At 59.1% G+C, this 68,177-nt stretch overlaps 4 protein-coding genes across 5 annotated transcripts in view; 1 reads left to right on the forward strand and 3 right to left on the reverse strand.

The window, feature by feature from the left end:
• The first annotated feature begins 5,211 nt into the window (after positions 1 to 5,211).
• On the forward strand, positions 5,212 to 45,457 carry LOC123350505. Its single transcript, XM_044989117.1, has 11 exons — positions 5,212 to 5,311; positions 21,388 to 21,459; positions 24,235 to 24,436; positions 25,675 to 25,793; positions 29,146 to 29,318; positions 33,742 to 33,862; positions 34,187 to 34,558; positions 37,563 to 37,634; positions 40,111 to 40,312; positions 41,601 to 41,719; positions 45,105 to 45,457. The coding sequence occupies exons 1-11, from the start codon at positions 5,212 to 5,214 to the stop codon at positions 45,287 to 45,289; spliced, it is 1,737 nt and encodes a 578-aa protein (XP_044845052.1). The 3' UTR covers positions 45,290 to 45,457.
• On the reverse strand, positions 28,331 to 35,159 carry LOC123350353 (glutaminyl-peptide cyclotransferase-like protein). Its single transcript, XM_044988891.1, has 5 exons — positions 34,222 to 35,159; positions 33,664 to 33,816; positions 33,379 to 33,478; positions 32,392 to 32,508; positions 28,331 to 31,391 (listed from the first exon to the last, which is right to left on the reverse strand). The coding sequence occupies exons 1-5, from the start codon at positions 34,543 to 34,545 to the stop codon at positions 31,246 to 31,248; spliced, it is 840 nt and encodes a 279-aa protein (XP_044844826.1). The 5' UTR covers positions 34,546 to 35,159; the 3' UTR covers positions 28,331 to 31,245.
• Positions 45,458 to 47,228: 1,771 nt separating the features above from the next.
• On the reverse strand, positions 47,229 to 55,920 carry LOC123350352 (glutaminyl-peptide cyclotransferase-like protein). Its single transcript, XM_044988890.1, has 7 exons — positions 55,871 to 55,920; positions 54,635 to 54,781; positions 50,778 to 51,065; positions 49,781 to 49,933; positions 49,496 to 49,595; positions 48,371 to 48,487; positions 47,229 to 47,376 (listed from the first exon to the last, which is right to left on the reverse strand). The coding sequence occupies exons 2-7, from the start codon at positions 54,683 to 54,685 to the stop codon at positions 47,231 to 47,233; spliced, it is 855 nt and encodes a 284-aa protein (XP_044844825.1). The 5' UTR covers positions 54,686 to 54,781; positions 55,871 to 55,920; the 3' UTR covers positions 47,229 to 47,230.
• Positions 55,921 to 67,730: 11,810 nt separating this feature from the next.
• The window catches only part of FBXO46 (F-box protein 46), a 9,349-nt gene continuing 8,902 nt past the window's right edge, over positions 67,731 to 68,177 (reverse strand). For both annotated transcript variants that reach the window (XM_044988923.1, XM_044988924.1), the window contains one exon: positions 67,731 to 68,177. This exon is cut by the window's right edge. In XM_044988923.1, the coding sequence (XP_044844858.1) occupies positions 67,865 to 68,177 (313 nt within the window). In that variant the 3' untranslated portion in view covers positions 67,731 to 67,864.

Consider the following 68,177-nt stretch of genomic DNA (forward strand, 5'->3'; position numbering starts at 1 on the left):
ATTGGGGCCCCGTCAGGCCGGGTACCATACAGACACACAGCGACCGAGATCGGGGCCCCGTCGGGCCGGGTACCATACAGACACACACAGCCTCTGGCCAAAGGAGTTTATAGTCTGTACAGACAAAGGGATCCTGATGCTTGTTCTCTGGACTGGGAACTGCGACCTGGCGGTGTCTGGGGACTTGCGGGGCGTCTGTGTGCCAGAACCACTAAGCAGCCCCTGTCTCTTTGTACATCTCAGACTGCTGTTCAGAGGACTGAACCCACCCCATATGCCAAGCTAAAAGCCAGGCCAGGTGGCAATGGCACCCGCCCTGCACGATGGGCACCCAGGGCATCCGTTGCCCTGCTGAGGCCCTGTGAGCCACCGCAGCCGATATTTACTCTTCACAGCAAGAATCTGGCTGATATTTCCGTTGCTACGGCAATGGCATCTCTCCAAAGTCTTAATTGCCAGGTTTAGATTTGTGTATCGGTCCTGCCCCGGGTCCCCAGCGTGCCCTGCTCCTGATGGGCTCTGAGGTTTGTTCTCAGCCCCAGCCCCCACATCTCTGACCGGCAGAATCAAACAGCAGTTCAGTTATTTCATTTCTAGTCAGACGCAATAGCTGAGACAGGAGCCAGCACATCAAAGGAACCAGGCACCAGCTGACAGGTCTATTTCCGAGCGCCTCTCTCCGGTCTGTTATTACCCTCCGGAGGAGGCCTTCCAGAAGCCAGGCTCATAGAGGGCTGATGTGATTTGCGTTAGCTCCTGGGTCTGGTGCAGCTGGGCAGGGCTGGGCAGTGAGGAGAGGCTGAGTTACTGTCTGTGACGGGGAAGCAGGGACTCTTGTCGGTCTGAACATCCTAAACAAGTGAAAAGCACTCAAAGTGCAAGGGTCCAAAGGGTGCATTTTAGGTGACCCATCGGTTGCTCAGTCAAGCTAGCTAGCTATTTGCCTTCCTTTGCTTTGGGAGGGGAATTAGATCCCATGGTTAGAGCAGGTGGGGCTGGGAGCCTTGGTTCTATCTCCAACTCTGAGGGGAGTGGGATCTAGTGGTTAGAGCAGGGGGGCTGGGAGCCAGGACACCCAGATTCTCTCCCCAGCACTGGGAGGAGTGTGGGGGTCGAGTGGTTAGAGCTGGAAAGTCAGGACTCCTGGGTTGTGTGTGCACCATTTCTCTGGCTCTGTGTGTATTAGAGCTGTGCCAGGACCCGGAGGCCGAGGGGCGAGTTTGTTCAGGAGCCAGCCTCCAGCAGCACTGCGCAAAGCTGAGTGTGAGGGTTAGCAAGAGAAATCTCTGAAGGGCCCTTGGGCGTTCTCTTACGGTGAAAGGAAATTAGAAGCCAGGAACGTGAATTAGCCAGCAAATCGCCAAGGACTGAAGCTGAAGTTTGCTGCTTCGCTCTTCCTGGGGCCACTGGGTCGGGGAGAGAAAGGAAAACTCGGGGTAATAACACCACACCGCTCCAAGGAGCCGTTGCTGCCTGAGGATCTCAAAGCACTTGATGGAGGGGCATGAATCCCATTCTACAGCCCTGGCACAGTGAGACAGAGCGACCCACCCATAGTCACACAGCAAAATCAGGGGAGAGCCAGAAATTGAATCCAGGAGATCTGACTCCCAGGTCCTCCCTACTCTAACCGCAGATAAGGCATTTGGTCTCCTGGCATCACTGGGGCTGTGGGCTGATTCCCCTCTCTGGCACTTCAAGTGCGGAAGGTGGGGGCCCGCAAGGATTATAAAAATTAATACTGGCCACTCCAGGCTGGTACTAAGCAACCTCTAGGTGTGATCAGCTGGTTTTTCACACCTGGCTTTCAGCGTCTCACAGCGTAACTGTTCCCTGGTCCCCTCTTTCCCAGAGAACAACACCGTGCAGACAAAGGGAATTTCCCCCTCAATTTTTAAAAGTTCCAGCCCTCCCATTGGCTCTTTTGGTCAGGTGCCCCCTCCCTCCCTTTTACCTGTGGGCTTGTTAACCCCTTACAGGTAAAGCAAGTCGAGAACAACCACCAAGAGGGATTCCCCAGCCAACTGGCTGGGTGTCCACCCCCAGTTTATCACACTCACACTGGAATAAACACCAGAAAATCTGAGTAAATCGAGCTTTTTAACACCAGCTTCCCAGTCCACCTGCCCCAATTTTGTACCCAAAGCTAACTGTGGTCCCAGTTTTGTGGGTGTCATTATAGTAATAGACAGAGCTGGAAGGGACCCTGAAGGGTTATTGAGTCCAGCCCCAGCACCGATTTTGCCCCCGATCCCTAAGTGGCCCCCTCAAGGATTGGGTTTAATAGGTCAATGCAAAAACCACTGAGCTATCCCTCCCTTAGCTGTGAGAGCCTCGGGTGACTGGCTCCCTGGGTGGGCCAGTTTGGTCATTTCACTGGTGCCCAGTTGTGAAACAGACAAGAATCATGTCAGTTTCAGTCAGTCCCTGCCCCTTGGGCTCCCAAGGAGAACGTCTCCCTTTGGAAACACCCCCTGTCCATGCGCCCGACATGAAAACTGGCAGGATTTCAGTGCTGGGGAAAATGTCAAGGTTTTGGCTTTTCATCCTGTTTCAGGACGAAGAATTTCCCCCAGATCTGAAAACGATCACAGAGCGGAAATTCGGTTTCCTGATTAGCTTCAGTGAGGACTGATTGTGTGGGAAGAGCGGTCCTGCTCTGCCCCCACCCCCATTCCTTGCAGCACCATGTTCCCTGCTGAGCCCCCTGCTCTAATCACTAGACGCCCCTCGTCTCCCAGAGCTGGGAATAAAACCCAGCAGTTCTGCTTCCCGGTCTCCTTGCTCCAACCACTAGGCAACCTTCCTGCCTTGGCTCAGAATGTGCCTGCGCTAGCAGAGGTTGCTGGTATAGTGAGATCAGCACCTCCCCACCTTGCGCAGATGCAGCTGGAATAACTCATAACAGGCCTCGAATGAAATAAGCTAGACCCCGGCAAAAGAACGTTTTAGCCAGGCTAACAAGAGCAATCCCTGGTGCTTTTTATCAGAAGATCTCAAAGCACTTTATAAAGAAGGCAATGATCCTTCATTAGCCGTATTTTTATAGATGGGGAAACCGAGGCATAGGGCGGGGCGGGGGGGGAGTGACTTGCCCAAGTCGGCCAGCAGCAGAGCCGGGGAGAGATCCCCGGTCTGGAGCTCTGCCCGCCGCCTCCCTTATAAACGAAGCCCCTAGGTTGTTCCCCCCGGCACACCGGTCGTACTGAATGGCTCCTCTAACAGACATCGTGTTCCCAGCTTCCTCCACCACAGAGCCTGGTCCGGCCCCAGGTTTCATCTGCCAGGGCTTGGGGTTGTGTCAGGACCCAGGGCTTGTTTTCCTCCAGACCTGCCGGTCTTCGCTCTGAGCATTTCAGGGCTGGGGCAAGGAGAGCTGACAGAGGAAGAAGAAATCCCGCTGGCCCTTGTTCCTCCAGCAGTGATTTGCTCCCAGTTCTCCCCTGGCCCCCTACTGCTGCCCGGGCCCCAGCTGTCCTCCTTGCAGCTCTCAGCCGCCTGATGAAGAGCATCTCCAGGCGCTCCAAGTGCTTTGGAGAGTGCGGGGCGGGGGCAGATCTCTGCCTAGCAAAGAGCTGTCATCAGGCAGCCGGGAAACTGAGCAGGCTAGGAAGGTGGAAGGAGAAAAGCTAAGCCCAGCCCGACCCGGTGGATGAGAACCGTGCGCATGCTGCTGAGAGGTTCGTGGTACGTGTCCTCAGACCCACTGAGGTGAGGTGGGTCCCGGTGCCCTGACCTCAGTCGTGGGTCCAGCCGAGCTCTGCCCACGTCAGGGCCTGCCAAGGGGGCTGGGGCATTTGCCCTGGGGGAATCAGACCCCAACAACAGGGTAGGCTGAGTGATGGGGAAAGTTGTGATGAAGCTGGGGATTTTGGTAGTGTTTTACATGAATAGTGTGCGCGCCTCAGTTTCCCCGTGTGCTGCACGTTTAACGAGGTGGTGGGAGAGGGTTTGTGGTTGCAGAGGACCAGGTGTGACCTCGCCTAGTGCTGGGACCTTGGACAACGGCCTGGAGATGGGGGACCCTAATGGTGACCTGGTGACTAAGAGGCCCAGGTTGGCCATCAGCTGGTTCTGGCCAGTGAGAGGACAAAGGGCTGAAGAGAGAGGACCCCAGTGACCTGACCAACCAGTTCCAGCCAGAGGAGGAACAAAGGATGGAGGAGAGAGGGTCCCAGCGACCTGTTTATGGAGGAAGACAAAGGACAGGGGAGGAGCTGTTGGGGCTGCTGATATCAGATGCCCAGCTGGAAAGCGCAGGGTCTCTGGACTGGAGAGGGAGCAGGCAGAGCCTATCCGGATTCAGGAGAGACCTAGATGTGCTGTGCTGAGGGAGGCCAGGCCTGAGGGTCCTGAGATCAGGGCTGCCCAGAGGGGTGGGGCAAGAGGGGCAATTTGCCCCAGGGCCCGCAGGGGCCCCCACGAGAGTTTTTCAGGGCCCCTGGAGCAGGGTCCTTCACTCGCTCCGGGAGCCCCGGAAAACTCTCGCGGGGCCCAGGCCCCCAGAGCTTCTTCCGCTCCAGGTCGTCGTCGGCAATTCGGCGGCGGGGGGTCCTTCCACTCCGGGACCCGCTGTCAAAGTGCCCCGAAGACCCACGGCAGGGGGTCCTTCCGCCCCGGGACCTGCCGCTGAAGTACCAGGTCTTTGGCGGCAGTTCGGTGGCAGGGGGTCCTTCCGCTCTGGAACCCGCCACCAAAGTGCCCCGAAGACCCGTGGCGGGGGGTCCTTCTGCCCCGGGACCCACCGCCGAAGACCCCAGGCCCCCTGAATCCTCTGGGCGGTCCTGCCTGAGAGTTTCCTGTGCTGGGTTCAGATGCTTAATAAACCCTCCTGTGTTACACTGGCTGAGAGTCGCTCCAGGCTAGAGAACAGGGCAGCATTATTCCCTCTGGGAGTGGAGGCTAATGGATAGTCTCAAAATGTGATTGGAAATGAGGAATCATCCCAAAGCGGGTGTGTTGCCTGCGGGGTCCCCCAGGGATCGGTCGCTAGCCCTGCTCCATTTCACACGGATAAGGTTTGCAGATGACACAAAAACCGGGGAGTGATAAATACCGAAGGGCACAAGTCAGTGATGCAGAGAGATCTGAGTCACTTGGTGACCTGGGTGCAAGCAAACATGCTGCGTTTCCGTACAGCAGCATGTTAGGGTCTATCCGCAGGAGCAGAGATGGTTGGGGGCTCTATCCTGGGAAGCAGGGACTCCGAAAATGATGGATAATCAGCTCAACGTGAGCCCCCAGTGTGACGCTCTGGCCAAAAGCACTAATGCGATCCGATGCCTGCAGTGCATTAACGGGGGGATCTGGAGTAGAGCTGAGAGGTGATTTGACTCTGTATCTGGCCCTGGTGCGACCGCTGCTGGGATCCCGTGTCCAGCTCTGGTGCCCACAGTTCAAGGAGGATGTTGGTAAATTGCAGAGGGGTCAGAGAAGAGCCATGAGGATGATCAAAGGCTTCGAAAAGCTGCCGTGTAGCGAGAGACTCAAAGGGCTCACTCTAGTCAGCTGAACACAGAGACGGTGAAGGGCTGACTCGATCCCAGTCTATCACTACCGACCTGGAGCGCAACTATTCCACAAAGGGCTCTTCTGGCGAGCAGAGACGGGTCGAACACGAGCCCACGGCGGGGAGCTGAAGCTGGACAAATTCAGGCTGGACATAAGGGGTCACTTTTGTGGTGTGAGCATCATTAACCGTCGGAACAACTGCCCAAGCGTTGGGGGGCTTCTCCAGCACTGGCGATTTTGCAGTCCGGACGGGAAGTTGTTCGAACAGCTCTGCCCTAGGGTAGCGGGGTGGCCACCCGCTCCCTGGTCTGGAAAGGGCTGGGGCTGGGCTGACTGGGGAAACAGCCATGCCCCAATCAGACCTCAGCTGGCCCTGATAACAGGGCTCTGAGCCAGGCGCTAGACACACTCCCCTCCAGCTTCAGAGGGAGAAGGACCTGGCTGCCTGGGAGCTCAGGGTGCAGGCAACAGAGCAGGGCTGGGGAAAGACGAGAGGAGCTGGGGAGCTCCTGCCTGGCAACTCCCCAGGCTTCAGGCCCCATGCAAGGCCAAACCAGGTACTAGGGCTGCAGAGGCTGCAGCCCAGGGGTTAGGCAAAGGCAGCGGGTCCAAACCCCCCCCCCCCTTTGCCAATGATGAACGGCTTGTACACTGCAGTCTGCCCCAGTGGGCGGGGGCTAGATGACGACTGGCAGGAGCCATAGACTGAAGCGAGGTGGGGCTAGAGGGTTGGGGGTTCCCCCGGGAGGGGAGACCCAGATCTGTCGGGGTACTGCCAGGGGGCAGCACCCCAAGATAAAGGGGCACCGGGGTCCAGGAGGGACACGGGGCCAGCGGCAGGCGAGACACCAGCTGCAGAGGGTGCTCCAAAGGCTGGAAAAGCTAATTCCCTGGACGACCAGCAGGAGGCGCCGTGCCGCTGAGTCGTTGCCCTGCCACACCCAGGAACGACTTTGGAGCAGGTCTCTGGCCGGGTTCTCCAGGAGGGCAGACCGGATGATCACAATGGGCCCTTTGGGACTCGGAATCTGGGACTCAGTTCATTGCAGCGATAGACACCGTGTCCAGAACGGTGGCCTGGGCAATTAGAGACACGCTGGGAGCTCTGAGGGGAATGGCGCTCGCGCAGGGAAGAGCCGTGTGGTTAATTTCACTGGACGGAGAGTGCTGAGAAGAAGCGAGGTGATCGTGAAAACCAGCATGGAGAAGGGCCTCACACGCGTCAGTGGGGCACTAGCACGATGAGTGATTTTGCCATTAGTGATACAGAGCCAGGCTGGTTAGCTCGTTGGCACTGTTTACGTTCGCTACACGGCACTTGTGTCTCTCCAGCTCCCCTGTGCAGTGGAAAGAATTAAATTCACACCTTCAAGGAGACTCCAAACCTGCTGTGAGCTGTGCCAAAGCGAACGGCCCTCCGAGCGACGTGCAAAGGAGTGAAAAACTTGTCTGATTCCAGAAGAGCTGGAAGTATGTGCTGCTAGGGGGCGCTGTGCTCCGGGGAGCGATCTTCCTTTTGAGACAGTGCTGACCCCAGTGCAGCACTGGGGGGTGCTGTGAGTGGCTGAGTAGGGGCCCTCTCCCGTCAGACTCAAGGCTGACCTGAATGTCTCAGCGTGATGCTAAGGGGCATTGTGGTGCAGAGGGCAGGGTGGGGTGTCAGTAGGGGGCGCTCTCTTCTCTGAGACAGTGATGACCCCGATGCTTCAGCCAGCAGGGGGCTCTGTGTTGCAGGTGATGCTGTCTGTCTGGGCCGTTGCAGGATTTATTCCCATCTCTTCTTGGTACAATATGCCCCGTTATCCTCTTTTTGCAAAGCCCTAGGCTATAGAGGTGGGTTTTCTTCCGGTTTTTCTTGCTCACCTGGGCTGGATTTAGGAATGAGCTAAATAAGAACCTGGGATCAGCCCGTGCCCGGCACTTTGAGCTGCTGGAAACCCGGGATCTAAACTGGAGTAACTTGAGCGCAAGCCCTGTGGTTTCGACTCATTAAGCCCAGGGGCTGATGGGATGGAAGGTAGCACAGGCAGCCACTGTGACTTTTAAAATAAGCTTTACTTAAAGCGACGCCTTGATCCACACTCTAAAAGCCAATCAGATCCGTTCGATTCGGTTGGTCCTGGGACACCGCCAACCCGCAGCTGAATTCCACAAGGTGGAGTTCGGAGTTGGCAGAATTCCCAGCATGCAATGCTGCAAAACTTTTTCAAGAGGCACACACTGCGGTCGCAATCCCCCCCCACACACACACACACCTCCCCCCCAAATGGCTCTTTTAGCAAAATCCTTTAAAGATATCATTAAAAATGCCATCGGTAATGATGGCGAAGGGCCCTTGGAGGAGGAACGATGATTGAAATTGCTCTTCGCCCAGCCCGGCCAAGGGCCCTGGTGCTGCGGCAGCTGCGATGGGTTGATTATCCCGAGACAGACAGGCAGGTTTAAATGTTAATTGTTGCGCTCGGCAAGCGGCGGAGGCGGGGGCGGGCGACAGGCAGAAAAGCCGCTCGAGGGGACACGTTCGTCGTTCAATGGGAAATTAGGTGTAATGGCACCACTCCGGCGCTCGATCGTCACCGCTCAGCTGTCTCAGGCCTGTCTTCGGCTCATCGTGCTGCTGAGGCTTCGTTCTCCAGGCCTGAATCTCCGCTGGCAGGGCGGAGGGCTCTGGCTGAGCAGCGCACGTGGGGAATTATTATTCCAACTGCGGCAGCGTGGAGAGATGTGGGTCCCATCGTGCTCCAGATCCACTGTGCAAGGAACCCCCCGGGCCCAAGCAGCTACCACCTACATGGGCACAAAAAGAGGGGTACAGCTGAGGCCTGGGGAGCAGAAGGGGAGGTCCTTGTCGGGCGTAAATCCCAGCCGCCATAGCCGAGACGGGTGCAATGACCACACGTGCATATTCCCCTTCCACACACGCCAGCCTCTACCTGCCTCAAGGGTGAGCAATGGGGAGGAAGGGGCCGAGAGGAGCAGGCGGGGGTGTGGCCTTGGGAGAAGGGGCGGGGTGAGGGCGGGGCCTCAGGGGAAGGGGCGGAGTGAGGGCGGGGCTTTAGGGGAAGGGGCGGGGTGAAGGAGGAGCCTCGGGGGAAGAGGCGAAGCAAGGGTGGAGCCTAGGAGGGAAGGGGCAGAACAGGGGGCGGGGTCACGGTTTGCGCCCTGGTGGCCCCTCCCACTTCTAGGGAGGTTCCGGCGCTCCGGCATGGTGACGCCCCATAGATATGTGGGAATGGGGAACAGAGTGAAATACGTCACAGCACATCACAAGCGGCCACTAGCTAGCAGTGTGGCCAGGTGGTGAGGGGGCTAGCTGGACACTCAGGAAGGGTAGGCTCAAACCTCTGCTCTGCTACAGCTGCACTGGGTGACGCTGGCCAAGTCACTTAGTCTGTCTGTACCTCAGTTTCCCTGCTGTACACTAGGGACAATCGTTCTGCCCTCCCTCCCAGGGGCTGCAATAAATGTTTACGTTCGTTGTTATTTATGGACTGAGCTCTGGGAACTCATGATTGATTCGGTGATTGTTAGAAAATTCATGGCCACGTAACCGGCAGGCTGTTGAATTTCGCAGAGATTGCAGGGAATGGATTTTTACAACTAAATGGAGCCAGTCTCGAGGACAGAAGGACTGTTACAAGTAAGGTCCTTGAAATTGACTAGCTACGACGGCGATTATTTTTTGTATTAAAGACTTTGTCCGGGATGTTTTCCTTTAAAAAGCAAAATATTGAAGCGGTCACATCGCTCGGGGGGCCTTTTCACACTTTTGTGAAACTGTGAATTACACAGGGCCCCACCTAGGGTGGCGGTAGCATCCACCCCCTGAGAGAGCAGGATATTGAGCTGCTGCCTGTGATATGTGTAGGCAGCGGGGGATGCTGGGCCGATTCTTTCACCTGCAGGACTCAGGGTGGCCAATCACAGGCTACATCTGCCGTTAAAATGCTACAGCTGCGCCACTGTGGCACATCATTTGCCGCACTTAGTCCATCTCCCCGAGAGGCGCTAGCTAGGTCGATGGTGCCATCTACTCCAGGAGCTGGGTCGGCGTAATTACGTCGCTCGGGGATGTGAAAAATCCGCTGGGTCGACCGAACTTTTGAGTGTAGAGCTGGCCTGAGTGAAAATCAAACTTCGGGTTTTCGCCAGAATCCGTTGGGTGCCACCCCTTGATGACAAGAACGTCCCCTGACATTTTGGAATCGATCAGCTGCAGCCCGTCAAGCCGCAGTAAAAGCCCCATCTTGTTAGTATCTTCCCCCGTACAATGCCTAAGAAAGCTGATATCAGCAGTGCCCCTTTTGAATTTCCTCCCCCCAAGAAGCCCTTGCATTGGAGGACAATTGTTAAACCCTAACCCGTGAGTTATAGACTCATAGGACTGGAAGGGACCTCGAGATGTCATCTAGTCCAGTTCCCTCCACTCATGGCAGGACTAAGTATTAGACCATCCCTGACGGGTGTTTGTCCAACCTGCTCTTAAAAATCCCCAATGATGGAGATTTCACAACCTCCCTAGGCAATTTATTCCGGTGTTTAACCACCCCGACACTTAGGAAGTTTTTCCTAATGTCCAACCTAAACCTCCCTTACTGCAAATAAGCCCATTGCTTCTTGTCCTATCCTCAGAAGTTAACAAGAACAATTTTTCTCCCTCCTCCTTGTAACAATCTTTTATGTACTTGAAAGCTGTTATCATGTCCCCTCTCTGTCTTCTCTTTTCCACACTAAATAAACCCAATTTTTTCAATCTTCATGTTTTTCTAGACCTTTAATCATTTTTGTTGCTCTTCTCTGGACTTTCTCCAATTTGTCTACATCCTTCCTGAAATGTGGCACCCAGAACTGGACACAATCCTCCAGTTGAGGCCGAATCAGCGGAGTAGAGGGGAAGAATTACTTCTTGTGTCTTCCTTACAGCACTCCCATTAATACATCCCAGAATGATGTTCACCTTTTTTGCAACAGTGCTACACCATTGACTCATAGGATCATAGAATATCAGGGTTGGAAGTGACCTCAAGAGATCATTTAGTCCAACCCCCGGCTTAAAACAGGACAAACCCCCAGAGAGTAGATTGTTTACCCCAGTTCCCTAAATGGCCCCCTCAAGGATTGAGCTCACAACCTGGGGTTAACAGGCCAACACGCAAACCACTGAACTATCCATATTAGCTTGTGGTCTACTATGACCTCCAGATCATGGCATATGCCCAGACAGGGGCGGCTCTATGTATTTTGCCGCCCCAAGCACAGCAGTCAGGCAGCTTTCGGCGGCATACCTGCGGGAGGTCCGCTGGTAACGCAGATTCGGCGGCATGTCTGCAGGAGGTCCGCCGGTGCCGCGCCTTTGGCGTACCCTCTGCCGAATTGCCACCGAAGCCGCAGGACTGGCAGACCTCCCACAGACATGCCGCCGAATCTGCGTTACCGGCGGACCTCCCTCAGGCATGCTGCCGAGGGCAGCCTGGCTGCTGCCCTCATGGCGACTGGCAGGCCACCCACCACGGCTTTCCACCCCAGGCTCGGTGCGCTGGTCCCTGGAGCCGCCCCTGAGCCCAGAAAAGTTAGAAAAAACCATGCAGTGCTCTTGCTGGAAAGTTGCAACATAATGACTTTATTTCCTAAAACCCAGAACCCTGACAATCAGGAACCCAAAACAGAGGAGACAAAGCAGGCTGTTCCCTGATGAAGAGAGGCCCAACTCACCCCACCTAACTCTAAGCTGGCTCTCTGCAGTCTGAATCAGATTGCACGCTGCCCTACATAGTCCTTTAGCCTGCCAGCAGAACCAGGAACCACCTGAGAATTTAAAATGATAGCTTGAAATTTTATCACACGTATACACCACACAATGGGAATGCAAAACTAACTTTGATCCTGCCAATCTATCAGCATTTGTCCTGAAAAAACGTTGGTTCTATGTTCACCTGGTCAGTTATGGCCAGGGGCGGCTCCAGACCCCAGCACGCCAAGCATGTGCTTGGGGCGGCATGCCGCGGGGGGCGCTCTGCCGGTCGCCGGGAGGGCGCCAGGCGACTCCGGTGGACCTTCCTCAGGCACGCCTGCGGGAGGTCCACCGGCACCCGCAGGCATGTCTGTGGGAGGTGCACAGGAGCTGCGGGACCGGCGGCCAGCAGAGCACCCCCAGCGGCGTGCCGCCGTGCTTGGGGCGGCGAAATGGCTGGAGCCGCCCCTGGTTATGGCTGATAAAGTCTGTAGTCCACACAATTAGACTCAGTCAGCGTCTCAAAAATTATCTATTTATTTTTTATTTGGGGGGAAAAAACCTGCCCCCCGTTGCTATACTGCTTGCCTGCTGGGTGTTGAGCATCTGAAAGTCTAGCCTGCAGCTCTCTGGAAAACATTTTGTCCCTGTGTGACCAAGAAGACCATTCCAAATTGACAGTGCAAACCACACCCCTCCAACCTGGAAAATGAAAAATAATGTTGACAGGGTCATTTTTTTGTTGTTTGAAAAGTTGAAAAATCTAAAGTTGAAAAATCAAGAACTAGAGGGTTTTTTTTAAATGGGAAAAATCAGGAGCCTTCTGGTGTGGCCAATTCTCGGGATTTTTTCACAAATCTCCCCAATTTGGGCGTCTTTCTGAAAGCCTCAGCTCCGGGAGGAGGGGGATTCTGAGAATCTCAGCTCGAGGAACATAAAGGAAAGTTGTTCTGGGGACGGGTAAGTTAGGACTCAGCAGCAGGGTGGAGAAAAACTAATGATTTAAAACCCTGATTTTTATTTATTTATGTATTTATTCAGTCCGCTTTTTTATTTACATCGGATTCTTGTAATATAAATTAAAGACATTTTTCTTCTAAAAACTAAACCCGTCTGAATGTAAATTTGAAATGATGACACCTGCTAAGGCTTAACTGATGATCATTATTAAAATCACTGAAATGAAATTTTAAAAGAATACTAGTCAGGCCGGACGGGTTTGCTGATGACGTTTTACAGACATTCAAGCCAGTGACCTGGGGGAAATTGCTGTCTAAGCACCCGTAGCCAGTGGTGAGCTGGAGCAGGTTCCCACAGGTTCCCAAGAACCGGTTGCTAAAATTAGACCTCTATGGAGAACCGGTTGTTAAAGGGCCAGAACTCTGGTCTGGGGGCCGGACCATCCTGTTGCTCCCAGGATTCCCAGCTGGGGAGGCTGAGGCTCCCCTGGCCCTTCCCCCGCTTCCCCCCCAGCTGCAGCGTGGCCAGCCGCCGGCACCAGCTGGGCAGCTCAGCTGAGCTCCGGAGTTGCTTTGAGCTGCCAGCAAGGTAAGGGGGGAGGGGGCTGCAAGCTCTAGGGCTGCTGGGGGGGCAAGTGGGGCAATTTTCCCCAGGCCCTGCAGGGGCCCCCGGCCACACAAGTATGTCTCCGCCTGCCCCGGCCCCTTCCCCACTTCCCCCCCTTAAATCAGAACTTTTTATAGGGAACCGGTTGTTAAAATTTTGGTAGCTCATCACTGCCCGTAGCCAGAGGTTGTGGAAGGCTCCGTTTAGAGAGAATGTGTTTCTCATTCCAGCGTATTCAGCTAGTTCAGTTCAATGACTCACTCAGTCGAAATGAAGATGCTGGTTGGGAGCAGAGCACGTAGGAAAGCTTGTTTCTCTCTTCCAGCGTGGAACCCTTCTGCCAGGTGGAGTCGACAGCAACAAGAACCGGGTTCGAGATCTAGGCGTTCCTCTTAACAACCCAACACAGAGCTGGAAAAATGACACACCACACCGGGGTGCCTCGGAGAGGCAACGCTTCCCCTCTCGCAAGCACCGAGTCTAGGTAGGAAAAGGGGAAAGGAACCCGGCATTCATTTGGGGAAATGCCACAAGCAGGATTCTCAAGCATATGCCCGGGAGCAAAGCACTCACCCCAGAGCATGTTGGGTCGTGTGTCCTTTGCCTCAGTGTCTCACCTCGTGGTGCGAACGTCCCATTAACACCTCACTCCCCTCTCCCTCCACCGCGCCCCACTCCCAGCCGTTGGGTCCTTGCTCAGCAAAGACACAGAGTTCAGAGCTGTGTTCCATGAGTTCCCCTGCCCCCGTCCCCGGGGGTTGGGAGAAGGCATCGGGCGCTGCGTTGTGGTCCACTTGGCCAATGGGCTGTTGCTTTTTCTGCTGCCACCAGCCTCCCTGCTGCACCGACTCCCCCGGCTCCCCGTGATTTCAGCAGCTCGTTGGGGAACTTCACGCGGGTGCAGGCCGGGCAGCCCCACAGCGAATCTAATGCTTGGACACTTAGACCTGGTTATCAAGGATAACCCCAACTATACATACAATACGATGGGGGCTAACTTAGCTACAATGAGTCAGGAAAAAGATCTTGGAGTCATCGTGGACAGTCTTCTGAAGATGTCCACGCAGTGTGCAGAGGGTCAAAAAAGCAAACAGGATGTTAGGAATCATTAAAAAGGGGATAGAGAATAAGACTGAGAATATATTATTGCCCTTATATAAATCCCTGGGATGCCCACACCTCGAATACTGTGTACAGATGTGGTCGCCTCACCTCAAAAAAGATATTCTAGCACTAGAAAAGGGCAACTAAAATGATTAGGGGTTTGGAGAGGGTCCCATATGAGGAAAGATTAAAGAGGCTACGACTCTTCAGCTTAGAAAAGAGGAGACTAAGGGGGGATATGATAGAGGTATATAAAATCACAAGTGATTTGGAGAAAGTTATTTACTTATTCCCATAATACAAGAACTAGGGGCCACCAAATGAAATTAATAGGCAGCAGGTTTAAAACAAATAAAAGGAAGTTTTTCTTCACGCAGCGCACAGTCAACTTGTGGAACTCCTTGCCTGAGGAGGTTGTGAAGGCTAGGACTGTAACAGGGTTTAAAAGAGAACTGGATAAATTCATGGTGGCTAAGTCCATAAATGGCTATTAGCCAGGCTGGGTAAGGAATGGTGTCCCTGGCCTCTGTTTGTCAGAGGGTGGAGATGGATGGCAGGAGAGAGATCACTTGATCAATGCCTGTTAGGTTCACTCCCTCTGGGGCACCTGGCATTGGCCACGGTCGGTAGACAGATACTGGGCTGGATGGACCTTTGGTCTGACCCGGTACGGCCGTTCTTATGTTCTGTTCTTGTGTAAGGATTGCAGCCAGGGGTGCTGGAGCAGGGGGGGTCCGGGGGCCGTGGCCCTCCCACTTTTCGTCCCAGGCCCCTTCTCTTCCCCCGGGGCCCTGCCCCCTGGCCAGGCCAGACGCTGGAGCCTGGCCTGGGTCAGAGCAGCCTGGGGATCCCAGGAAGCTGTGGGGAGCTGCGGTGCGGACCCTCCACCTGCCCGGGGGGAGGAGGGGCCAAGAGCAGCCCCCAGCCTGTATCCCCGCCCCCCCCCCGGTTCCCCCGCCCAGGGCTGGTGGTGGGTCCACGGCTCCCCACAGCTGCCCGAGCGGCTCTTATCATGGCCCAGCTGCTGCTCTTTAGCTCCCAAGGCCCCCGCCCCCTCCCCCCCCGGGCCAGAAGCTGGAGCCGGGTCGGAGTAAGAGCCACGCGGGCAGGTGTGGGGAGCCGCAGACCCTCCACCCGCCCTGGCTGGAGGAACCGGGGGGTGGGGACACAGGCCAGGGGCTGCTCTCAGGCCCCCCCCCCACTCCGGCTTCCGGCTTGGCCAAGGGATGGGACCTCGGGTGGGAGAGGAGGGGCAGAGGTGGGGGCAGGGAAAGGGTGGGGACTCGTGGCCCCCCCCACACTTTTGGGAAGAATCCGTCACCCTGATTGCAGCTGCGGCGTGTAATGGCCAGACAAAAACCGCTCGACTGAGCCCGTCAGCGCCGTCTTTAAACAGCAGAGAGACCAAGGACCAAATGGTGTCCGGAGCTCCTAGGCAAAGCCCACAGCACCCACTCAAAGCACCTGCCCCCTCCTGCCTTCTCCTTCGCTGGGATCTGCCATGTCCACTGTGACACACGGCCCCTCAGAGTAGCACCATTGCTGTACAATGGGATATTTCACACAACGCAAGCCTTGGAAGGTACCATCAGGGCCGCCCAGGGGGTCTGGGGTCTTCGGCGGTGGGGGGGGGGCCCTGCTGCCGAATTGCCGACGACGACGCACCCCGGGACCCGCAGCCGAAGTGCCGGAAAGACCCCCCACCGCGGGTCTTCGGGGCACTTCGACGGCGGGTCCTGGAGCGGAAGGAACCCCTGCCGCCGAATTGCCGACGACGACCCAGAGTGGAAGAGGCTCAACTGTGTGACTTAGCAAGGCCCATCAGAACATGCCTGGGCCAATGCTGTCCCTGGGACATGGATTGAGAGTCTAGAATAAGGGACAGCGGCACCGTGAGACCACCTCTCTCCTCCCCCGCCTATGCTGAAGGCAACAAGAACAAAGACTTTGAACTGGGGAGGCTGGTCCCAGGTGGAGAAGGAAATTCAGCCTGTGTATCAAGAACTGTAACCTGCCGGCATTGAAAAAAGCTGCTTGATTCAAATGTTGCTTAGTCTGAAAGTGTAAGATTTAGAATGTGTGTTTACTTTCTATTTTCTTAGGTAACTATCTCTGACCTTTATGCCTCCCACTTACAAACACTTAAAATCTCTCTTTCTGTAGTTAATAAACTTATGTTAATGTTTTATTCTTACCAGTGAGTTTGTCTAACGTGGTTGGGGAATCTGCACTCAGATTACAAAGGCAGGTGCATGGCCGCTGTCCTTTGACGAAGTGGCAAACTAATTAATGAGCTTGTGTTGTTCAAGAGATGGCCGTGAGCTGTGTAAGATGGTACATTTCTGGGGTGCAAGGTTGTGGGGCTTTGCTGGTGTCTCCTTCTGTATAGTTCATGCATGGCTCTGGGAGCATTCATGCAATTTAGCTGGGTGTATCTCTGTATGCTGTTGGCTGAGTGATCACAGCCCCTGGAGGGGTTTGCTGCTTGTCATTAGCAAAGCATTGTGAGAAAGAGCCCAGGCTGGAGAGTTAAGGGGGCACCGAGGCCACACTTCCAGGTTGCACCCCGGGGAGCCCATCACACCTACCCTCTGCTTAGCAAGTGCAGTTTTGTTGGGGGTGATGCAGGCCAAGCACAGCCCTGCCACCCTCCCCTTTCACACAACAAGGACACCCCCTTTCATCACCCCTGCACCCAATACCAAAGTGACTTGCAATCCAATGCCGGCCAACAGTGACCATTTGGGCAAAGCAGCTCCATCGTGCTGCGCACCTAGGCAGAGCAAGCAAGGGCGGTTCCCGAAGACTTTTCTGCCCGCCCATCTCTAGATGTCAGGGGCGAGGTCATTCAGACCCGCCTTACAAACGTGTGAATATAAACTAGGTGAGAGAGGGTGACAGCTACTAGTCTTAAAATCTTGAAGGACCTGGGGACCAGAAACAATGAGTACAATTCATTAACTACAGCTACGCCTTCCTGCGTTCAGCAAGTCAGTTAATTTAAAATGCAAAACATGTTTTGACAAAGTTACTGTTTGTGTGTGTGTGTAACCAGCACACTTAATGACGTTTTATTTCGCTAATGGAAAACAATTTTAAGATGCAGTTTTTTGTGCATTTATAATTGAATTCCGATTTGCATCCAAACGCAGCTTGTAAAAAAAAAAGCATCTAGTCAATAAGAAATGTGTCATTTGCCATAATGTAAAAAAATTAAGAATCTGAATAAATGTTTATCCAGCTATATAATTGCTTGAATAAATGCATAGATATAGAGATAACCTGTCCCCCTGGTTATGACAAAAGGCAATGTAAAGGCTATAGCTAGTTGCAAATCAACATTTTAATGGTTAAAAGCAATGAAAATAACCCCCCTCCTTTTTCTTTTTAGGAAAATAGCTCAAAGATACTAATGCAAAACAAGTTTAAAATCAGTGATTCAAACCAGGGTTTTCTCCCAGATGATTTAACCCATGAATAAAATTGTTGATTTAAATCACATTCATTTGTATCAATCCACCTAGCTCAGGAGCGCTGGGGTCAATTGCCTGGCTCTGAAATGTACTCCTTGTTTGAGTAACTTAATCTCCCCCATGTCTCAGGTGTCTCGGGTGTGCGTTGGTAAAAGAAGGGTAATAATCTGTCTTGCCTATTAAGATTGTAAACTGTCCATCGGCTCCCAGGGGGAGCGGCAGGTGGGAGTTCAGGGGAGATGCACACAGGATGCAGAGATCCTGGCACTGCGGAGAGTGTTGTTAACCCCACTTTGCGATGCCCCATCAAACGCCCCCCAGGAGTGAAATGTGGGTTGATGTTGCCAGTGCAGAATCCTTCGCTCTGCAACAGCCCAGATCTCTGGCAGCCCCGAGAAGGGTTGGGTGCCAGGTAACCCCTCTTCTGTGCTTTCGGGGGTGCTATTAGGGCTCTGAAAGCAGATGGGGGAATCGGACCCCTCAGTTAGCTCCAGGCTGCACGGGACTGGATGAGGGAAAGGCCCATCGAACAGCAGACCAGGAGAAGGGGGATCCCGGAAAGCCCATTAGCAGGCGGGTGGGTTCATTGATTGGTTTAACGTGTGTTCTCTGCAGTGCTGGCACCGTACGCACCAAGGGGCTGCTTGGGGGGAGCTGGGCGGGGCCAGAGCTGTGGGGCTCACGGGGCTTGTAACCTCTGAGGGGGCGAGAAAGCAGCCGGCTCGGCCAGTCTGACTTGCTGGGGATACCACAGTGCAAGCAGGAAACGGGGCAGCCTGGAGCACCTGGCAGGAGCAAGAGTGAGGCGGGTCCCCTCCCACGAGAGGTGGCGGCTGACACGCCAGGAGCCCAGGGCGGGGGCCCTTTAGTTTTGCCCTCCAGAATTGGCCTGGAATCTCCAAGAATTAAAGATGACTCTTTAATTAAAGATTATGTCACGCGATGAAATCTCCAGGAATACATCCCATCAAAACTGCCAACTCTAGTGCCCTGGCTGGCCCACGGAGGGGCAGGACCGGTGCAGTTTTCCTGAGCGGTGACACCGTCATTGTCCCTTCCTCAGCTACACGGAGCTCCGGCCATCTCCTAGCCTGGGGCGGCTACAGCCCCCCATGCTGTGCCATGAGAATAACAGCACCTGGCGCAAGGGTTGCCAGGTGTTCGATTTCTGACAGCAATGCCGGGTTGACAAGGGACCTTGGCCGCTCCGGTCAGCAGTGCTGACCAGGCCGTTAAAATTTCGGTTGCCTGCCCAGCTCCATGAGGCTCCCAGGAAGCTGCTGGCATCTCTCTCTGGCTCCTAGGCTTAGGGGTGGTCACGGGAGCTTGGTGTGCTACTCCCCCGACCCCCAGCTCCGGCTCCACATCTCCCATTGGCTGGGAACTGCAGGGGGACGGCACCTGCAGGCAGCAGCAGTGCGTAGAGCCGCCTGGCCACACCTCCGCTTAGGAGACAGAGGGAAATGTCGGCAGCTTCCCGGGTGCCACCTGAGGTAAGCGCCAGCCAGAGCCCGCACCCCGAACCGCCCGATGCCACAAACCCCTGCCCTGAGCTCCCTCCTGCACCAAAACTCCCTTGGGGAGTCCACACCCCAGACCCTTGCACCTGCCCTGAGCTCCCTCCTGCACCCATAATCCCTCCCAGAGCCCGCACCCCACACCCTCTCCTGCACCCCAGCACAACAGGACCCCGATCTCGGTCACTGTGTGTCTCGGCAGCGCCCGGCCCGACGGGGCCCCGATCTCGGTCACTGTGTGTCTGGGCAGCGCCCGGCCCAACGGGGCCCCGATCTCGGTCACTGTGTGTCTGGGCAGCGCCCGGCCCGACGGGGCCCCGATCTCGGTCGCTGTGTGTCTGGGCAGCGCCCGGCCCGACGGGGCCCCGATCTCGGTCACTGTGTGTCTGGGCAGCGCCCGGCCCGACGGGGCCCCGATCTCGGTCACTGTGTGTCTGGGCAGCGCCCGGCCCGACAGGACCCCGATCTCGGTCACTGTGTGTCTGGGCAGCGCCCGGCCCGACAGGGCCCCGATCTCGGTCACTGTGTGTCTGGGCAGCGCCCGGCCCGACGGGGCCCTGATCTTGGTCACTGTGTGTCTGGGCAGCACCCGGCGCGACAGGGCCCTGATCTCGGTCACTGTGTGTCTGTGCAGCGCCCGGCGCGACGGGGCCCCAATCTCGGTCACTGTGTGTCTGGGCAGCGCCTGGCATGATGGGGCCCTGATCTCAGTCACTGTGTGTCTGGGCAGCGCCCGGCACGACAGGGCCCCGATCTCGGTCACTGTGTGTCTGGGCAGCGCCCGGCACGACAGGGCCCCGATCTCGGTCACTGTGTGCCTGGGCAGCGCCCGGCCCGACGGGGCCCTGATCTCGGTCACTGTGTGTCTGTGCAGCGCCCGGCGCGACGGGGCCCCAATCTCGGTCATTGTGTGTCTGGGCAGTGCCTGGCATGATGAGGCCCTGTGGTGGATGCACAAACTGCCCCCAGAGAGGGAGGGGTCAGGGAACTGCCCTGGGCCCTGGTGGCAGGGTTGCCAACAGTCCCTATTACAAGAGACGTCCCTTATCTTTCCATCTCCGTCCAACAAGACCGGGAGCTGCTGAGTGCTGCGAAAAGCAGCAAGAAAGACGCCTGGCGAAGGTAGGTGAGTTCTGCTTATCGATGAGGTTGATGATAATCTCGGGAAGTGGGATGGGGCGGGGGTGCTAAGGAAACACCCCTTGTTTGAGAAATACAATGTAGGCGATGGGCCACCCTTCCTGGCAGCTCTGCCCTGCCCCACCCGCAGGGCCTGCCCGGCCGGAGGAGGAGCTTGGCAGGGAGCAGAGAGCAGCTCCCTTGAAAGGTGCCAGCGGGAGTGAGCAGGGCTGGGATCCGCAGCTCTGCAGGAGCCAGGGGACCAGCCCAGCTGATGCGCTACCTGAGCGGCTGAGGGGAAGGACTCTGGGCATTTGCAGGGTCAGAGACGTCTCCTCAGGTTTGTTCAGGTCTTTGCTTTTCCTTCTGGCTTGGGGAGGCCGGTGGGAAGTGCCCCGGGAGGGGGACGTGACGCAGAGCACTCTGGGGCAGTGCTTAGCTGCCAGCCTTGGGGTTCTCCTGGAGCCCGGGGGAGAGGACGGGCCAGGGCTCCCCAGCCAGGGCTGGAGGCACACGGCCTGTCTCTGACACTAGCAACTCAGGACTAGGGAAACCCACATCCCAGAGAGTCCCGACTCTGGGGCTTTGGCCGGGTGATGCCCGAAGCCCTTTGCCGGACACCCCCCCAGTGCAGCGTTCCCGAGATCTCCAGGCCGGGTCGTGCTCTGTGCCCAGCCTTGCCCAGGATGGGATGAAGGTTCTGCCCCCGGGATCACGCTGCCAGGCCAGAATCGCTCCCTCGCACTCGGACGCAGTCTGTCGGCCTGGTGCTGCTACAGACCCCTGAGCCCGGCTGCACAAGCCCAGCTTGGTCTTCAGCAACCGCAGCCCCGGTGAAATCCCCCCCAGTCCTTCCTCCTCAGTGGTTGGGCTCCCAAACAGCATCAGCACAATAGTTTATTGACCAACTGCCTGGCCTCACCCCATCACTCTGGCAGGCGCTTATAGAGAGCAGCTGGTGCCGGTGCCCAGAGCTCACTCTGCTCCCGGCTCTGCAGGAATCCAGGTGGGCACATGCCAGCCCCCCTCTGCACCCCACAGGGCACCGGTCTCCATGGACCAGCTCTGCCCCCAGCACGGCTCTTCTCTCTGCAGCCCCAGCTGGGCAGGTGTTGTTAGTACAGCTGGGGCCAGCGCCGAGGCTGCTGCTCAAGGGGCTGCCATGGGGACCAGGGGAGCTCAGGGGAGAGGGGGGTCTGGGCAGGGCTGAGATGCTGCCCTCAGACGACAGTCCAGGCTTGGAGCATGGAGCAGCCTGAGCACAGGGGGATCTGCTACCCAGGGGCTCTGGGGGTGTTTGGCTCCAGCTCAGCAGGGCCCCTTCCTGGGGGTGGCAGGCGGCTGTGACGGGTGCGTGTCCCCACAGGGCCGAGCGAGAGGAAGATGCTGCTGCTGACACGGGTCGTGTTGCTCTCAGCGCTCTGCGCCGCGGCACTCGGTGAGTTCGGCTCCCCCCGGGCCGGGGGTGGGGGGCAGGGCTGGAACCCCTGATGCAGCTGAGAACCCAGGGGGCAGAAACGTAAGAGTGGGAAATTACTGATGGAGGCGCCCAACTAACCCGCCCCCTGGCCTGGTGCCCGGGGCTGGACCTGCCCCTGCAGAGCTGGAGACGCCCCTCAGCTTCAGTCCAGCCCATCCCTCCATGAGGCAGGGCTGGGTCGTCCCCTGCCCGTTCCTAGTGTTCATCGGCCCCTGGCCCTGCCCGTGGGGAGCCGATCCCAGAGTGTCTCAGACCTCCCACCCAGGCCGTGCCCCCTGCCAGCCCAGCTCCATCCGAACTGCCCTGGGGCAACCAAGAGCCAGAAAGTGCCAGCTCCCAGCATGCAGAGGGGCAGCGAGCTGAGCTGTGTGGGGAGGGCAGGGGAAAGGGGGCTGGGGAGGGGGAGAGCAGGGGCGGGGGGGTGAGGGGAGCAGTGACAACACTAGCTGATCCCCAGATCCCACCAAGGCCCCGTTAGCAGGGTTCATGCTGGGAATGTCCCTGCAGCCTAGAAACCGCCCCCTGGATCAGAGCAGGGCCCATCTACCCCGGTGTCCCTGCTCTGGCAGTCGCCAGTGCCAGATGCTCCAGAGGGAGCTGCCAGGCACCCCCTAGTGGCCCATGGTGGAATAACCCAGCCACAGGGGAATTTCCTTTCTGTTCCCATCAGTTACTGGCCCCAAGCTCTGGGGCGGGAGCTCGTCCAGTCCCACCCACTTTGATCCTGGCTGTTCTCATTCGCCATAGAAACCTCTGCTCCATTGCTGGATCCTGATCATGGCCCAGTGGCAGCCAGGGCCAGATCTAGACACCACCATGTGCTTGGGGCGGCACTTTCCAAGGGGCGGCGCTCCCGCCCCCTCCCCACTTTTCTTTTTTTTGCTTGGGGTGCAAAAAGCCGGGAGCCGGCCCTGAACCAGGATGTTCCCTGTCCGCGGAGGCTTTCAGGCAGAGCTGGAACTGACGCTGCAGTTCTGGCTTCAGTGGCTAGATGGCGTGAGGGCAGCCTGAGTCGCCCGGGCTGGACTGCGGGTCAGGCGGCCCTGAGCATCATCCCCCGGAGGGGCTCAGCTCCGGGGCACGATGCTCTGGCTCCCCAGCGGCAGGGCAGCCTGAACTGCAGCCCAGCCTGGGTGTGAGGAGCCGGGGAGGGAGGGGTCCTGCTGCCGCTCCGAGTCGCCCCAGGGCCCCCGGGTGGGCTGTGCAGGGCGCCGCCGGGCTGGGCAGGGGGCGCGGATCCCGGCTCGCGCGCTGACAGGGCAAGTGGCTGGGCAGCCCAAGCTGCCAGGGAACTGCCAGGGAACTGCCGCGCTGCCTGCCCTGGGCGGGGAGAGGCAGAGCCCGGCTCCGAGCGGGGCAGCGGGGGATACTGCCCTGCCAGGGGACTCGCGCGGCTCAGGCACCTGGGGGGTCAGTGTCTGTCCTCTCGGCTCTGCCTGCACGGGGCTGGGAAAGCAGGTGTCAGCACCTGCCCCTCTCAGCCCTGGCACCCCCCTTCCTGCTCGCAGCCCCTCCACTTGTACCTCCCCCCATCGCTCCTTCGCCGCACCCCTTCCCCTTGTATTCTCCCTTCACCCGCACCTCTCCCCTTGTGCCCTCCCCCAGTCCTGACCTCCCGCACCTCCTCCTTCCCCTGCACCTCTTCTCCCACAACCCTCCTGATACCCCCTCTCCTCCTCCACCCTCCTCCGCGAGTACATCACACCCCGCTTCTCTGCCAGGGTAGAGCCCCCAAGCACCCCCACACCCGCTCCGCTGCCTGAACCCTCTTTACTAGATCCCCAGCCCTTTCCGGGTACAAGGTTTGAGGGTTAGTCCCTATGCCTTCCATGTGCATTTGGAGCACTAAAGATGGAGTTGTGGGGAACAGGGGTGTGTGTGAGATTTATACTAACGTGAAATAAAAATAGGAGAAACGGTTTGATCCCCACTGCAAGTGTAAACGGGGATTGCTGTGGTAAACGAGGAGGTCACGTTTGGGGGGGGGGAGCCCAGGGCTGGGGTGGCAGGGGGTGGGGGAAGAGAGAGCCCAGGGCTGGGGTGGGGGAAGTGGGGAGTAGCTAAAAAATTTTTTGCTTGGGGCGGCAAAAAACCTAGAGCCGGCCCTGGTGGCAGTGAGTTCCACAGGCTGATTTTGCCCATTGAGCCTTTTCTCAGGGTCAGATGTTCTGACCTTCCACGTTCTGGGGCACTGGACTCCATGCTGGTCACCCCGACTCTGAAGGGACCTGGCAGAGGGGCAGGGGGTTCAGCAGTGGGAGATCAGAAAGATCAGGGGCCTCCCGGATGGAGAGAGAGCGGAAAGGCTGCAGGGCAGAGGAGACAGGCAGTGGGGATGCAAATGAGAGCCACATACCCTGGGCGGGAGCTTCCCGAGCCCGGGCTGAGTTCAGAGCACCAGCCTCACCCGCCATCTCCAGCCCAGCCCTTGCTTGGCCTCCCTCCAGCCTGGCCTGGCTCCCTGTTCAACCCTTTGCTGCCGGCGGCGGGTGCTGCTGCACGGTAAGCAGGCTCCCGGCCAGGCCTCTCTCCAGCCCCGTCACATTTAACACAGGGGCTGCACGTCCCCCCTGCGCCGTGCACGGCCTTTGCTGGCCCCCACCCTCACCCCATTGCCGCGGCCCCAACCCACTCAGAGCACCAGCCCTGGGCCCGATCCTGCAGCGTGGGCTGGGGCAGGTGGGGGGCACCCACATTAACCCAGCCCTTTCTCCCCTCCCCCGCATGGCACAGGCTGCCCCACCATCGTCTCCCGCCAACAGTGGGGGGCCCGGCCCCCAAGAGGCAGGGACCTGCTGAGGACCCAGCTGCCCTACGTCATCATCCACCACACGGTAGGGAATCGCTGCTTCACCCTGGCCTCCTGCAGCCGGGAGGTCAAGGGCATCCAGAACTACCACATGGACACCCAGCGCTGGCCCGACATCGGCTACAAGTGAGTGCAGCAGTGTGGGGTGGGGGCCTCCCCGGAGCTGAGGGGCAGATTTGGGGCCACTGCCCCATGCAGCCATGGGGGGGCAGGAGAGGTGAAATGGGGGTGGGGTGAAGGGGTCGGAGGGATGATGGGGAGCCAGGGTTGGCGCTGAGACTTGGTAGTGTGGGAACCGGATCTAGGCCAGGAAGGGCCAACCCAGTAGTTCCTGATCCTCTTTCTCAGGCAGTTCCCCGGCAGCTGGCACCCCATGTGCCCGCCCCCCACGCCCTGCCCATCCCCCACCCACCCCAGTAGCTGGCACCCCGTGTGCGCCCCCCCCCCCCCACGGCCTGCCCAAGGGCTGGTGCCTGTCCCATCCCCCACCAACCCCAGCAGCTGCCGCACGTGCTCCTGCCCCTCCCCCAGGCCGGGACCCGGGGGGCTGGAACACGGGACCAGGCTGGGCTGTGGCTCCAGACCCTCCCCCACGTCCTGCTCTCAGCCCCATGAGACACTGGGGGCAGGTGGAAAACATGGTGGGTGCAGAGATGTGTTTGCACCCCCAGCCCTCCCGTCCCTGGAGGAGGATGGGGGGCACAGAGCGCATGGCAGGGGGAGATGGGGGCGCTGAGGGAGTCCCTGACAAGTGGGGAATGGGAAGGGGGCAGTCATGGAGCTGGCGGGGGGATGGAGGGTCACAGGGAGCCCCTGGATTGTGCCATGAGCTGCATGGCCAACAGATGCTGCATGGCCTGCGCCCTGCTCGTCTGTGACACTGCCCCACGCCGACACCTTTCCCCGGGGCCGGCCTGACGCCCCGGAATGAAAACCTGGCCGGGGATTTGTCTCCGTGAAATGTTTTGAGACGGTGACGTCGGGGGATGGAAACCCAGCTGGGAATTACCCGCGGGGCAGCGGGTCCCAGCGCTGTTCTCCTGCCCCACATCTGGGTCGGCTACAGCCCTCGCTCGCCCCCCAGCTGTGTGCAGGTGGGGCCCAGGGCTGCTTCCATAAGGGGTGTTGCACACAGCGCCACCTAAGGGCCAAACAGTGCAATACAGGTTAGCCCCCCCATTCCAGTCCCTTTCCTCAGTGGGTCTTCAGCTGCATGGCAGAGGATTGAGTTTCTAGCTCCAAAGGTCCCAGGTTCAAACCCGGGCAGGGCCAGCGACAACCCTGGAGGAGCTGCCGGGAGCGATGGGGAGGGGAGAGTGCGGCCGACGTGCCTGTGCGGGTCTCACACTGCGCTCTGCCTGCAGCTTCCTGATCGGCGAGGACGGCAGAGTCTACGAGGGCAGAGGCTGGAGCACCGTGGGGGCTCATGCCAAGAACTGGAACCATAAGTCGCTGGGATTCAGTTTCCTGGGCAACTTCTCCAGTACGTGGGTCCCGTCTGTATGGATTTCCCTGCTAGGGTTGCCAGGTGCCCGGTCGAAAAGGGCCTCTGGTCAGCACTGCTGACTTGGCCCATAACAGTCCAGTTGGTGTGGGGCTGGCAAGCTCCCTACCCAGCTCTGTGTGGATCCCAGGAACCAGCCGGCATGTCCTTCCAGCTCGGGGGCAGCCACGGGGCTCCGCACGCTGCACCCACTCCAAGCTCCGGCTCCGCAGCTCCCATTGGCTGCGGTTCCTGGCCAATGACAGCTGCGGAGCTGGTGCTTGGGGTGGAGACATGTGGAGCCCCCATGGCTGCCTCCAAGCCGGCGGGACATGTCGCCACATACTGGGATCTGCCTGAAGTCAGCACTGCCTGGAGTCTGCACCCTGAATCCCTTCCCACACTCCTGCCCCAGCTTAGAACCCTCTTCTGCACCCTAACTCGCTCCCAGAGCCTGCACCTCACACACACCCCCGCACCTCAACCCCCTGCCCCAGTCCTGAGTCTCCTCCCACACTCCAAACCCCTCAGCCCCAGTCTAGAGCCTCCTCCTGCACCCCAAACCCCCATCCCTGGCTCCACCCCAGAGCCTGAGCCCTAAGCCCAAGTGCTCATGCTCCCCGCCCCCCAGCCCCCTGCCCCAGCCCAGTGAAAATGAGCGAGTGAGCAAGGGTGAAGGAGAGAGCGGGAAAGAGGTGGGGGGGGGTGGAGTGAGTGGGGGAGGGACCTCAGAGAAGGGGCGGGTTTAGTTTTCTGCAGTTAGAAAGTTGGCAACCCTACTAGGCCCTGCCAGGAGCTGGGAATCCCTCCTGCAGGGCTCCCGCCCACACCTGCTCTGCCCTGCTGCCCCGACACCTGGGACAGGGGGTTCTGCTGCAGGGACCATCTCCGGTGATGTAGGAATTGGTAACTAATGATGACAGGTCACTGCTGCAGAGAGACCTGGCTGGCTGCAGGCAAACAACGTGGGGTTTTAATCCAGCCAAGCACAAGGCAGGGATCAGGCCCAAGGAACACAGGCCAGAGCTATGGGCTGGAGCCTGGAAAGCAGCGACCCAGACAGGATCTAGGGCAGGGAAAGCAGCTGAGCAGGAAGACGTAGTGACCTTTGGCTGTATAGGGAGAGGGAGAGCGAGTAGGAGCAGAGCGGGGGTGGGGGGGGTTGGTCACCTGTATACGCCATCACTGGATCCCCTGGCTGGCTCTGGTGGCCCAGGGGTGTTTGCTCCACTGGCTAATCACCCTCCCTGTTCGAAATTTGGGCCTTATTTCCCAGGGGAACGTGTCTGGCTTCAGCTCCCAGCCCCTGGCTCCTCTTCTGCCCTTCTCCACATGGCTAACGCGCCCGGCAGGTCCTGTATTTCCTTCCCGGGTGATCAGCTGAATGGACTGAACTCTGCCCGTCCCACCCTGGCGGCCATTTCTCCAGCCCACCCATTGTGTTTGTGGCTCTTTTTCTACATCCCTTTTAACACGCGGGCCCCAGAGCCCAGTGCAGGATCCAGCATCCCTGGACACAGGGGGAAAATCTCTTCCCTGGCCCCCACTCCCGCTTGTCCCGCCCAGGATCCCATGAGCCCTGCGTGTCCTCGTGTTGCCTTGGGAGCTCAGGTGCGGCTTGTAACCCCTAGATCCTGCCCAGAGACCGGCTCTGCAGGGTGCAGCCTAGAAGTGGGGCCTGCGGCCTTGGCCTCACCCGGCAGAGAGCGCCTGAGCTGGGCACTCACAGGGTGGCTGTAGGTCGGGACACTGGACACCCTGTGCCCCCTGTGACAGGTTCCCTCCGGGGTGCCACTCGGAACTGGGGTACCACTGAGCCCGCCTGATCCACCAGCCTGGCTTCCCTTTACACTGTGCTGCTGTGACAATCTCTCAAGCCCAGTCCAGCACATATGCAGGTAGGGACACACCCAGCTGCAGAAACACACACATGCTGAGATCAGCTCTGTATCGGAAAACTCAGCTAAGGGATTGCTCAGCACTCAAGTGCACACCCACCTCTAGAGGAGAAACCCACATCTCGAATACTGTGTACAGATGTGGTCTCCTCACCTCAAAAAAGATATTCTAGCACTAGAAAAGGTTCAGAAAAGGGCAACTAAAATGATTAGGGGTTTGGAGAGGGTCCCATATGAGGAAAGATTAAAGAGGCTAGGACTCTTCAGCTTGGAAAAGAGGAGACTAAGGGGGGATATGATAGAGGTATATAAAATCATGAGTGATGTGGAGAAAGTGGATAAGGAAAAGTTATTTACTTATTCCCATAATACAAGAACTAGGGGTCACCAAATGAAATTATTAGGCAGCAGGTTTAAAACAAATAAAAGGAAGTTCTTCTTCACGCAGCGCACAGTCAACTTTTGGAACTCCTTACCTGAGGAGGCTGTGAAGGCTAGGACTAGAACAATGTTTAAAAGGGAACTGGATAAATTCATGGTGGCTAAGTCCATAAATGGCTATTAGCCAGGCTGGGTAAGGAACGGTGTCCCTAGCCTCTGTTTGTCAGAGGATGGAGATGGATGGCAGGACAGAGATCACTTGATCATTACCTGTTAGGTTCACTCCCTCTGGGGCACCTGGCATTGGCCACTGTTGGTAGACAGATACTGGGCTAGATGGACCTTTGGTCTGACCCGGTACGGCCGTTCTTATGTTCTAAACACGCAAGATAAGCTTAAGATACTAAAGAAACTGGCTACAAGCAATAATTTCTCACCCTAAATGTTTTAGGCAGATTGCAGAGATTCTTGTAGGCCGGCAGCCCTGGCCTGCAGCGTAACGCTTCAGCTATTTCATTCACAGGCTAGATACCCTTCCGGCCTGGGCTCAGCACTTCTCCCGCCCCCCAGCCCCCGCCTTTGTTTCTTAGGTGCTTCCAGCAGTCACCCCTGGGCAGGGATTCAGTGAAGAACGAGCGTTGATTATGTCACTCCCCTGCCTTAAATAGCTTTACATATGGCAGGAATCCTCTGGGCACTCACAGGGCGGCTGCAGCTGGGGGCTCTGGGCACCCGGTACCCCCTCCCAGCTGAGAGCTTGGGGGCGGGGGTTGGGATTCAGCAAGAGATCTGCCCCTGGGCTAACCCAGCTGGCTTCAGCGCCATCCCGCTGGGCTCTGCCACGGTCGAGCTCCCTGTGTGAGGGGCACCAGGCTGGGTCACGGGGCCAGGAAATGCAGCAGGCGGGAGGCTGCATTACCCAACGCAATGGGGCGAGGGGGGAGTGACATTGACGTGGCCAATCAAGAGCCTGGGCACGGGGGGGGGGGTTATTTATTCAGGCCCCAGTCACGTCCCCTGAGCAGCAGACAGGGGCCAGGGTGAGATTAACAGGGGGCTGCTCTGTCCTGCAGACAGAATCCCCAACGCTGCCGCCCTGAACGCTGCCAGGAGCCTGATCCAATGCGCCGTCAACAGGGGCTTCCTGAGCCGCACCTACACCCTGAAGGGGCATCGCAACGTGAACCCGACCAGCTGCCCCGGGAACGCCCTCTACGGGGTCATCAGCCGGTGGCCCAGGTTCAAAGCCTGAGTCCCTGCAGCCTCGGGGAGCCCCTCTGCCCATCGCTGACCCCACCCGCGGCTTCTGCCTGCCCGAGCAGCACCTCCGCCCCCCAGCAGGGGGCAGCCTTGCACTTCTTGCCCACCTGCTGCCTCCTGGGGCCCAGAGAGCAGGGATCTGAAAGTTGGGGTTACGATCCCGTCTCCCCCTGGGCTCGGCTGCCCTCTTGCCCAGGGGGCTCAGATTTCTAATGGCGCCTGGGAGCCACCTGCATCCCCCAGGCTGCTTCCTTCGGCAGACGCCAGGCCTAGCCCCTGGCTCCCGCCCGGCACTGGCACGTCGGCTCAGCCCAGTTCCACACACAGCCAGGCCCAGGGTCTTACAGCATCCGGGGGGTGGGGCCAATCCTCAGCCGAGCTCCGCAGCGAGGGCCCTGCCAATCCCTGGGCAGCTCAGGGAATGTCGCCTCCATTCCCGTGTTAAACCTCTGAGCAATTCTCAGTTCCAGAGTCAAATCCTCCTCTGCCCCCAGCCCCACTGAAATCTGCAGCGAAACTTCCATCTGGAATCCCCCAGAAATTGGTCGCTATTTAACCCACCCCACAAAGGGAACCCAAGTGTCCCCGAGCCCTGACCCTCAGCTCTGCCTGGCCCCGCAGGGTCTGGCTCTCAAAGCTTTCAGCCCTAGCACCTTTCGCCCCGACAATCCGCTCCCGCCAGCCTCTCTCACCGAGGGGGGGGGGCGAAGTGTTTGGATCTTCACACGGCTGGTGCCTGGGAGGGACCCGTCGGGTGGTTCGCAGAGTCCCACAAAGGGGTTTTTAATTAAAGTGCAATTTGCCTTTAACCCAGCGCCCCTGCGGCTTAGCGCTTGCTTTGCTTGGGGGCTACTGAGCAGTGAGAATAAACCAGCTTCTAGCACATGAAAAGGTGAAGCGCCGTGAATCATTTCATCTCCTGTTAAACCATAACCACCCCCCGCTGCTGGGCTGGGCTGGGCGAGCTCAGAGGACGAGATTATGGTCTGTCAGATTAGCACTAAGACACCGCTTTGTGCTAGGTACTTTACACACAGAACATCAGACAGACAGACAGTCCCTGCCCTGAAGAGCTCACAGTCTAACTAGACACAGGGTGGGAGGGGAAACTCAGGCACTGGGAGCGGAAAGGGTTTTACGCAGGCTCACAGGGCTAGTCAGTGGCAGAGCGTGGAACAGATCCAAAGGCAGAAGTCAAGTGCTCTGCCCACTAGACTGTGCTGCCTCTCAGTCCAGAGGGAGGAGATGGACGGAAACGAAGGGGGCGCTGGTTCTTCGCGGGTTCCACAGACAGGCCCGGCAACCCTGAGCTGAAGGAAGGGGAGGGGATCTGGGGCTGCGGGAGGGGGCCGGAGCAGAGGGAACAGCCATGCCAGCAGCAGCGTCCGAGCCCCACAGTGCCCAGGGCTGCCCAGCGTGAGGGGGCGCTATGGGGAGGGGGCAGCGGCCCTGAACGGGGCAGCTCTTTGTTACGAGAGTCGCTGTGGAGCAGCCCCCGAGCGAGGCTGGGAGCCCGGCGCCCCCAGAGCTGAACGGGCCCCGGAAACAGGAGCAAACCCTGGTGGGCCGGCAGCTGGAGGCCCCCGGTGTCCTGCCCCCAGCACAGTCCGGGTTCACCCCCGTTATTCCTGCTTCTGAGCCGTGGGCCCAACCTCAAGGGGCTCAAGCAAGAGGTTTCACTCCTGGGCCAGCCGCAGCCCCCAGCACAATCTCCCTTCTCGTCCTCTCTGCGACACCAGCATCGTAACAGCTCCCCCGGCCCCTGCGGGGCTGTAACAGCCTGGGCCCCCCAAGCCGTCTTGCCTGGTCCCTGGGGTGTTTTGGCCGCTGGCCCCATGGAGCTCGGCCCAGGAGGGGCGAAGGACCCTGCCCAAGGAGAGGTTGGTCCCCTCGCCAGGGGAGGCTCTGGGCATTCACAGCCACAAGTACTCAGCCAGGAAGGCAGCCAAGATCTTGCAGAGGTTCTCCACGGTCGGGGGGTGCAGGTTCTGCTCCGTGTCCTCCATCGTGTGCCAGACCCACGGGAAGGGGGTGGCGATGAGGTGCAGCACCGGCACTCCTGCGGCCAGACAGATACACAGACGGTCAGTGGGGATCCAAGCCGGGACCTGCAGCGCTGCAAGCACCGGCCTCTACTGCTGGAGCTACAGGAGTAATTCCACTAGTGTCAGCAGTAGTAGTCTATTATCCCCATGTGGCCCAGCCACTAGAGGGCAACGTGTGACACAATCTAAATCCACACACTGCCTCAGTAGATGGAGCCAGGCCCTCAGGCATCCAGGCATGACCTGACCTTACATCTAGGAGCCCTGTGCTCCCCTCACTTAGCAACGAGCAGCTGGCCAGGAACCAGGTTGGCCAGAGACATCAAACAGGTCAGGGCCAAGTGGCGAGACAGCAATGATGTGTTTATAAAGTCTTCCACCCCCAAGGATCCCAGAGCCTACGTTCAAAATGCAGCCACCTCTGGGGTGAAGCTTGCCAGGCAGGCAAACATCTATAAAGCATTTTACCCCCCGTCAATAACAACACTTAGCTCTTGCATAGCCCTTGTCCTCAAGGGATCTCAAAGCACTTTACAAAGAGGGTCAAAATGATTCCCCCCACTTAAATGGGGAAACTGAGGAAGACAGCAGCAAAGTCACCCAGCAGGGCAGGGGCGAAGCCAGGACCTGAACCCAGGTCTCAGTCCCTTGCTCCACTCACGAGGCCAGGCTTATATATAAATAATATAATAATATATGGAGATATACCTATCTTGTAGAACTGGAAGGGACCTTGAAGGGTCATTGAGTCCAGCTCCCTGCCTTCACTAGCAGGACCAAGTACTGATTTTGCCCCAGTTCCCTAAGTGGCCCCCTCAAGGATTGAACTCACAACCCTGGGGGTAGCAGGCCAATGCTCAAACCACTGAGCTATCCCTCCTCCCTTCTGGGGGGAGTCTCACCATGTTTTGTCTGCACACATTCTGCCATAGCTCCTCCAAAGAGGCCCCCCCAGCTGTCCATCCCACACTGTTCTGCGCCTGGACGCCCGGTAGCCAGGGCCAGGGCAGGTACCTTTGCGGAGGAAGGGGACGTGGTCGTCTTCAACTTGCCCATACGCAGGCTCCCGCTGGAAGTACGTCTGCGCCCGGGGGTGGGATTGCAGCAGGCCCAGCTGGTGCAGACGCTTCTCTGGGCGACACAGAGCAGAGGGTGAGGAATGGGCTGGTTCCTGGGACCTGCGAGGCGGAGGTCACGGCAGAACGAGCCCCACAGGGGGCCCCGCCTGGCCACTCGCACCAGAGCTCCCGGAGGACATGAGTACACTGCTGTCTCCGGGAGCAGGCAGGGGAAAACGCCGGAGAGGGAGGGGGAATTTCAAACCTGACATGTCGTGTTTCAGGGAAATAAAGTGTTGGTGAAAGACGCCAGGTCAACAGCCCCGGGGACTGAATCCCCAACTCCCAGCTCTTTCCCACAGCTGGGGCTAGAACCCAGGAGTCCTGGCTCCCAGCTCCCCCTGCTCTAACCACTAGACTCCACTCTCCTGTCACAGCCGGGGATAGAACCCAGGAGTCCTGGCTCCCGGGCCCCCGCTCTAACCACTAGACATCATTCCCCTGCCACAGCTGGGCATAGAACCCAGGAGTCCTGGCTCCTAGCCCCCCTGCTCTAACCACTAGACATCACTCCCCCAGAGCTGGGCTAGAACCCAGGAGTCCTGGCTCCCAGCCCCCTGCTCTAACCACTAGACCCCACTCCCCTGCCATAGCTGGGGATAGAACCCAGGAGTCCTGGCTCCTAGCCCCCCTGCTCTAACCACTAGACATCACTCCCCCAGAGCTGAGATAGAACCCAGGAGTCCTGGCTCCCAGCCCCCTGCTCTAACCACCAGACCCCACTCCCCTCCCAGAGTTGGGGCTAGAACCCAGGCACCTTAATTCATTGTCAGACAGATGCAGGCCCATCAGGACTGGGGGTGGGGGGTGTCTGGCCTGCTAGGGGTGCCTGGGGCGGCAAGCCCCCCCCCCCCCACCCTTGGAAGGAAGGAAGGTTCGGTACCGATGCCGACGAGCCGGTCGAACCAGGAGGCGGTGAGGGGGAAGTGGTTCTGGATGGTCGGGTTTCGGGCCCCCAGCAGGTCCAGCAGGACAAACAGGCTCTGCAAGGAGGCAAGGAGGGATTAAATCTGCAGGGGCCCAGCCACCCCAGGAGGATCTGAGGTAGGGACTGGTCCAAGATCCAGTGCACAGAGTGAGCCCCCCTGGACAGGCACCACCCAAACCCCTCCAGCCTGAAATCTCCCCTGTGCAGAGTTCCCCAGAGGGGCAGGCGGGCAGCTCTCACCATAGCCTGGAGCTGGCTGGTGTCCGGCCGGTGCTGAGCCTTGGCCATGTGCTCAGCCAGGTGGCGTGCCCCGTACAGGGAATCGCTCTCGCTCCACTCCCCGAAGGCCTCCTCGCCGTCCAGAAACAGCAGCTGCAGCGTCACCTCGGAGCCCTGGGGAGAGACACGGGGCTCGCTCAACCCTGGCACTGCCGGACAGGTGAGGGGACTGCGCCAGGACAGCAGCAGAACTGGGGATAGAACCCAAGAGTCCTAGCTCCCAGCCCCCCTGCTCTAACCACTAGACCCCACTCCCCTCCCAGAGCCAGAGATAGAACCCAGGAGTTCTGGCTCCCAGCCCCGCTGCTCCAACCGTTAGACCTCACTCCCCTCCCAGAGCCAGAGATAGAACCGAGGAGTCCTGGCTCCCAGCCCCCCTGCTGTAACCACTAGACCCCACTCCCAGGGCCAGAGACAGAACCCAGGAGTCCTGGCTCCCAGCCGCCGCTGGTTTTACCCACCAGACTCCATTCCTTTCCCCCAGGCAAGAGCAGAACCCCCAACCTGGGAAGCGCTCACCAGCTCCTTGGCCTTCAGCAGCTCGGCGTCCAAGGCCGTGGCCAGTTCCAGCAGGATGGCGCAGGGCACGGCCGAGTCGGTGGCCCCCAGGAAGGTGCGGCCCTGCCGGTCGCGGGGGAAGTACTTGGAGTCATAGTGGCAGGCCAGGACCAAGCGCCGCCCGGCAGCGGGGTCCAGCGTGGCCACTACGTTGGCAAAGCTCACGACACCCCGCGGGGTCCGGTCCTCGAAGGCATCCAGCTCGACCCGCCAGCCCGCAGCCAGCGTGGCCAGGCTATCCACGATGAACTGGAACAAGACGGAGAAGCCGTCACGGGGGAGCATCAGAGGGCAGCTGGTTTGGGGATATCAGCAGGGAGGCCCGTGGGGGGACAGGGGGAACAGTCTCACCCTTCTAAGGCAAGGGGCAGGGGCGGAGAGATGCGCACCATCTCCAAAGGGATCTGCCCAGTGCAATGGGGCTAGGATGCTCCGAGACGGACCCCACGCGCTGCCTGACAGGGTCAGAGTGACGGCCCACCTAGCCTGGCATCCCGCCTCTGACGGTGCCCAGCACCAGCTGCTTCAACGGAAGGCGACAGAACCCTGCAGTAGCAGCCGTGGGATGATCTGCCTCCCACGTCTGGGCTCATCCTGAGTTAGAGACTGGCTCGAGCCCTGGCGTGGGTTCACTCTCTCTACCAGATTGTTGGTACTGACCACCCACCGCTCTGCGTATCTTTGTTCTCCATACAAACGTCCCGTTCCTTTGAGAATCTTACTAAGTTCTGAGCCCCAGTGAATTCCTGTGGCAGTGAGTTCCACTGGCTAATCACACATCACAGGAAGCAGGTTTTCCTTTGACCAGATTTGACTCCCCCACCTTTTAATTCCCTGGAACATCCCCTTCCAGGCGCAGGAGAGAAGCATCCTACCTCCCCTATCAAGTAACAACTGGTCTGGAAAGATTGCTGCCATGATCCCTCTCGTTCATCCCATTCCAGAGTAACGATCCCAATCGGTCCCAGCTACACCCAAGAGGTTTTCCAGGCTCTGTTCAGTCTTGTTCCCCGTCTCTGGATCCCCTTTGTTCAGTGCTATCCCATGTGAAATGGGGGCCATTCCTGAGCATATCCAGCTGGGTTAGCATCCGGGAAGAGTTGGAGGCGTTTGCATTCAGCGTGCGTTACGCTGCCCGTCGACAGTGACTTCCATCGGCATTGCGTCACTCACCCCCCAGGCTGGCTCAGGTCTCTGAAATTCCTCACAGCCCTCTCTGCTCCTGGCTACCCTCAATAATTTTCCGACTGTCCCAACTTCCAGATCATTAACAAAGATATTAAACAACACAGGACCTTTAGCCATGACTGAAACTGACCACGTGAGGTACGGCTTGTGGCCTACAGGTATTTGCTAGGTACGGCGCAGGTATAAAGCAATGAGCATACAAGCCTCTGGCCTGAGAGACACTAGTGCAGCCAAACCAGGCACGCGGGCCAAGAAGCTAGACAGGAGTAACCCCAGGCCAAGATCTCACAGGACAAACCGCTGGAATGCCTGAACAGCTGACAGGTAACCACCAGCTGGAGATGTTTTAAGACAGGAACATCAGCAGCTGTCCAACCATAGGAAACCAATGTTAACTAATTAACATACATGCTAATAAGTTTGAGGTAGAAGGCCTAGTGAACTATGGGAGAAGGGCACCCTGACATTAGTAGGGTGAGGAAAGACAGATGATGGACATGCGGCTTAGAGGGAACTTGGGTCGCAACCATGCACGTCGGGTCTTAGTCATTCTAACCACACTTGGCCTGCTCTTCAGCCAGGAACCCACCAAACCTCTGCACAGTGGTTGGGAAGATAAGTAATCAATCTATTTAATACACAATCAATAGATGAGGGAACAGTCTACACTGTGACCCAGGCCATCTTTCCATCTCCGTCCAACAAGACCGGGAGCTGCTGAGTGCTGCGAAAAGCAGCAAGAAAGACGCCTGGCGAAGGTAGGTGAGTTCTGCTTATCAATGAGGTTGATGATAATCTTGGGAAGTGGGATGGGGCGGGGGTGCTAAGGAAACACCCCTTGTTTGAGAAATACAATGTAGGCGATGGGCCACCCTTCCTGGCAGCTCTGCCCTGCCCCACCCACAGGGCCTGCCCGGCCGGAGGAGGAGCTTGGCAGGGAGCAGAGAGCAGCTCCCTTGAAAGGTGCCAGCGGGAGTGAGCAGGGCTGGGATCCGCAGCTCTGCAGGAGCCAGGGGACCAGCCCAGCTGATGCGCTACCTGAGCGGCTGAGGGGAAGGACTCTGGGCATTTGCAGGGTCAGAGACGTCTCCTCAGGTTTGTTCAGGTCTTTGCTTTTCCTTCTGGCTTGGGGAGGCCGGCGGGAAGTGCCCCGGGAGGGGGGCGTGACGCAGAGCACTCTGGGGCAGTGCTTAGCTGCCAGCCTTGGGGTCCTCCTGGAGGATGGGCCAGGGGCCTGGGCTCCCCAGCCGGGGCTGGAGGCACATGGCCTGTCCCTGACACTAGCGACTCAGGACTAGGGAAACCCACATCCCAGAGAGTCCCGACTCTGGGGCTTTGGCCGGGCGATGCCCGAAGCCCTTTGCCGGACACCCCCCCAGTGCAGCGTTCCCGAGATCTCCAGGCCGGGTCGTGCTCTGTGCCCAGCCTTGCCCAGGATGGGATGAAGGTTCTGCCCCGGGATCACGCTGCCAGGCCAGAATCGCTCCCTCCCACTCGGACGCAGTCTGTCGGCCTGGTGCTGCTACAGACCCCTGAGCCCGGCTGCACGAGCCCAGCTTGGTCTTCAGCAACCGCAGCCCCGGTGAAATCCCCCCACTCCTTCCTCCTCAGAGGTTGGGCTCCCAAACAGCATCAGCACAATAGTTTATTGACCAACTGCCTGGCCTCACCCCGTCACTCTGGCAGGCGCTTATAGAGAGCAGCAGGTGCTGGTGCTCGGAGCTCACTCTGCTCCCGGCTCTGCAGGAATCCAGGTGGGCACATGCCAGCCCCCCTCTGCACCCCACAGGGCGCCAGTCTCCATGGACCAGCTCTGCCCCCAGCAGGGCTCTTCTCCCCGCAGCCCCAGCTGGGCCGGTGCTGTTAGTACAGCTGGGGCCAGCGCCGAGGCTACTGCTCAAGAGGCTGCCATGGGGACCCAGGGAGCTCATGGGGGAGGGGGGTCTGAGCAGGGCTGAGATGCTGCCCTCAGGCGACAGGCTGGGCTTGGAGCCCAGGGCAGCCTGAGCGCAGGGTGATCTGCTACCCAGGGGCTCTGGGGGTGTTTGGCTCCAGCTCAGCAGGGCCCCTTCCTGGGGGTGGCAGGCAGCTGTGACGGATGCGTGTCCCCACAGGGCCGAGCGAGAGGAAGATGCTGTTGCTGACACGGGTCGTGTTGCTCTCAGCGCTCTGCGCCGCGGCACTCGGTGAGTTCGGCTCCCCCGGGCCGGGGGTGGGGGGCAGGGCTGGAATCCCTGATGCAGCTGAGAACCCAGGGGGCAGAAACGTAAGAGTGGGAAATTACTGATGACGGCGCCCAACTAACCCGCCCCCTGACCTGGTGCCCGGGGCTGGACCTGCCCCTGCAGAGCTGGAGACTCCCCTCAGCTTCAGTCCAGCCCATCCCTCCAGGAGGCAGGGCTGGGTCGTCCCCTGCCCGTTCCTAGTGTTCATCGGCCCCTGGCCCTGCCCGTGGGGAGCCGAGCCCAGAGTGTCTCAGACCTCCCACCCAGGCCGTGCCCCCTGCCAGCCCAGCTCCATCCGAACTGCCCTGGGGCAACCAAGAGCCAGAAAGTGCCAGCTCCCAGCATGCAGAGGGGCAGCGAGCTGAGCTGTGTGGGGAGGGCAGGGGAAAGGGGGCTGGGGAGGGGGAGAGCAGGGGCAGGGAGGGGTGAGGGGAGCAGTGACAACACTAGCTGATCCCCAGATCCCACCAAGGCCCCGTTAGCAGGGTTCATGCTGAGAATGTCCCTGCAGCCTAGAAACCGCCCCCTGGATCAGAGCAGGGCCCATCTACCCCGGTGTCCCGGCTCTGGCAGTCGCCAGTGCCAGATGCTCCAGAGGGAGCTGCCAGGCACCCCCTAGTGGCCCATGGTGGAATAACCCAGACACAGGGGAATTTCCTTTCTGTTCCCATCAGTTACTGGCCCCAAGCCCAGGGGCGGGAGCCCGTCCAGTCCCACCCACTTTGACACTGGCTGTTCTCATTCGCCATAGAAACCTCTGCTCCATTGCTGGATCCTGCTCATGGCCCAGTGACAGCCAGTGGCAGCCAGGGCCGGCTCTAGGCACCAGTGCTCCAAGCATGTGCTTGGGGCGGCTCTTTCCAAGGGGCGGCAGTCCCGCCCCCTCCCCACTTTTTTTTTTTTTTGCTTGGGGTGCAAAAAGCCGGGAGCTGACAGGGCGAGTGGCTGGGTAGCCCGAGCTGCCAGGGAACTGCCAGGGAACTGCCGCGCTGCCTGCCCTGGGCGGGGAGAGGCAGAGCCCGGCTCCGAGCGGGGCAGCGGGGGATACTGCCCTGCCAGGGGACTCCCACGGCTCAGGCACCTGGGGGGTCAGTGTCTGTCCTCTTGGCTCTGCCTGCACGGGGCTGGGAAAGCAGCTGTCAGCACCTGCCCCTCTCAGCCCTGGCACCCCCCTTCCTGCTCGCAGCCCCTCCACTTTTACCTCCCCCCATCGCTCCTTCGCCGCACCCCTTCCCCTTGTACTCTCCCTTCATCCGCACCTCTCCCCTTGTGCCCTCCCCCAGTCCTGACCTCCCGCACCTCCTCCTTCCCCTGCACCTCTTCTCCCACAACCCTCCTGATAACCCCTCTCCTCCTCCACCCTCCTCCGCGAGTACATCACACCCCGCTTCTCTGCCAGGGTAGAGCCCCCAAGCCCCCCCACACCCGCTCCGCTGCCTGAACCCTCTTTACTAGATCCCCAGCCCTTTCCAGGTACAAGGTTTGAGGGTTAGTCCCTATGCCTTCCATGTGCATTTGGAGCACTAAAGATGGGGTTGCAGGAGACAGGGGTGTGTGTGAGATTTATACTAACGTGAAATAAAAATAGGAGAAACGGTTTGATCCCCACTGCAAGTGTAAACGGGGATTGCTGTGGTAAACGAGGAGGTCACGTTTGGGGGGGGAGCCCAGGGCTGGGGTGGCAGGGGGTGCGGGTGGGGGTGGGGGAAGAGAAAGCCCAGAGCTGGGCTGGGGAAGGTGGGGGGTAGCCAAAAATTTTTTTGCTTGGGGCGGCAAAAAACCTAGAGCCAGCCCTGGTGGCAGAGAGTTCCACAGGCTGATTTTGCCCATTGAGTCTTTTCCCAGGGTCAGGTGGAATGACCTTCCAGTTTCTGGGGCATTGGACTCCATGCTGGTCACCCCGACTCTGAAGGGACCTGGCAGAGGGGCAGGGGGTTCGGCAGTGGGAGACCAGAAAGATCAGGGGCCTCCCGGATGGAGAGAGAGCGGAAAGGCTGCAGGGCAGAGGAGACAGGCAGTGGGGATGCAAATGACCGGAGGGGGCAGAGGGGACAGGCGGGCGCTGAGCCGCACACCCTGGGCGGGAGCTTCCCCAGCCTGGGCTGAGTTCAGAGCACCAGCCTCACCCGCCATCTCCAGCCCAGCCCTTGCTTGGCCTCCCTCCAGCCCGGCCTGGCTCCCTGTTCGCCCCTTTGCTGCCGTCCCGGTGAGCAGGCTCCCGGCCAGGCCTCTCTCCAGCCCCGTCACATTTAACGCAGGGGCTGCACGTCCCCCCTGTGCCGTGCACGGCCTTTGCTGGCCCCCACCCTCACCTCATTGCCACGGCCCCAACCCACTCAGAGCACCAGCCCTGGGCCCGATCCTGCTGCGTGGGCTGGGGCAGGTGGGGGGCACCCACATTAACCCAGCCCTTTCTCCCCTCCCCCACATGGCACAGGCTGCCCCACCATCGTCTCCCGCTCCCAGTGGGGGGCCCGGCCCCCAAGAAGCAGGGTCCCGCTGAGGACCCCGGTGTCCTTTGTCGTCATCCACCACACGGAAGGGAATCCCTGCACCTCGCAGGCCTCCTGCAGCCGGGAGGTCAAGGGCATCCAGAGCTACCACATGGACTCAAACCGCTGGCCCGACATCGGCTACAAGTGAGTGCAGCAGTGTGGGGTGGGGGCCTCCCCGGAGCTGAGGGGCAGATTTGGGGCCACTGCCCCATGCAGCCATGGGGGGGGGGGCAGGAGAGGTGAAATGGGGGTGGGGTGAAGGGGTCGGAGGGATGATGGGGAGCCAGGGTTGGCGCTGAGACTTGGTAGTGTGGGAACCGGATCTAGGCCAGGAAGGGCCAACCCAGTAGTTCCTGATCCTCTTTCTCAGGCAGTTCCCCGGCAGCTGGCACCCCGTGTGCCCCCCCACGCCCTGCCCATCCCCCACCCACCCCAGGAGCTGGCACCCCGTGTGCCCCCCCAACGCCCTGCCCATCCCCCACCCACCCCAGTAGCTGGCACCCCGTGTGCCCCCCCCCACGCCCTGCCCAAGGGCTGGTGCCTGTCCCATCCCCCACCCACCCCAGCAGCTGCCGCACGTGCTCCTGCCCCTCCCGCAGGCCGGGACCCGGGGGGCTGGAACATGGGACCAGGCTGGGCTGTGGCTCCAGACCCTCCCCCACGTCCTGCTCTCAGCCCCATGAGACACTGGGGGCAGGTGGAAAACATGGCGGGTGCAGAGATGTGTTTGCACCCCCAGCCCTCCCGTCCCTGGAGGAGGATGGGGGGCACAGAGCGCATGGCAGGGGGAGATGGGGGCGCTGAGGGAGTCCCTGACAAGTGGGGAATGGGAAGGGGGCAGTCATGGAGCTGGTGGGGGGATGGAGGGCCACAGGGAGCCCCTGGATTGTGCCATGAGCTGCATGGCCAACAGATGCTGCATGGCCTGCGCCCCGCTCGTCTGTGACACGGCCCCACGCCGACACCTTTCCCCGGGGCCGGCCTGACGCCCCGGAATGAAAACCTGGCCGGGGATTTGTCTCCGTGAAAGGTTTTGGGATTGTGACGTCGGGGGATGGAAACCCAGCTGGGAATTTCCCACGGGGCAGCGGTTCCCAGCGCTGTTCTCCTGCCCCACATCTGGGCCGGCTACAGCCCTCGCTCGCCCCCCAGCTGTGTGCAGGTGGGGCCCAGGGCTGCTTCCATAAGGGGTGTTACACACAGCGCCACCTAATGGCCAAACAGTGCAATACAGGTTAGCCCCGCCATTCCAGTCCCTTTCCTCAGTGGGTCTTCAGCTGCATGGCAGAGGACTGAGTTTCTAGCTCCAAAGGTCCCAGGTTCAAACCCGGGCAGGGCCAGCGACAACCCTGGAGGAGCTGCCGGGAGCGATGGGGAGGGGAGAGTGCGGCCGACGTGCCTGTGCGGGTCTCACACTGCGCTCTGCCTGCAGCTTCCTGATCGGCGAGGACGGCAGAGTCTACGAGGGCAGAGGCTGGAGCACCGTGGGGGCTCATGCCAAGAACTGGAACCATAAGTCGCTGGGATTCAGTTTCCTGGGCAACTTCTCCAGTACGTGGGTCCCGTCTGTATGGATTTCCCTGCTAGGGTTGCCAGGTGCCCGGTCGAAAAGGGCCCCTGGCAGCTCTGGTCAGCACTGCTGACTTGGCCCATAACAGTCCAGTTGGTGTGGGGCTGGCAAGCTCCCTACCCAGCTCTGTGTGGATCCCAGGAACCAGCCGGCATGTCCTTCCAGCTCGGGGGCAGCCACGGGGCTCCGCACGCTGCACCCACTCCAAGCTCCGGCTCCGCAGCTCCCATTGGCTGCGGTTCCTGGCCAATGACAGCTGCGGAGCTGGTGCTTGGGGTGGAGACATGTGGAGCCCCCATGGCTGCCTCCAAGCCGGCGGGACATGTCGCCACATACTGGGATCTGCCTGAAGTCAGCACTGCCTGGAGTCTGCACCCTGAATCCCTTCCCACACTCCTGCCCCAGCTTAGAACCCTCTTCTGCACCCTAACTCCCTCCCAGAGCCTGCACCTCACACCCCCTCCTGCACCTCAACCCCCTGCCCCAGTCCTGAGTCTCCTCCCACACTCCAAACCCCTCAGCCCCAGTCTAGAGCCTCCTCCTGCACCCCAAACCCCCATCCCTGGCTCCACCCCAGAGCCTGAGCCCTAGGCCCAAGTGCTCACGCTCCCTGCCCCCCAGCCCCCTGCCCCAGCTCAGTGAAAATGAGCGAGTGAGCAAGGGTGAGGGAGAGAGCGGGAAAGAGGGAGGGGGGTGGAGTGAGTGGGGGAGGGACCTCAGAGAAGGGGCGGGGCAGGGGCGGAGCCTATGGGCAAGGGTGTTTGGTTTTCTGCAGTTAGAAAGTTGGCAACCCTACTAGGCCCTGCCGGGAGCTGGGAATCCCTCCTGCAGGGCTCCCGCCCACACCTGCTCTGCCCTGCTGCCCCGACACCTGGGACAGGGGGTTCTGCTGCAGGGACCATCTTGGGTGATGTAGGAATTGGTAACTAATGACAATGGGTCACTGCTGCAGAGCGACCTGGCTGGCTGCAGGCAAACAATGTGGGGTTTCAATCCAGCCAAGCACAAGGCAGGGATCGGGCCCAAGGAACACAGGTCAGAGCTACGGCCTGGAGTCTGGAAAGCAGCGACCCAGACAGGATCTAGGGCAGGGAAAGCAGCTGAGCAGGACCCTGGAGACGTAGTGACCTTTGGCTGTATAGGAAGGGGAGAGCGAGTAGGAGCCGGGGGAGGGAGGGAGTCACCTGTATACGCCATCACTGGATCCATCACTGGATCCCCTGGCTGGCTCTGGTGGCCCCTGGGGAGTTTGCTCCACTGGCTAATCACCCTCCCTGTTCGAAATTTGGGCCTTATGTCTCAGGGGAACGTGTCTGGCTTCAGCTCCCAGCCCCTGGCTCCTCTTCTGCCTTTCTCCACATGGCTAACGCGCCCGGCAGGTCCTGTATTTCCTCCCGGGGTGATCAGCTGAATGGACTGAACTCTGCCCATCCCACCCTGGTGGCCATTTCTTCAGCCCACCCATTGTGTTTGTGGCTCTTTTTCCACATCCCTTTTAACACGCGGGCCCCAGAGCCCAGTGCAGATCCAGCATCCCTGGACACAGGGGGAAAATCTCTTCCCTGGCCCCCACTCCCGCTTGTCCCGCCCAGGATCCCATGAGCCCTGCATGTCCTCGCATTGCCTTGGGAGCTCAGGTGTGGCTTGTAACCCCTAGATCCTCCCCGGAGCCCGGCTCTGCAGGGTGCAGCCTGGAAGTGGGGCCTGTGGCCCTGGCCTCACCCGGCAGAGAGCGCCTGAGCTGGGCACTCACAGGGTGGCTGTAGGTCGGGACACTGGACACCATGTGGCCCCTGTGACAGGTTCCCTCCGGGGTGCCACTCAGAACTGGGGTACCACTGAGCCCACCTGACCCACCAGCCTGGCTTCCCTTTACACTGTGCTGCTCTGACAATCTCTCAAGCCCAGTCCAGCACACACGCAGGTAGGGACACACCCAGCTGCAGAAACACACACATGCTGAGATCAGCTCTGTATCGGAAAACTCAGCTAAGGGATTGCTCAGCACTCAAGTGCACACCCGCCTCTAGAGGAGAAACCCACATCTCGAATACTGTGTACAGATGTGGTCTCCTCACCTCAAAAAAGATATTCTAGCACTAGAAAAGGTTCAGAAAAGGGCAACTAAAATGATTAGGGGTTTGGAGAGGGTCCCATACGAGGAAAGATTAAAGAGGCTAGGACTCTTCAGCTTGGAAAAGAGGAGACTAAGGGGGGATATGATAGAGGTTTATAAAATCACAAGTGATGTGGAGAAAGTGGATAAGGAAAAGTTATTTACTTATTCCCATAATACAAGAACTAGGGGTCACCAAATGAGATTAATAGGCAGCAGGTTTAAAACAAATAAAAGGAAGTTCTTCACACAGCGCACAGTCAACTTGTGGAACTCCTTACCTGAGGAGGTTGTGAAGGCTAGGACTAGAACAGGGTTTAAAAGAGAACTGGATAAATTCATGGAGGTTAAGTCCATAAAGGGCTATTAGCCAGGATGGGTAGGGAATTGTGTCCCTAGCCTCTGTTTCTCAGAGGGTGGAGATGGACGGCAGGAGAGAGATCACTTGATCATTACCTGTTAGGTTCACTCCCTCTGGGGCACCTGGCATTGGCCACTGTTGGTAGACAGATACTGGGCTAGATGGACCTTTGGTCTGACCCGGTACGGCCTTTCTTATGTTCTAAACACGCAAGATAAGCTTAAGATACTAAAGAAACTGGCTACAAGCAGTAATTTCTCATCCTAAATGTTTTGGGCAGATTGCAGACATTCCTGTAGGCCGGCAGCCCTGGCCTGCAGCGTAAAGCTTCAGCTATTTCATTCACAGGCTAGATACCCTTCTGGCCTGGGCTCAGCACTTCTCCCACCCCCCAGCCCCCGCCTTTGTTTCTTAGGTGCTTCCAGCAGTCACCCTGGGCAGGGATTCAGTGAAGAACGAGCGTTGATTATGTCACTCCCCTGCCTTAAATAGCTTTACATATGGCAGGAATCCTCTCGGCACTCACAGGGCGGCTGCAGCTCGGGGCGCTGGGCACCCGGTGCCCCCTCCCAGCTGAGAGCTTGGGGGCGGGGGTTGGGATTCAGCAAGAGATCTGCCCCTGGGCTAACCCAGCTGGCTTCAGCGCCATCCCGCTGGGCTCTGCCCCGGTCGAGCTCCCCGTGCGAGGGGCACCAGGCTGGGTCACGGGGCCAGGAAATGCAGCAGGCGGGAGGCTGCATTACCCAACGCAATGGGGCGAGGGGGGAGTGACACTGACGTGGCCAATCGAGAGCCTGGGCAGAGGGGGGTTATTTAGGCCACAGTCACATCCCCTGAGCAGCAGACAGGGGCCAGGGTGAGATTAACAGGGGGCTGCTTTGTCTTGCAGACAGACCCCCCAACGCTGCCGCCCTGAACGCCGCCCAGAGCCTGATCCGATGCGCCGTCTCCAAGGGCTTCCTGAGACGCAACTACACCCTGACGGGGCATCGCAACGTGAACCCGACCAGCTGCCCCGGGAACGCCCTCTACGGGGTCATCAGCCGGTGGCCCAGGTTCAAAGCCAAACCCTGAGTCCCTGCGACCCCAGGGCAGCCCCTGCCCACATCGCTGACCACGCCTGCGGCTTCTGCCTGCTCGAGCAGCACCTCCGCCCCCCAGCAGGGGGCAGCCTCGCGCTTCTCGCCCACCTGCTGCCTCCTGGGGCCCAGAGAGCAGGGATCTGAGAGTTGGGGTTACGCTGTCGTCTCCCCGTGGGCTCGGCTGCCCGCCCGGGCGGCTCAGATTTCTAATAGCGCCTGGGAGCCACCTGCCTCCCCCAGGCTGCTTCCTTCAGCAGACGCCAGGCCTAGCCCCTGGCTCCCGCCCGGCACTGGCACGTCGGCTCAGCCCGGTTCCACACACAGCCAGGCCCAGGGTCTTACAGCACCCAGGGGATGGGGCCAATCCAGAGCCGAGCTCCGCAGTGATGGCCCTGCCAATCCCTGGGCAGCTCAGGGAATGTCGCCTCCATTCCCGTGTTAAACCTCTGAGCAATTCTCAGTTCCAGAGTCAAATCCTCCTCTGCCCCCAGCCCCCCTGAAATCTGCAGCGAAACTTCCATCTGGAATCCCCCAGAAATTGGTCGCTATTTACCCACCCCTACAAAGGGAACCCAAGTGTCCCCGAGCCCTGACCCTCAGCTCTGCCTGGCCCCGCAGGGTCTGGCTCTCAAAGCTTTCAGCCCTAGCACCTTTCGCCCCGACAATCCGCTCCCGACAGCCTCTCTCACCAAGTGGGGCAAAGTGTTTGGATCTTCACATGGCGGGTGCCTGGGAAGGGCCCATTGGGTGGTTCGCAGAGTCCCACAAAGGGGTTTTTAATTCAAGTGCAATTTGCCTTTAACCCAGCACCCCTGCGGCTTAGCGCTTGCTTTGCTTGGGGGCTACTGAGCAGTGAGAATAAACCAGCTTCTAGCACATGAAAAGGTGAAGCGCCGTGAATCATTTCATCTCCTGTTAAACCATAACCACCCCCCGCCGCTGGGCTGGGCTGGGCTGGGCGAGCTCAGAGGACGAGATTATGGTCTGTCAGACTGGCGCTAAGACACCGCTTTGTGCTAGGTACTTTACACACAGAACATCAGACAGACAGTCCCTGCCCTGAAGAGCTCACAGTCTAACTAGACACAGGGTGGGAGGGGAAACTGAGGCACTGGGAGGGGAAAGGGTTTTACGCAGGCTCACAGGGCTAGTCAGTGGCAGAGCGTGGAACAGATCCAAAGGCAGAAGTCAAGTGCTCTGCCCACTAGGCAGTGCTGCCTCTCAGTCCAGGGGGAGGAGATGGACGGAAACGAAGGGGGCGCTGGTTCTTCGCGGGTTCCACAGACAGGCCCGGCAACCCTGAGCTGAAGGAAGGGGAGGGGAGCTGGTGTTTGCTGCTGGTGATGGGAGCTGGGGCTGCGGGAGGGGGCCGGAGCAGAGGGAACAGCCATGCCAGCAGCAGCGTCCGAGCCCCACAGTGCCCAGGGCTGCCCAGCGCGAGGGGGCGCTATGGGGAGGGGGCAGCGGCCCTGAACGGGGCAGCTCTTTGTTACGAGAGTCGCTGTGGAGCAGCCCCCGAGCGAGGCTGGGAGCCCGGCGCCCCCAGAGCTGAATGGGCCCCGGAAACAGGAGCAAACCCTGGTGGGCCGGCAGCTGGAGGCCCCCGGTGTCCTGCCCCCAGCACAGTCCGGGTTCACCCCCGTTATTCCTGCTTCTGAGCCGTGGGCCCAACCTCAAGGGGCTCAAGCAAGAGGTTTCACTCCTGGGCCAGCCGCAGCCCCCAGCACAATCTCCCTTCTCGTCCTCTCTGCGACACCAGCATCGTAACAGCTCCCCCGGCCCCTGCGGGGCTGTAACAGCCTGGGCCCCCCAAGCCGTCTTGCCTGGTCCCTGGGGTGTTTTGGCCGCTGGCCCCATGGAGCTCGGCCCAGGAGGGGCGAAGGACCCTGCCCAAGGAGAGGTTGGTCCCCTCGCCAGGGGAGGCTCTGTGCATTCACAGCCACAAGTACTCAGCCAGGAAGGCAGCCAAGATCTTGCAGAGGTTCTCCACGGTCGGGGGGTGCAGGTTCTGCTCCGTGTCCTCCATCGTGTGCCAGACCCACGGGAAGGGGGTGGCGATGAGGTGCAGCACTGGCACTCCTGCGGCCAGACAGATACACAGACGGTCAGTGGGGATCCAAGCCGGGACCTGCAGCGCTGCAAGCACCGGCCTCTACTGCTGGAGCTACAGGAGTAATTCCACTAGTGTCAGCAGTAGTAGCGTATTATCCCCATGTGGCCCAGCCACTAGAGGGCAACGTGTGACACAATCTAAATCCACACACTGCCTCAGTAGATGGAGCCAGGCCCTCAGGCATCCAGGCATGACCTGACCTTACATCTAGGAGCCCTGTGCTCCCCTCACTTAGCAACGAGCAGCTGGCCAGGAACCAGGTTGGCCAGAGACATCAAACAGGTCAGGGCCAAGTGGCGAGACAGCAATGATGTGTTTATAAAGTCTTCCACCCCCAAGGATCCCAGAGCCTACGTTCAAAATGCAGCCACCTCTGGGGTGAAGCTTGCCAGGCAGGCAAACAACATCTATAAAGCATTTTACCCCCGTCAATAACAACACTTAGCTCTTGCATAGCCCTTGTCCTCAAGGGATCTCAAAGCACTTTACAAAGAGGGTCAAAATGATTCCCCCCACTTAAATGGGGAAACTGAGGAAGACAGCAGCAAAGTCACCCAGCAGGGCAGGGGCGAAGCCAGGACCTGAACCCAGGTCTCAGTCCCTTGCTCCACTCACGAGGCCAGGCTTATATATAAATAATATAAGGCGATATACCTATCTTGTAGAACTGGAAGGGACCCTGAAGGGTCATTGAGTCCAGGTCCCTGCCTTCACTAGCAGGACCAAGTACTGATTTTGCCCCAGATCCCTAAGTGGCCCCCTCAAGGATTGAACTCACAAGCCTGGGGGTAGCAGGCCAATGCTCAAACCACTGAGCTATCCCTCCTCCCTTCTGGGGGGAGTCTCACCACGTTTTGTCTGCACACATTCTGCCATAGCTCCTCCAAAGAGGCCCCCCCAGCTGTCCATCCCACACTGTTCTGCGCCTGGACGCCCGGTAGCCAGGGGCAGGGCAGATACCTTTGCGGAGGAAGGGGACGTGGTCATCTTCAACATGCCCATACGCAGGCTCCCGCTGGAAGTACGTCTGCGCCCGGGGGTGGGATTGCAGCAGGCCCAGCTGGTGCAGACGCTTCTCTGGGCGACACAGAGCAGAGGGTGAGGAATGGGCTGGTTCCTGGGACCTGCGAGGCGGAGGTCACGGCAGAACGAGCCCCACAGGGGGCCCCGCCTGGCCACTCGCACCAGAGCTCCCGGAGGACATGAGTACACTGCTGTCTCCGGGAGCAGGCAGGGGAAAACGCCGGAGAGGGAGGGGGAATTTCAAACCTGACATGTCGTGTTTCAGGGAAATAAAGTGTTGGTGAAAGACGCCAGGTCAACAGCCCCGGGGACTGAATCCCCAACTCCCAGCTCTTTCCCACAGCTGGGGCTAGAACCCAGGAGTCCTGGCTCCCAGCCCCCCTGCTCTAACCACTAGACATCACTCCCCCAGAGCTGGGCTAGAACCCAGGAGTCCTGGTTCCCAGCCCCCTGCTCTAACCACTAGACATCATTCCCCTGCCACAGCCGGGGATAGAACCCAGGAGTCCTGGCTCCTAGCCCCCCTGCTCTAACCACTAGACATCACTCCCCCAGAGCTGGGCTAGAACCCAGGAGTCCTGGTTCCCAGCCCCCTGCTCTAACCACTAGACATCATTCCCCTGCCACAGCCGGGGATAGAACCCAGGAGTCCTGGCTCCTAGCCCCCCTGCTCTAACCACTAGACATCACTCCCCCAGAGCCGGGCTAGAACCCAGGAGTCCTGGCTCCCAGCCCCCTGCTCTAACCACTAGACCCCACTCCCCTGCCATAGCTGGGGATAGAACCCAAGAGTCCTGGCTCCTAGCCCCCCTGCTCTAACCACTAGACATCACGCCCCCAGAGCTGGGCTAGAACCCAGGAGTCCTGGCTCCCAGCCCCCTGCTCTAACCACCAGACCCCACTCCCCTCCCAGAGTTGGGGCTAGAACCCAGGCACCTTAATTCATTGTCAGACAGATGCAGGCCCATCAGGACTGGGGGTGGGGGGTGTCTGGCCTGCTAGGGGTGCCTGGGGCGGCAAGCCCCCCCCCCCCCCCCCTTGGAAGGAAGGAAGGTTCGGTACCGATGCCGACGAGCCGGTCGAACCAGGAGGCGGTGAGGGGGAAGTGGTTCTGGATGGTCGGGTTTCGGGCCCCCAGCAGGTCCAGCAGGACAAACAGGCTCTGCAAGGAGGCAAGGAGGGATTAAATCTGCAGGGGCCCAGCCACCCCAGGAGGATCTGAGGTAGGGACTGGTCCAAGATCCAGTGCACAGAGTGAGCCCCCCCGGACAGGCACCCCCCAGCCCCCTCCAGCCTGAAATCTCCCCTGTGCAGAGCTCCCCAGAGGGGCAGGCGGGCAGCTCTCACCATAGCCTGGAGCTGGCTGGTGTCCGGCCGGTGCTGAGCCTTGGCCATGTGCTCAGCCAGGTGGCGTGCCCCGTACAGGGAATCGCTCTCGCTCCACTCCCCGAAGGCCTCCTCGCCGTCCAGAAACAGCAGCTGCAGCGTCACCTCGGAGCCCTGGGGAGAGACACGGGGCTCGCTCAACCCTGGCACTGCCGGACAGGTGAGGGGACTGCGCCAGGACAGCAGCAGAGCTGGGGATAGAACCCAGGAGTCCTAGCTCCCAGCCCCCCTGCTCTAACCACTAGACCCCACTCCCCTCCCAGAGCCAGAGATAGAACCCAGGAGTCCTGACTCCCAGCCCCCCTGCTCTAACCACTAGACCCCACTCCCAGGGCCAGAGACAGAACCCAGGAGTCCTGACTCCCAGCCCCGCTGCTCCAACCATTAGACCTCACTCCCCTCCCAGAGCCAGAGATAGAACCGAGGAGTCCTGGCTCCCAGCTCCGCTGCTCCAACCATTAGACCCCACCCCCCTCCCAGGGCCAGAGATAGAACCCAGGAGTCCTGGCTCCCAGCTCCGCTGCTCCAACCATTAGACCCCACCCCCCTCCCAGGGCCAGAGATAGAACCCAGGAGTCCTGGCTCCCAGCTCCGCTGCTCCAACCATTAGACCCCACCCCCCTCCCAGGGCCAGAGATAGAACCCAGGAGTCCTAGCTCCCAGCCCCCCTGCTCTAACCACTAGACCCCACTCCCCTCCCAGAGCCAGAGATAGAACCCAGGAGTCCTGGCTCCCAGCCCCGCTGCTCCAACCGTTAGACCTCACTCCCCTCCCAGAGCCAGAGATAGAACCCAGGAGTCCTGACTCCCAGCCCCCCTGCTCTAACCACTAGACCCCACTCCCAGGGCCAGAGACAGAACCCAGGAGTCCTGGCTCCCAGTCGCCGCTGGCTTTACCCACCAGACTCCATTCCTTTCCCCCAGCCAAGAGTAGAACCCCCAACCTGGGAAGCGCTCACCTGCTCCTTGGCCTTCAGCAGCTCGGCGTCCAAGGCCGTGGCCAGTTCCAGCAGGATGGCGCAGGGCACGGCCGAGTCGGTGGCCCCCAGGAAGGTGCGGCCCTGCCGGTCGCGGGGGAAGTACTTGGAGTCATAGTGGCAGGCCAGGACCAAGCGCCGCCCGGCAGCGGGGTCCAGCGTGGCCACTACGTTGGCAAAGCTCACGACACCCCGCGGGGTCCGGTCCTCGAAGGCATCCAGCTCGACCCGCCAGCCCGCAGCCAGCGTGGCCAGGCTATCCACGATGAACTGGGACAAGACGGAGAAGCTGTCACGGGGGAGCATCAGAGGGCAGCTGGTTTGGGGATATCAGCAGGGAGGCCCGTGGGGGGACAGGGGGAACAGTCTCACCCTTCTAAGGCAAGGGGCAGGGGCGGAGAGATGCTCACCATCTCCAAAGGGATCTGCCCAGTGCAATGGGGCTAGGGTGCTCCGAGACGGACCCCACGCGCTGCCTGACAGGGTCGGAGCGACGGCCCACCTAGCCTGGCATCCCGCCTCTGACTGTGCCCAGCACCAGCTGCTTCAACGGAAGGTGACAGAACCCTGCAGTAGCAGCCGTGGGATGATCTGCCTCCCACGTCTGGGCTCATCCTGAGTTAGAGACTGGCTCGAGCCCTGGCGTGGGTTCACTCTCTCTACCAGATTGTTGGTACTGACCACCCACCGCTCTGCGTATCTTTGTTCTCCTACAAATGTCCCGTTCCTTTGAGAATCTTACTAAGTTCTGAGCCCCAGTGAATTCCTGTGGCTGTGAGTTCCACTGGCTAATCACACATCACAGGAAGCAGGTTTTCCTTTGACCAGATTTGACTCCCCCACCTTTTAATTCCCTGGAACATCCCCTTCCAGGCGCAGGAGAGAAGCATCCTACCTCCCCTATCAAGTAACAACTGGTCTGGAAAGATTGCTGCCATGATCCCTCTCGCTCATCCCACTCCAGAGTAACAATCCCGATCGGTCCCAGCTACACCCAAGAGGTTTTCCAGGCTCTGTTCAGTCTTGTCCCCTGTCTCTGGACTCCCTTTGTTCAGTGCTATCCCATGTGAGATGGGGGCCATTCCTGAGCGTATCCAGCTGGGTTGGCACCCGGGAAGAGTCGGAGGCGTTTGCATTCAGCGTGCGTTACGCTGCCCATCGACAGTGAATTCCATCGGCATCGCGTCACTCACCCCACAGGCTGGCTCAGGTCTCTGAAATTCCTCACGGCCCTCTCTGCTCCTGGCTACCCTCAATAATTTTGCTACTACCCCAACTTCCAGATCATTAACAAAGATATTAAACAACACAGGACCTTTAGCCATGACTGAAACTGACCACGTGAGGTACGGTTCGTGGCCTACAGGTATTTGCTAGGTACGGCGCAGGCATAAAGCAATGAGCATACAAGCCTCTGGCCTGAGAGACACTAGTGCAGCCAAACCAGGCACGCGGGCCAAGAAGCTAGACAGGAGTAACCCCAGGCCAAGATCTCACAGGACAAACCGCTGGAATGCCTGAACAGCTGACAGGTAACCACCAGCTGGAGATGTTTTAAGACAGGAACATCAGCAGCTGTCCAACCATAGGAAACCAATGTTAACTAATTAACATACATGCTAATAAGTTTGAGGTAGAAGGCCTAGTGAACTATGGGAGAAGGGCACCTTGACATTAGTAGGGTGAGGAAATACAGATGATGGCCGTGCGGCTTAGAGGGAACTTGGGTCGCAACCATGCACGTCGGGTCTTAGTCATTCTAACCACACTTGGCCTGCTCTTCAGCCAGGAACCCACCAAACCTTTGCACAGTGGTTGGGAAGATAAGTAATCCATCTAATTAATACACAATCAATAGATGAGGGAACAGTCTACACTGTGACCCAGGCCAGCTGACACCGGGTCATGGGGCTCGGGCTGCAGGGCTAAAAGTCGCCATGTAGACGTTCGCTCTCGGGCTGGAGTCTTAGACCGTCCCTCCTCATGGGGTCTCGGAGCCGGAACATCTGCACGGCAATTTTATAAACCCACAGCCCAGCCCGCGTCAGCTGAGCCAGGCCCTGGGTCTTTCATTGCAGTGTAGACATCCCCTGAATCAACTCTTTGCTTCCTGTCTCCTGGCCAGTTTTGGATCCAAGACAATAGTTTGTCTCTCACGCCTCGGCGACTTTGCTTCTTTAGTCCAAAGTGGCGCTTAGAAGTTGAAATAATCTTCTCCATCAAGCAACGAGACTCTGAAGTCCCCTCTGCTTGCCTGGAACCAGTAGCCTCTCCAAGAAAGCTGGTACTGAGGCCTTGACCCCAGCCTCCTTCCTATTTTCCACACCATTGGTACCAACGTGCATCATGAGCTCCGCCCCAGAAACCCATCTAGGTATCTTGTGACCTTTGCACCTAGCTGGTTCCACGTTCACCAGCTCCCCACTGTCTACATTCCCGACGGCCCACTACCCCACAGCCCGTCTTCTCTCTGCTGCAATTCCACCTCCTGGAGCCATCTCCACTGGGCAGGAGAACTGCCAGGCTTCACTAATTGGGGGGGCTTGGAGGGTCCCCCACATCCTGCCTCAGGGTCTGTCCATCAGGTGATTGGCTGGTGGGGGAAACCAGCCCAATCCCCAGTATCCTCCCCCTTCTTCCCCCCCAACCAGTTGGGACATTTCCGACAAATCGTTTTTCCGTCAAAAAACACCAATTCATCCAAATTTTGCGAAACAGGGTCAGGCTCGACGACGCTCCTGCCTCGAAAAAATGTTTCAACTGTCCACACACAACATTTCGAGCGCTTCAAACAGTCCCATTTTCTGGGTCAAAACAACAATGATTTATTCTGAAATTTCAGCTAATCAGACTGAAAAAAGGTCAAAACTGAAATTAAACATGGCAAACTGATCAAAACAAACCGTTTCCATTGACCCGAACTGGCAAAGAAAAGGTCTTAGGGGGTTGCAAATACCAGAGATTTTTGTCCTGATTCGAGACAGGAAAATATTTGGAACTTTCAAAAATATTTGCAGAACGGGAAAACCAATTCTCAACGGCTTGAACCCCCGCATGCTGGGTCTGCAATGGACATGTCGTTCGCCCAGACGCTTCCAAAATGCACTGAGCTTTCGGCACCCACTTCAAACCGGGTGTAGCTTCCCCAAGAGGTCCTGCAGATCCAACCCCAAAGATCTTCTGCATCTCTAGTTCAGGCCAGGGCTACTCCACAAACTCAGCATAGCTTTGTTGTCTGGGGTGTGGAAAGAAAAGAAAAGCAGCCCCTAGCTGCCAAACCCCCCGGTGTAGACGCAGCTGTCCATGGAAGAGAACTTCTGCTGGCACAGCGTCGTTCAGGGAAATTGTTCCTACATGGGCAAAACTCTTCTGTCAGCCTCCACTGTGTCTACACTAGGGGGTGCTGCCGGGACAGCTATACCGGTACAGGGGTATTTATAGAGCTTGTGCAGTGTAGACAAGGCCGCAGACTAACCCCCTGCCCCCATTGCAGCCAGGGCCCTGTCGCTCCTTGGGGCTGGATTCTCCCTCGTGCAATTACAAACACCAGTGCCCTGCGGATACTGAGTTAGCTGGTCTCTCACACCCACTTTGCACCAATGGCAGTGACTGCCCAGGGTCCCAGGTGCAGGGAGGCAAAGCTGCTGTTTGCACCGGAGCCTGAAACACACAGAGCTGCCCCAGAGCAATTCCTGGCCTCGAGCCACCGGTTGCAGCGGGGCAAACCCCTGGAGCGTGCAGGGCCTGGGCTTACTCTGAGCCCGGGGTGCGCCCCAGTCTCCAGCACGGCACAAGACCGCACGTCCCCAAGGCTTCGCCGGGCCACCGCCCACACTCACCTGCCGCACCTTCCTGTTCCCGGGGCTGCCCGGGTACCGCTCGATCAGCATGGGCTTCAGGAAGGAGCCCCAGAGGCGCCGGAGGTCCACCAAGGAGGCCAGACGCTTCACCTGGCTGCTGGAGAGGCTCCGGGGCTTGTGGCCGAGCTGCGGGAAGGAACAGCGCTGGAATCCAAGGGACAGTTCAAAACACCCCCCTCACCAGGAACGGACCCAGACCATCCAGGCGACAGCAGAGGGGTCCTGCGGTCTGAGTCTCGTGTTCGTACAGCGCCCAGCACAACGGGGCCCTCCTCCGTGACTAGAGCTGCCCAGGCATCCTGTCCCCAATGCAGGCAGTGGCTGCGAACAGGGGGTGCCCTCCCGCTGCGTCCCCCTGCGCTGCACGACCCCGCGAGGGTGACGGAGAACAGAGCACAAGAGCCAGTGAGAGTTAAAGGGCCTCTCCCTGCCCCCACCAGAGTCAGTGGAGGGGGGGAGGGGAGATGCCAGCGCTGGTGGTGCTACTGCCTCTCCGAGGGCTCTGGGCACCCGGAAGTCACACCCAGGGCCTCCCCCCAGCCTGCCAGCCCCTGGACTCAAATCGCTCAGCCCCCCCTGCGCCTTCCATGCCTCACTGCAACACCCCCCACCATCACTGGGCACCCTGACCCCACCCCCTCCCTCCCAGGCACCCTGACCCCACATCCCATTCTTCCCAGGCACCTTATCCCATCCATGCCTCACTGCAACACCCCCCCCCCATTACTGGGCACCCTGACCCCCCACCCCCTCCCTCCCAGGCACCCTGACCCCACATCCCATTCTTCCCAGGCACCTTATCCCATCCATACCTCACTGCAACACCCCCCCCCATTACCGGGCACCCTGACCCACACCCCCTCCCCCCAGGCACCCTGACTCCACACCCTCTCTCTCCCAGGCACCCTGACCCGGCCCCCATTCTTCCCAGGCAACCTATCCCATCCATGCATCACTGCAACAACCCCCCATACCATCACTGGGCACCCTGCCCCAACGCCCCCTCCCCCTCAGTCACCCTGCCCCTACGCCCATCATACTCCCTACCCCCACACCCCTGCCCCTCCCCACGCTCCAGGCACCCTGCCCCCCCACACCCCATGTTCCCGACCCCAACTTTCCTGCCCCTCCCTGGGCACCCTGCCCCCCATGCTCCCTACTCCCGCCCCCACGTCCCCCAGACACCTGCCCCCACCCGCACCCCCTGCCCCTCACCTGAGCGCCGGGCGGGCCCCGCGGCTGCCCCCCACCAGCCCCGGACCCCCAGCCCAGGTACAGGCCGGCCGCCAGCAGCAGCAGCAGGAGCAGGAGGAGGAGGAGGAGGAGGCGGAGGCGGCGCGGGGGGGCGCGACGCCGGGGGGCGCTGGGCTCGGGGGCGCTGGGCTCCGGGGCGCCCCCTCCCCGGCCGCGCCGGGCCCCCGCACCCGGCCCTTTCCGCATGGCGCCGCGGACAGACAGCGAGCCCCGCCCCCGGGGAGGGGCACATCCAGGCCCCGCCCACGGGGAGGAGCCCGAGAGGAGCCCGCGGCCAGAGGGGCGGGGCACACGCAAGCCACGCCCCCGCGCGGCGGGTCCCATATAAAGCCCCAGCCGCTTGTGAGCGGGGCGATCCGCAAGACCCACCCACAGGAGGAGGAGGAGGAGCCACAACGTGTTACGCCCTGCTGGGGTGGGGACACGCCCTTGGGGGAGGGGCTACGTCAGGAGGGGGCGGGGCCAGGTAAGGACAACTCATCACATCACATAATAGCATATTGAAAAGTGTAACCCCTCCTCCACCCATGCACCCCTGGGTCCAACCCCCCAACACAGCCCAGGGTCCGACCCCCCCCCGGGTCCTACCACCCCAACACAGCCCAGTGTCTGACCCTCCCGCACCCCTGGGTCCAACCCTCCAACACAGCCCAGGGTCCGACCCCCCCCTGCACCCCTGGGTCCAACCCCCCAACACAGCCCAGGGTCCGACCCCCCCCTGCACCCCTGGGTCCAACCCCCCAACACAGCCCAGGGTCTGACCCCCCCCTGCACCCCTGGGTCCAACCCCCCAACACAGCCCAGGGTCCGACCCCCCCTGCACCCCTGGGTCCAACCCCCCAACACAGCCCAGTGTCTGACCCCCCCACCATATCCTTAGGTCTGACCCCCCATTCCCCTATCATTCCCCTGGGTCCTACTCCCCCACTGCACCCCTGCCCTGGCTCTGACCTCCCCTTCCCATAAACCACCTCTGGGTCTGACACCCCCCAATACACCCATGGGTCCGACCCCCCTTCCCCTAACAAACCCATGGGCACAACCCCCCCACACACACCCTTGGGTACAATCCCCCTCACTGCACCCCTGAGCCTGACCCCCCCTTCCCCATCACACCCATGGAGCTGGCCCCTCCCAACACACTCATGGGTCTGACCCCTCCCCCAAGGGTCTGACTCCCCCCCCCCCCCCCCAGCGCAACCATGGATCTGAATCTCCCCTCTCCGGTGCACCCAAAGGTCCGACCCTTCCCCTCAATGGGTCCCTATGACATGGGGATGGATGCACATGGATGGCAGGTCCATATGGAGAGAGCAAGCACACGGAAGGACAGACTGACTACTGTGGCTGGGCCTAGAAAGCTGGGGGCAGGGGAGCGTACGGGGATTGATGGGTGACTAGGTAGAGGGTGCCCCTGCCCCCTGAGCCCCTCAATATACCAGCAAGGAAAACAGTGCTTAGAGCCCAGCTGGCAGCAGCTGGATTGACACCCCCCCCCCCGCCCCCTTGCTGCTGGCACACGGCCCGTCTGCAGCACTAATGTCGCTGGATCGGTAGCGCTCACGTTCTAACCTCATGGGTCCCAGTCCCACTGAGGGTGGTCCCTGTGTTTTGACCTTCCTCCTGGGCTGTATAACAGGGTTTATCACAGGATTTGTCCCTCATTTACATGGCCAAGAGCACAGTGTGTGAGGTTGTGTAACACACACAGGGTGCTGCCAAGTGGCCAGTGTTTGAGGTTTCATCACAGTTCCCCTGGTATTTGGTGTGTCTCTTAAAGCACCAGCTCCCAGAGTCATGGGATGGAGTGAGCTACCATTTTTTTTAAGCTAATGATTTTTAAGCCCGTGGCATAATTTTGGGGACCCCCCCCCCACTCCTGCTGTTTGAACGCTTGGGACTGGCAATGCCGTGTTCTGACAACTCCCTGACACATCAAAATGTCCCAGGCAGAGTGGCTTGTGGATCCAGAAGTGTCAGAGAACGAGGGGAGGGGACAAGTGGAAAGGAAGGCTGGATGTCCTGGAGCTCTCCGGGCCCAGGGGCAGGCAGTCCTGGCTAAGGCCTTAGTACCACACAGCTTGGTTCTGAAGCGGAAGAGTGCATCCCCTGGGACAACCAGACGTGGTGCGGTTCGGTTTACACTGCAGACTGGAACCGCGCCGCGGCCGACCCAAGTGCAACCTGCTGCCTCCTTGAAATCATTATTTATTATAGAGATAATTGTAATGCCTTAGAGTGCCAGTGCCAGGCCATGACCCCTTGCGCTAGGTGCTGTACAGACACAGAGCAGTCCCTGCCCCAAAGAGCTGACGATCTCCGGATAAGACACGAGCTGACGGGTGGATTCAAACCGACCAGGGAGTCCTTGCTGGGCAGCACCACCGTCTGTGGGCTTGGAGCCTTTCTGGCTACAGAGGCGTCTCCCGAAGGGAGCCCTAGTGCTGCTGGGGGATTTAAACCCAGGCTGGATGCTGGGAGAACGGATACCCTCCCCCCCCGCATAGACACTGGATCCCCCCACTCGGCCCCACAGCAGCGTTACCCATCAGCCGGCAGCGAGCAGGGTTCCCTCAGCTTCGTGCATGCTAGGGACAGCTCCCCCGAGGTGCTCAGGGACGGACTCCCACTTTGGGCCTACACACTGTGCCGTCCAGGGCCATGGGGTGGGGAAATTAGCAGCTGCCGCATCCTCCTGTCCACAGCAGCAGCTCCCCCCCACACACACACACAGTGGGAGGAAAGCAAGCAGGGATGCCAGGATGGGGCAGAGGAGGAATAGTGGAGTGGGGAGAGGCTGGAGCTGGGGGAAAACAGGGGTGCGTGGGTGAGACCCAACAAACTCATCCCACCCAATGTCTAGCTTCTGGCCCCTTGGGCTGGGATCAAACCAGAAGAGAGGCAAGGCCTCCTGGCCTCTTACCCTGCAGGATCCATCACGCCCTTCGAGGCCTTGGCTCCGGCTTGGTGCCATCTGTCACGGAGCCCCAGGATCGGGGCTATGCCCCAGCTTTGGGACAGCCCCTCGGAGGAATCCGTCAGTGGACCAGGTCCCTCAGGGGGTTCACTCGTCCTCCAGGGCCAGCCATGTGGCCTCCCCACCTCCGAGACTGAACCTCTGGGCTCCAGCCTGCGAGCTCTGCCAGCGGAGCCAGCCAGGCTCCTGGGAGAGCCTTCTCCCACCCTGCAGGGACTGACGCCCCAGCAGCTCTTGCAGGGATGCTCGGCAGCATTGGCAGGCTGGTCGGGTTTACAGGTCCCTGGAGCCCAGCATGGGATGGCCCCAGATTAGCGCCGAGATACGGAGGTTAAAGTATCGTCCGCCTCATCAGCCGAGCTGGAGTGACTCCCACAGCCAGACTCTGTGTCTCTCCCCATCTGACCTCCTTGGTCAGTTCCCAGGTGTCCCTTAGCCTGCCCTGAGGCAAACAATCCCTTTCCCTTCCACTAGGTAACCGTGAACATGCTAGGGGAAACTGAGGCACGCATCGGCGTCATTCCAATATTACAGGAAATCCCCGTTTTGTCACACCATCACTGCCCCCCATGCCCGGACATTGGGAGAATGAGCACCCCGCCCCCTGCTGCCAGTTTTGTATTCCCGCTGCCACCTCTCTCTCTAAATGCCCCTAAGCCACACTGGCTCTGGAGAGGATAGCAGCTTCCACCTGCCCTGCTGATACACAGCAACCAGCAAACGCTCTGGCTTCCCCGGACTCATCCCGCGCAAGGCTCATGAGTCACGCCTCCGAGTCCCGTGTCATTGCATTCTTGTGCTCCACAACATAAGAGCGGCCAGACTGGGTCAGAGCAAAGGACCAGTATCCTGCCTCGGCCAGTGCCAGATGCTTCAGAGGGAATGAACAGAATAGAATTATCGAGTGATCCATCCCTGTCGTCCAGTCCCAACTTCTGGCAGTCAGAGGTTTAGGGATGCCCAGAGCATGGGGCTGCGTCCCTGATCATCTTGGCTAATAGCCACTGATTGACCTGTCCTCCAGGAGCTTATCTCATTCTTTTTTGATCCCCGTTATAGTTTTGGCCTTCACGACATCCCCTGGCAGTGAGTTCCACAGATTGGCTGTGCATTGGGTGGAGAAGTACGTCCTGGTGTTTGTTTTGAACCTGCTGCCTGTTAATTTCCCCCAGTGAGCCCTGATTCTTGTGGTAAGGGAAGGGGTAAATGACACTTTCTTATTCATGTTCTCAGCACCAGTCGTGGTTTTATAGACCACTTCTGGGGTGACTCACAACAGCTATTTATACAGGAATGCTATCCGCCCCCACCAAGCACTGAAATGCAGCCGCCTCTGGGGTGGAACACAGCAGCTGTTTATACAGGGCACAGCAATGCTACATTGCAGTTCAGGACACGTCTACAATTTGCCAGTCTCTTCCCAAAGTCTGAGGTGCTCCCTCCTCCCAGATCTTGAGGCTCATACCAGACTTCCCCTGAGGCAGTGGGAAAAGTTTTTTTTTGAGTCATCTGGAGGCAGCAAGGTGCAGGTTATATTTGTGGCTTGGGTGTGTGGGGAACAGGCAGGGAATTATACAAAGCAGAAGAGCCCTGAGGGCTGATTGAAATGATGCTGCTGCTCCCAGGAAAAGCCCCTAAATCTCCTTGGCCTTTATAGCCCCAGAAAAGCCTAAAATCAGCCCATGCAGGAAAGAGGAAACCAAGGTGAAGGGCAGACTGGCTCTGACGCACCTAGAGGGAATGGCAGATTGACGGGCCCAGCTGCTGTGGAGGGCTAATTGCCACAAATGGGGAGTTAGCCCCAAAAGGCGTGCGTAGGACGGCTGGGTTAGGACCCAGCAGCTCTGGGTTCTAATCCTTACGCTCCTGCATTCTCCTTCTGTGACATTTAGCCACAATTGCTCTGAGCCTCAGTTTCCCTAAGGCAGATCATAGGGCTGTTGGGAGGGACCTGCCCCTCCCCCCCTCCGTGCATGAGACTCAGTGACCAAGAGGGGAGCTGAGAGCACCTAGGAGCTTGGCGATGCTCTGGGGTGGGGGTCAGGGCCCTGAGAGGGCTAGAATGTACCATGCTCAAGTGTGAGCCAAAGGGTCCCCTGTTCGTTGCAAACAACCCTCATCTCAGACCGGGCACATTCATTACATCAGATACGTTGCCTGCAGGGTACTGGCCTGTAAAGGGTAACATGGGAGGTCTCTGCTGAAAGCTGGCAGTGTAGAAACGCTCACAATCCTGGCCTGACGTGTGTAAGGGAGCGTTAAGTGATGTCACTATATTGGCATTTATGCCCTTCTGGTCTTAAAAGTGAAAAGGAGGATGGGGGCAGCGAGATCCCTCGGTGCCGGCCTGGTGGGGGGAAGCGGCTACCCTCCCTGGCTCACTGCTGGTGATGCAGCGCCACTGCCCTACCGCAGAACAGTCACCAGAAAGCCACCAAAGACAACCGCAAACAACCCAGACCACGTGGAGGTGGAAGGGATCATTGCACCAGACGGGGGAGCTGCCGGTGAATAGAAACAAACGACTGTTCAGTAGAACAAGACCACTGCGTGGGGAGATGCCCTCTGCATCCATTCACTGAGGAGAGGCTTGGGGAGGGGGGGTTTCGTGCAAGTCTGGATCCCGGGAAGCCAGCCAGCTCTGCAACGGACTGAACGTTGGGATGGGAGGGACTTGCTGTATTAGCTAGGAAAGGCAAAACGAAGGCCAGTTTGCACTGAATGATTTTGTTTGGTGTTGCAGCCATTTGTTTCTCTCAGTCTCTTGCTAGTGGAACTTCCGAAATCAACCTGCCTGGGGCTCGTTACAGGTGCTGTGCATCACTGGAGGGCTAGTTTAAGGTTAAACTGGGGCATGCTGCACCTTTGGGCGCAGAGGAGCTGGGATTCCTGTGGTTATCACGGGGGGATGCAGCGAAGGGACTCGGGTGCACCCAGAGTTACCCTGCAGGGCGAAGCCAGGGCTGGCATAGCTGGGAGGAGGGGGCTGGAGCAGCTCACACCCCATTACCATCAGCCAGGCTCCCTCACGCTGGAGGTGGGGGGACGACTCACTGTTCTGGGTACCCTGAGAACTGCCACATCAAGTGGAGGGTTTTTCTTCTCCCAGGGGGCACTAGGGGGCTGGGTGCCTGAGAGAGGAGAGGGGGAGGCAGGCCGCTACAGCTCAACCCCCGGCGTGCGGCAGCCCCCAAGCCCCTTCGTTCCGCTGCCCCGTCACATGCACACCCGGAGTCCCGTTTTCCTCAAGGTGGCCGGATGGACACGCAGCTGATGCCGTGATGAATCAGGGTGCCCAGCCCCACAGGTCGCTTGCTGCCCACCCCACACACACCATGGCAGAGCCCCCAGGGGCAAGAGCTTTTCCCCATGCCCAGCCTGAGGCATGGCCTGTCAGCCTGGCAAGGGCAGACCCCTCGACTCCATGCAGCCACGTGTGTCCGTCCGCTGGTGGGGAGATTAGAAAGTGCCCCCCCCACCGCTGCCACTCCCCGTCAGCTTTGATCCAGGTTGGTTCTGGAGCCCAGGTGGGGAAGGGGATTGTGAGACGGGCCATGCAACCCACAGAGATCGCACGAACCAGCAGGGCATGCTGCCCTCTGCTTGGCTGGGTAGTGCCATCTCCAAAGGCCAACCCCCCCTTGGCATGGAAGGTGGGTGGCTGCGTTCTTATGCTGAATGGCCCTGCCTGCTCTGCAAGGAGCCCAGAGGCGTTTCCACCCCCTAGGAACCTTGGCAGAGCCATCACGGGGGCCGGGCCCAGCCTGAGGGAACCTTTTCCATCCGTTTCCACCCACCCGCAGCACATACTCACGAGCCTGGGGCGTGGCTCAGGGACATGGTTGGCGGCAGCCCACGCCCTTGGATGCAGATGAGCTGTGTACGGGTGCCAGGGCGGTTACATAAAGTGCACTGGGAGCCTGGAGGTGGCTCTAAGCCCATCGGTCTGGCTAACGGGTGGGCGGTCCGTGCTCCAGAGAGACCCTGCGTGTCCTAATGAAACGGCGCCACCCGGCACGATTCCAAGGCCAGCCGGGACCACGGTGATCTCCCAGCCTGAGCCGCTGGAGAGCACAGAACTGGCCCCGAACCATTCCTAGAGCAGATCTGTTAGAAAACCGGCCAACCGTGATTCAAAAGTGGTTAATGAGGGAGAATCCACCGTGCCCCAGGGTAAGTTGTGCAACTGGTTAATTAGGGGCTGTCCACACATTATATAACACCTGGGGGTGGCGAGAGTCCTTAATTTTGCATGGTTCTTTGCACGTTACAAGCAGGGCTTTGGAAAATCACCCCCCCCCCCCCAATGTTACATGGGTTATGGACTTTCACTTAAAAATTTCCAGCCCAAGTTCATCCAGCTTCAACTTCCAGCCCTTGGATCCTGCCAGGCCTTTGCCGGCTACACTGAAAAGCGCCCAGGAGCAACGTTTTGTTCCCCGGGTAGGTACTTCCAGACTGGGATCAAGTCACCCCTTAACCATCTCTCTCAAACGGAACAGACTGAGCTCCTGGCGTCTCTCCAATCCCTCAAGGCCTCACCCACCCCGTCCAGCTTGGTACAGCAACTGCTGGCCATAATAGGACCAGAGAGGGGGTTCAGGAAGCTGGTCCCCAGACCCTGTGCGCCCAGCCAGCCTGGGGCAACCTACCCATGGGTGAGTGGAGCCACCAGGCTGCATCGGACCAGGGGCTGCCCAGCCTGCTGGTGGCCAGTGCCAGGGGGAGGTGCAAAGATCCCTGCAAGGGGGCAGTTAGCGGATAACCTGCCCTCCAGGAATTCCCTCCTGACCCCTAGCAGTGGCTGGGTTCTGCCCAGAAGCAGGCTGGTTCACAGCCCTTCGGGGACTAGTTCAGCATTTGCTAATCTGATTCAAGATGCTCGTTAGCCATAGAAGCGCCCAGACCTGTTCAGCATCCCCCTCGATTCTTGGGTCTCCATAGCGTCATGTGGCAGGGAGTCCCACTGGCCAATGGAGCAGCGTGGGAAGCAACCTGGCCTAATCAGCTTTGAATTGGCAGCTTAAAGTTGCTGCGACCCTCCCCTCGGGCCAAACGCCAGGAGGGCGGGTGGCAGCTTCCCCAGCACCGCCACACCTGTTGGGCGCACACACAATTAAAGGCTCTTCACTGCGGCGTTATCCTGAGTTAGAACCTGAGCATTGCTCCTCAATCACCTACCATCCACAGCGCAGCAGGGCTAGGAACGCCAGACTTCCCAACTGGACTTCATCTCCCGCATTGCAGCCAGTGACCCCTCTCCATGAGCCGGGAGCATGGTGCATCTTGGAAGCAACTGTCCAGCCCCCAGCTCCGAGGGACTAGGAGCAGGAAGCACCCAAACTACCACTCATAAGAACATAAGAACGGCCGTACCGGGTCAGACCAAAGGTCCATCCAGCCCAGTATCTGTCTACCGACCGTGGCCAATGCCAGGTGCCCCAGAGGGAGTGAACCTAACAGGCAATGATCAAGTGATCTCTCTCCTGCCATCCATCTCCATCCTCTGACAAACAGAGGCTAGGGACACCGTTCCTTACCCAGCCTGGCTAATAGCCATTTATGGACTTAGCCACCATGAATTTATCCAGTTCCCTTTTAAACATTGTTCTAGTCCTAGCCTTCACAACCTCCTCAGGTAAGGAGTTCCACAAGTTGACTGTGCGCTGCGTGAAGAACTTCCTTTTATTTGTTTTAAACCTGCTGCCTAATAATTTCATTTGGTGACCCCTAGTTCTTGTATTATGGGAATAAGTAAATAACTTTTCCTTATCCACTTTCTCCACATCACTCATGATTTTATATACCTCTATCATGTCCCCCCTTAGTCTCCTCTGTTCCAAGCTGAAGAGTCCTAGCCTCTTTAATCTTTCCTCGTATGGGACCCTCTCTAAACCCCTAATCATTTTAGTTGCCCTTCTCTGAACCTTTTCTAGTGCTAGAATATCTTTTTTGAGGTGAGGAGACCACATCTGTACACAGTATTCGAGATGTGGGCGTCCCATGGATTTATAGAAGGGCAATAATATATTCTCAGTCTTATTCTCTATCCCCTTTTTAATGATTCCTAACATCCTGTTTGCTTTTTTGACCGCCTCTGCACACTGCGTGGACATCTTCAGAGAACTATCCACAATGACTCCAAGATCTTTTTCCTGACTCGTTGTAGCTAAATTAGCCCCCATCATGTTGTATGTATAGTTGGGGTTATTTTTTCCAATGTGCATTACTTTACATTTATCCACATTAAATTTCATTTGCCATTTTGTTGCCCAATCACTTAGTTTTGTGAGATCTTTTTGAAGTTCTTCACAATCTGCTTTGGTCTTAACTACCTTGAGCAGTTTAGTATCATCTGCAAACTTTGCCACCTCACTGTTCACCCCTTTCTCCAGATCATTTATGAATAAATTGAATAAATTTACTCCCATGAGGCGCTGCAGCAGGCCAGCCACGTTGCAATATTTCTGCTTTCCCCCAGGAGTTCCAAATTTCCCACAGCCAATTTATGACCAAAACAATTTTTTTTTCATGCTTATCAAAATTTCCCGACCAGTTTGCCTCTTGCATCTCACTTTAGTTCTTCAAATGGCACCGCAGCTCCAGCTGCACCTCCCAAGTGACCCATGGGGAAGTGAGGCAGCCGCTGCCTGAGTTTGCAGAGAGCCTGAAATAATAGTTCAGATGGCTGGACTGCCCGCTTCATTTCAACGGCAGCTGCCTCCGACACAACGCTGAACGCCGCTAACCCTTTCATGCACGGAAGGAGTGCGCTTTGAAGAGCTATCCTAGGAAAAGGGCGGCATTAAGATGGTGAATGCATTACCAGCCTTTAATGCCACACGGCTGTGTGGTGAGGGGACATGAATCATGTTATTTTGGAGGGGGGAGCCAGCAAAGTGGAGGAGGCAATTTCTCTAACTTCCAAAAGCCCCTTTTTGCCAGGGGATGGAACAAGGGCAAAAAAAATTAAAAAAAAAAAAAAAAATCACCCCCGGAGTCAGTTTTTCTGCTGTTTAATTTGTTTTCCACTCAACAGTCATTTGAAATGTCACACATGCACAGAGACAGGCGTATAAATACCAGGCGGAGCTGTGCCCGTGCTGGGGGATCCGGAACCGGATCGGCACCTGGGGACCAGAGCACCACGGGCCGACGGCCTCCTTAGGGCGGGGGGTGGGGGGGGATGCAAATGGGCCCGACGCGGAGGGCAGGGGACGGCCCCCTCATTTCGGACCACGACACTAGCTGGGAATTGAGGTGCAGCCGTTGGCCGCATGAGCCCAGCGACACAAGAACGGGCGCCGGCCCCACCGTGCTCGTGCGTAAGCCAAGAGACCAGGGCTAGGATTTCAAGGCAACTTGTGGTGGGGGAGGAGGGGGGAGAGAGGATACGTTTGGTGGGTTCAAATGAAAAGGCTGCAAAAGGGAGGAACGGTCAGCAGCTGGGGGAGAAGCCCCCCCTCCCCGGACCCTGCTGAGGGGAGCCCGGCCCCCGGCTGGATGGAGCTGGAACAGTGAGGGGATAAGGCCGTGTGTAGGGGGAGGGGATCAGGACCCCAGGGGGCAAAGAGGCAGTTCTGGCTGCTAGCCCCAGTTCCAGGCACGGGGGGAGGCTGAGGGCCAGCCCCCCAGCTGGCACGTCAGGCGGCGTCAGTGAAGCCAACAGGCCCAGGCCGACTCACTCCAGCTGTGGGGCTGGCCTGGTGGTTACAGAAACGCCCCCCCTCTCCTGGCCCTGGGCCGCTCCGGCCTGTGGGGAGGGGACAGCCGGGTTCCTTTGCCCACCAGTCCATACAGGGGTTCGAGTTACAGAACTGGACCCCAAAGAGCCAGTGACACCGGCCAGGCTGGGGCCGACCCCCACTGACAACGCCCCTCCCCCAAGCAACGTGGCTAGAAGAAAAGGAGAGGGGTCCAGCCGATGGCTGGAGGGAGGCCAGCAGCCACCACCCCCTCTCGCTGAGAATCCAGGCGTCCCAGCAGCTCGGCAAGGTCAACTGGTGGCCAACCCACGGTCACGGCAAACTGCCAATCGCTCTGGAGAGGCTGCCGCATGTAGGCAAGGATGGAGACAAAGGGGGCTCTCTCTTTGGGGGGGGCCATCAGGGAGGGATGGGGCTCTCCCCCACCCCCAGCTCCCTTGCTGCTGTGACCCACTGGCTGGCTCTGAGCCCCAGGAAGCCGGGGGTGGGGGTGGCCGGCCTCGGCTTGACGGGTTCTACCAAGCAGCAGCGGGCCCGCCTCTCTCTCTCTCCCCCCGGAGGCTGATTTTTTGCCCCCCGATATGTGTTCATACGAGCGGCTCGGATTGGAAACGGGACCCCCAGCCGACGTGACGCTCGCCGTGCCAGCCTGCGGGGCCGGGAGCAGAGCGCCCTCTCTTGGAGAGGCTAATCACTGATTACACCAGGTGCGGTGCCCCCGAACGAGGGCGTGGCAGGAGTGGGGGTTTCACAGCTTCAGCCGGCAGAGCCTGGCTCCGATCACGTGCTCCCTCCGGTCGCCGGGGGCTGCCACGTGCCCGCTGGCAGGACAGAGCTGGGCTGAGGGGAGCTCTGCTCCGGCACCGGGGGCCGGGGAAGGAGACTGGGGGTGAATCCACCGATGATAACCTAACAGTGCTCACCAAGCAGGTAGGAGCGGCGGATGGGAGGGGCTGGACACAAGGGTAGGCGGCTGGCAGGAGAATTCACAGCCGCCGCCCCCCGGAGCCACCAAGGAGCTGCAACTTCGGGGCACAGCAAGGACCCCCTGCCCAAGGCAGGCGGGCGGGGCTGGAGCGGCTGGGGGAGGAGGCGATCTGGCCCCGGCCCTGTATAGTTTTGCAGGTGGGCGAGTCAATTTCTTTTGGGATGGGCTGCAGCCGAGATCAGCACCAGCCAGCCAGGCAAACCAACCAAACCACGCACACGCACACACACACACGCACGCACGAGACCTCGGGGGCTCCCGCCCCGGCGCCCGGCCGCCCCACCTCACCTCCCGTCCTCCCGCCTGGCCGCTCGGTCCCTCAGCATGTCGCAGGGCAGCACCCAGTTGTTGTCGTGCAGCCCCACCCGGCAGCCCGGCGTGTCCTTGTCCGTGCGCCGGCAGCACATCCAGTAGGAGCGTCCGTAAGGCAAGTCGTGGTGGTAGGGCTTGGGGTGCCAGCGGCACAGAGACACGTCCCCCTTCTCGTAGTGCTTCTTGCACTGCTTGCAGGGGTCGTCGCGGTACAGCGGGTCCCTGTTCCAGCGGGAGTCCGTGGCCTGCACGCCGAACGTCTCGATGATGGATTTGAAGTAGTGG

The sequence above is a fragment of the Mauremys mutica genome, chromosome 15, assembly GCF_020497125.1.
Source record: "Mauremys mutica isolate MM-2020 ecotype Southern chromosome 15, ASM2049712v1, whole genome shotgun sequence".
In the NCBI taxonomy this organism is placed as follows: domain Eukaryota; kingdom Metazoa; phylum Chordata; order Testudines; family Geoemydidae; genus Mauremys; species Mauremys mutica.

Excerpts from the sequence above, each read along its gene's own strand:
- LOC123350505 (XM_044989117.1), top strand. The coding sequence starts at position 5,212 with ATGATGGATAATCAGCTCAACGTGAGCCCCCAGTGTGACGCTCTGGCC. Across the intron at positions 21,460-24,234 it reads GCTCTGCGCCGCGGCACTCG|GCTGCCCCACCATCGTCTCC; the intron begins GTGAGTTCGGCT and ends CGCATGGCACAG. Across the intron at positions 41,720-45,104 it reads TTTCCTGGGCAACTTCTCCA|ACAGACCCCCCAACGCTGCC; the intron begins GTACGTGGGTCC and ends TTTGTCTTGCAG.
- LOC123350352 (XM_044988890.1), bottom strand. The coding sequence starts at position 54,685 with ATGCTGATCGAGCGGTACCCGGGCAGCCCCGGGAACAGGAAGGTGCGG. Across the intron at positions 49,596-49,780 it reads CCAGCCAGCTCCAGGCTATG|AGCCTGTTTGTCCTGCTGGA; the intron begins GTGAGAGCTGCC and ends GCCTCCTTGCAG. Across the intron at positions 48,488-49,495 it reads CGACCGGCTCGTCGGCATCG|AGAAGCGTCTGCACCAGCTG; the intron begins GTACCGAACCTT and ends TGTGTCGCCCAG.
- LOC123350353 (XM_044988891.1), bottom strand. The coding sequence starts at position 34,545 with ATGCTCCCCCGTGACGGCTTCTCCGTCTTGTTCCAGTTCATCGTGGAT. Across the intron at positions 33,817-34,221 it reads TGCTGAAGGCCAAGGAGCTG|GGCTCCGAGGTGACGCTGCA; the intron begins GTGAGCGCTTCC and ends GTCTCTCCCCAG. Across the intron at positions 32,509-33,378 it reads CGACCGGCTCGTCGGCATCG|AGAAGCGTCTGCACCAGCTG; the intron begins GTACCGAACCTT and ends TGTGTCGCCCAG.